General features: G+C 38.0%; 2 protein-coding genes and 1 long non-coding RNA gene across 3 annotated transcripts; all 3 read right to left on the bottom strand.

Annotated features, from left to right (window-relative positions):
* Window positions 1-8,680: 8,680 nt before the first annotated feature.
* Window positions 8,681-55,363, bottom strand: LOC130105477 (legumain-like). Its single transcript, XM_056271485.1, has 9 exons — window positions 55,311-55,363; window positions 54,844-54,934; window positions 54,623-54,720; window positions 12,229-12,310; window positions 12,039-12,109; window positions 11,534-11,624; window positions 10,890-10,952; window positions 9,037-9,103; window positions 8,681-8,685 (listed from the first exon to the last, which is right to left on the bottom strand). The coding sequence occupies exons 2-9, from the start codon at window positions 54,907-54,909 to the stop codon at window positions 8,681-8,683; spliced, it is 543 nt and encodes a 180-aa protein (XP_056127460.1). The 5' UTR covers window positions 54,910-54,934; window positions 55,311-55,363.
* Window positions 49,282-52,569, bottom strand: LOC130105474 (legumain-like). Its single transcript, XM_056271483.1, has 5 exons — window positions 52,375-52,569; window positions 50,274-50,340; window positions 50,041-50,159; window positions 49,825-49,920; window positions 49,282-49,650 (listed from the first exon to the last, which is right to left on the bottom strand). Exons 1-5 carry the CDS (start codon window positions 52,399-52,401, stop codon window positions 49,609-49,611), a joined length of 351 nt encoding a protein of 116 aa, XP_056127458.1. The 5' UTR covers window positions 52,402-52,569; the 3' UTR covers window positions 49,282-49,608.
* LOC130105475 (uncharacterized) lies at window positions 53,075-54,494 on the bottom strand. Its single transcript, XR_008809609.1, has 3 exons — window positions 54,422-54,494; window positions 54,224-54,297; window positions 53,075-53,171 (listed from the first exon to the last, which is right to left on the bottom strand). It is a non-coding gene; the product is annotated as an uncharacterized LOC130105475 (long non-coding RNA).
* Window positions 55,364-72,089: the final 16,726 nt, after the last annotated feature.

The following is a 72,089-nucleotide window of genomic DNA, read 5'->3' on the forward strand; positions in this document are numbered from 1 at the left end:
TGCAAAAAGGATGCAATTGCTTTCAGTGACTTGAAACATTTCAGATTAATTTTAACAAAACAACATTAGGCTGAGAAAAAGATGACAAAATTTGAAATGCTTGAAATGCTTTAGACCTTAGATACATCCAAACATTCTTTACTTACTGTACATAGTCTGCAATGTCTCTACTGTAGCAGTGATTAGGGTTGGGTATCGGTTGGGTTTTATCCAATACCAGTACCTACTCGGTATTTTTTAAACGGTTCCGGTGCTTAAACGGTTCTTGAAACGGTACTTAAGAAAACGAAACCGCACACACTTTATCAAAAAGTAATACCCTTTTATTTACAGGGCCAAACTGGACACAATATTAACTTAAATCTTTAAACAATATAAATACATACAAGTAACATATGGTAATAATAAAACCAATATAAAATATAAATTTTTACATTACATTTTACACATTTACATACTATCAAATAAAACAATATTGTATCAAACAATGTAATAATACTGGAGATTAATAGAGATTAGCTACTAGCAGAGCTGCCAACTCTCACGCACGCAGAGAAAAATCGCGGACAAAGAGGACATCGACAGACAAGACAGAGAAGGTTACTTTTGATATGGAACAAATCCACAGCTGTCAGATTCTGTCAATATTTTTACGAGATTCACACAATAAATAACGTTTTGGCTCTTTGAAATGTGACAGATCGCTGTAGCGCGTCAGTTCAAACGGCACGTGATACAGCAGCCTACAAATACAAATCCACTCCTTTTTAGCTAGGCAGCGTTGAGTGAACCTATGAAAGAGAACATCTCTGGTTACTGGTGTTGTGTAACATATGTTCTCTCAATAGGGAACGAGACGCTGCCAAGCTCCTCGCGCTGCCGACCAGCTTCCTTTTTCGACAGAGAAATCTGAGGAGCAGATCCAACATAATATGTCGACGTAAGTGCGTCGAGGCGGCGCCCGCGCCATCAGCCAATGAATTGGCTTGATTCTATATGGATTCAGACTATCGGCACACCCAGAGGGCGTTCTGACGCGTAATTTTACACGTGAAATGCAGCCAAACCTTGCGAGCAAGAGCGCGCTTGCGAGACAGAAGAGAGTGTGCGTGTGTGTGTGTGTGTGTGTGTGTGTGCCTAATTAAGTCAGGCACCGAAATCAGGCACCGAAATTGTCCTTCTTATTCGGTCTGTTTACTACCGTTTACGTCGGAACCGGTTCCCTATTGGCACCGAGTTTCGGTACCCAACCCTAGCAGTGATGCTTGTGAACAACATTCAGTTTGCTGAGAAAAAGCAGGCGGGCGGCAGTCAGGCTTGCTTTGCCTGGTGCCACAGCAAACACATCTATCAGCCTCTGTGTCATTTTCCGAAGGTTCCCCTCGGATGGCCTCATCCCTGAGATACGCAGCGTCACAAGTGCAGAAACACACAAACGCATACAGACCTAGGAAAAACACATAAAAAGAAATGCCTGTGTTACGTAATTAAATGCGCATTGTGAGATGATGAGGGACAGGAAATGGACACTTGGACATTCTGTGGCTGTTTTCCTGAGTGGTCAGAAGTGAAACCGTTATGGATGGAAGACATCGCTCATCTGATGTCAGAGTTTTCCAGAGACCTGGACAGAAAGAGTTATGGCCTCATAACAAACGGTTTCCAAACGTGCATGATTGTTGGAAGTATATTTTTGGCCATGTGAGAACCATGTGTATAGCTCTTAAAGTGATAGTTCACCCAAAAATTTAAATACAAAAGATAGTTTGAATACAGGTTTGGAATGACATGATGGTGAGTAAATGAAACTATCCTTTTGAAAGGTTATTTGTAAATAGATATTTTTTTATTAAATTGTGCTTGTCCGTGGCAAACTTACACTCACAATTTAAAATACTATGTTTAAAAAATTAAATAATGCATTCTACAGAGCCCCTATAGGGACATGGTGATGGAAAAAACATGAAGGGAGGAACAAATTTAAATTGCATACTCTTGCAGTTATACAGTTGGGTTATTTTATTGTATATAATTTGCGGGTATCAGGGAGCCCCTATCAATACGTTTTTTGAATGCACGCTCGCTTTTCACTTCTCTTTCCAATTCATGTTCACACGTATACTCTGTGTAGGGAGCGGCGGTACTGACCACACACTTTACAAGATAAGATATTTGTCAATGATGTTGTAGTTGAAGAGTAGTTAGGACTAGAAGTGAGGAGATGGGGTGGTGGAGAGATGCTGTTAAACTGTCAACGAACGGAGGTGTCTTCTTAATCTCTTAACTCCTCTCATGTTTAATTAGCAGTGTTGGGGAAGCTACTTTGAAACTGTAGTTTGACAAGCTACAAGCTACTCGTTAGTTAAAGTAGTTAAACTACAGTCAAGCTACCCTTTTGGAAAAGTAGTTAGCTGCACTACAAGTTACGATCAAAAAGTAGCTAGCTACATTGAAACTACTTTTGCTTTTTTTTTAACAACATATTATAAATAACTGAATAAGTGTCTGAGGAATGTTTTAAGTAAAATATTTAGTGTTTAAAACAATGCAATACAATTATGGTTTTTATTGTTTTATTACACACAACACTCAAATATCTCAGACTGTTTGTCAAAAGTGCAAAATTGCAACAAATACAACATTGCAAGAACAAAATAGGCCTATACATCCAACGTAAATTGCATGTAGACTTTTTCTCAAAAATACCGATTGTGATTGTGAGATGGTTGCATTTTGGCAAGAAAATACATTGAACAACAGGTCACATGTGGCACTGACAATGCACGTTAAACTCGCTCACATGCAGTGATGGAGCTCGCAGAATTTACTGTGAAAGAAGAACCTGAATCACAAGCTGCTTGTGAGCACAGTTCGGTTCGCTCCGGATCCAGTCACAACAAATCTATACAGCAATTTAATTAGATCAAAGCCTTTGTCGTGCGATAAACAAACTAAGATTACATTTTTTGTTCAACTGAAACACGATGGCGCAAACTTTAGTTTAGTGGTCTTTTATGTTCATTACCAAACGCGGACAGATCATGGCGGTTCATTGTAATTAAATCAGAAATAGAAATTTGATGTAACATAGAGAGCAATAAAGCAGGATAATTAATACATTTTAAAATGGCCATTAATCACCTGTATGTGCGTCCTTAAATTTGTGCTTGAGGTCTTCTGTACGTCAGTGAACCGTTAGCCGCAAGTTGCGTGAATAAACAACAGGTGGCGGTAATGGCAAAACAAATTAGTTTGTAATCTAACAAGAAGAAGAATATCCTTGCATCGCGCTGATTCCAAGGGGGTAATCCATCGACCGGAAGTTGAAGCCGGCCGGGTGCCGCCATGTGGTGGTGGTTGAGGAGATTCCCCCTTCTATGTCAAGCGCTTTGAGTGCCAAGAAAAGCGCTATATAAATGTAATGAATTATTATTTAATTATTATTATTATTATCATGTTGTAGCAGAACTTCACTTGCGTTAGCATTTCCATTGACTCCCATTCATTTTTGCGTCACTTTGACAGCGAATAACTTTACATCTGAGGCGTTTAAAGACTCCATTTGTCCATTATTTATTTCTAAAGAAACACGACAATGTATAAAGGGCTCCATTACCTTCTATGTTACACTATGGCCCCGTAGAAACAGATTTAGTAAAAATAGGCTAACGATTGCGTCATAACCACTCGACTCTCTGTCGCGCTGTACAGAAGTTACCGTACAGACAGGAGGAGAAGCTCGCAGGCAATCGGGGGGACGTCCCGTCAAGGGAGAAGCCCATAGATAATGAGTCCATAAAAGCAACGGAATACTTACTCCCGCTCACTCACGCCAAAGAACTCTTTGCTCAAGTTCCCCGTCTCTGCAAGATTAACGTTGGCAGTTTTCACGCACAGCTACTAGAAGATTAACGTCTGTCAGACAGGTTGCTCACGTCATCAAGCTTAGTTTGAGTCGGTCTGAGTCTGCGCGTCAGGAACGGAAGTGCTCAAAAATCGCTAAAAGTGGGCTTCAACTGTCTCAACTGAGTTCCAATGAGATCGCTCTGTCCATTTCTTTTACTGTCTATGGCTGATTCGCGCAGGCTCAACAAAACACAATGTAGCTTTTGCTCGCGCTACACCGCTACTTGCTGCTAAAAGTAGTTAGCTACTGGAAAAGCTACACTGTTTAAAAAGCAACTGAGCTACTGCCAAGCTACTGAAAAATGTAGTTAAGTTAGTAGCGTCGCTACTTGTAGTTAACTACTCCCCAACACTGTTAATTAGGTTTAATTATCTGAACGTGATCCTCCCGAACTTTAATAAAACATAATTTAGGGTAGAATCCGTTATTCATTTTCCATACCTTTCCGAATTCAGATGATGTGTTTACTGGCGTGAGGGCGGGACAACCTGTCACTCACATGATATCAACCAATTGCAAACCACAACATTCCAATCGATTCCTGATGGACAAAATCAAGTCCCGTTTTTCTTCTTGGAGAAGCCATTTCTCTTGGATACACGTAACTATAGGGAAGAAAAGACAATCGCAACTTCCGTTTCATGTCTACTTTCATATTTTTGTGGAAACGTAACTCTTTTTTTCATGATTCTTGGATGAATAGAAAGTTCTAAAGAACAGCATTTATTTGAAAGTAGTTAACATTTATATATATAAAAATATTTCTTCAGACAAGTTGGACAACGCAGAGTTACCGTGTGTGTTTGGCCTCAGAAACGCCAGGAGCACAAAGGTTGTTGATCTCATCTCATAAAGCCTATTTTTCTTCCCAGTAGCTTTTTCAGTGGACCTCTATAGTAAATATACGCCCAGGAGCTATAAAATGAGAAAAATGTTTAACTACAAATTTTATACATGCCAAATGCCTCAGTGACAAGCATTAAGAGCAGGAAATAGGGTAAAGGCCAAGCACTTCACGGCAGCCAAATGACTTTACCATGGCTTTTTGACAAACACAAAACAGTAATTACTATAAAAAACCCATCAGACAAAATATTCACGAGTGCAGAAACAATATATCCTACCGTTGTCTTAAAAATCACATGTTGGCAGTGTGTACACCGTATGCTTCAATTATTTGTTTACAAGATACTACACTGTAATGTCTGTTTGTAGTGGGCTGCACTTCCCTGTATTGCATGTGAATGCGTATTGCGTGTGTAGATGGTTGTTTGCTGGAAGTCACACAAGTTATAGAATTAACCCCCATTTTCTGATAATGATATCACATCTGTGATTTAAGCCGCGTTTCCACCGCAATTGCCCGGAACAATTTGTCCCAGGAACTTTTTTCCCAGGAACTTTTTTTGCCCCAGACCGGTAACTTTCTGCGTTTACATCGCGGTCTAAAGTACCGGGTAAACTGCGCGCGACTGCTCATTGCTTGCTTGTGACGGACAGTAGACTGTAAAAGACAGTAATCAGTTTTGAGCGCCACATTTATAATAAATATGGAAGAGATTCACACTGTGCTGCAGTTGTTTGAGATGTATTGGTTTACTAACCAGGTAATTAACAAAACGGCAGAAAAGAGACGAGCACTGATACTAAAGCGTGTTCAGAAAGCTCGTAATGCTAACGTTAGATCTAAAATTAGACAGCGTATGTTATCAGCTATTGCGGACATTGACCGTGAGAAGGCTGGGACGAACGCGCAGAAAATTTCTCTTCCGCAAATACGCTTAATAAAGCCTGAATCTCGTCGTCGGTCCAGCTGCCTTTTTTATTTTTATTAAATTCCATATTTGCAGACAGACAACTCTTACTGCATGGAACTTCATTACTGCATGAAGCCACGAACTGCAATAGATTCTAAAAATTCCGGTTAAAATAAAATGCTGCGCGGAGTTATCCAATCATAATGCGGCGTGAACACAACCAATCAGCATGTTCACCGCACAAGCCCCACCCGCGAAAGTTCCTGAACTTTGAAAAAGTACTACCTCGCGAGCAGGGACTTTCGGAGGGGGAAATATCTACCCGGAACTTCATTTAGACCCTGGTTCCTGCGGTGTAAACACACCGAGTACCAGGCCAAAGTTCCTAGTTCCTGGGTAAAGTTCCTGCGGTGGAAACGCGGCTAATATTATCATCTTTATGCTAGAGATTTTTACTTTAAAGTACATTGACCTCATTAGTTAAAAGGTAATAGACTTTGTACCCAAAGCATCTGAAACATCTTCAAGACATCTCTTACTCAAAGGCAGTTTTTGATTGAAGGAACTGATTTTGATGAGTGTACAGCATCATCTGGTGGATAGATTGAGTACAGCCTCTAAAGCAGGTAAATACAATACTTATTGTCTGTCAAAATGATAGAAATCACTTGAAAATATTATCACTAAATGTTCAATCCAATGTCAGCTTCACTTCCTGTCTCCTGAGATACCTTTAAGTTTTCGGACGCAGCCCTTATTCAGAGCAGCACCATGACAGGTGTGAAAGTGAGGCTGTGAGTCTGAACTTAAGCAGGTGAAGCTGCCAGAATTCTGAGCAGAACCAGAAAAAATGAACATATCACACCAGTCCTCAGGTCATTACATTGGCTTCCAGTTACATTTAAGATTAAGTATTAACACTGGTATATAAATACCCCAATGGCCTAAGACCTCAATACATTGCACATATTTTCACTGAATTATAAACAGATCACTCAGATGATCAGGGTCACGTCAGCTAGAAATACCTAGGATTCACTCAAAGCAAGGTTAGCTATTATGCCAGCCACAGCTGGATCCAGCTTTCAGAAGAGATCAGATGTGTCTTTTTATAGTTCTAATGTTGAACAGGTCATTTCAGCAACACAATCACTGTTAGCAAGACATTATGGGCCCTATCTTGCACCCAGCGCAAATGACTTTGTACACTGACGCATGTATCATTCCTATTTTGCACCCGCGCAAAGCGGACTTTTCCCTCCACAGACACACGTCGGTTAACTTAGAAATACACTTGCGCTCCCCGGGGCGGTTCAGCGCAAAGAGGAGGCGTGTTCCGGCGCAAACTTTCCCTCATGCTATTTTGCTGTTCTATAAAACAATTGCGCCACTGACCAGAAAAAACCTAGTCTAAAGTCAGTGGCGCGTTGCGCGTTGTTCATTATGCTATTTTAAGGGCGCAATGGCGCATGCTTGGCCATAATCAATGTAGCGTGTGCACAACGCTTTGATTCTCTCATCTAAGCAGCAGTTTTCATTTTTGCAAATCATACATTATTACGATAGATAGATAGATAGATAGATAGATAGATAGATAGATAGATAGACAATTTATTATAAAAGCATACATGTAGCTTACAGATTTACCCCAATTATCATACGCCTGTTTAACAGAAGTTAATTTGCGTGGGTTTCTCCATCCCCAATGTCACTTCTCTGTGTTTTACGGCCCTGACGAGAACGTTGCTCTCCTCGGCTGTGAACCGCTCCTGGCGCGCGCCTGGCAAATCCGCCGTTATAATAGGAATCCGCTTTAGAACAAGCGCGCCTGCTCTTAAAGGGAATGTGAGATGACGCTCTGATTGGTTAATTTCACGTTACGCCCAAACCACACCTAAGAATAATGAAGCTGCTTCAGTCTAACCCCTTTTAGATTTGCGCCAGGCGCAAGAGGCATTTATCCCGCCGGGAAAATAGCAACAGCGCCGGGATCCGCCCACAAAGTTACTTGCGCTTTGCGCTTTGACACTTGCGTTTCAGATCGTTAAAATAGGGCCCTATGTGTCAATATACAGCATATTCTTGTGCAAAAGTGAGCTTTTAAACACCACAAATTTCAAATCCATGCATTTAAATAACCATCCCAAATGTGTTCACTGAAGTTCATGTCTGAAATTTGTACAGGCCAGTCCAATAAATCACTTCTATCTCTTCTACATGTGTGCACTTTGTGTGATTTTCATGCATGATTTTCTGCATCTGTGAGTGAAGCTTAAATAAGCAGATTAGAAGGTGAAGTCTTCATCCTTCTTTTAGCCGTTTGCACAGTAAGACAATGTAGAATTAAAGAAGCTGTCAAATCCATGCACATACATAAAATAACACACACAATCACTGGATTTTTAACCTTATTCCCAGTTTTATTTATTTTTTTGGTACAACATTTTACAATATTACTTTTTAAGGCTCAATATTTAATCAAACAAATGCAGCCTTGGTGAACATAAGAATATAAGAAGAAAATAAAAACATAAGATGAAGAATAAAACATCCACCCCAAACCAGAAACTTTTAAATGATAGTGTATGCTATTTTGCAATCAATTTAAGCTGTAAGTCTGAAACAAGAAACTAGTATAAAAGGTCATCAGAATTACTCTGATCATTTGCCCGAGCCTCAGCTGGATGTTTTCTTGAACAAGGTTTGAACAGCTTGTAGGGTGTTCATTCTTGCAGAAATTCACTGAGGTGACAGTGAACAATTTCCTACAGAAAAGAAAGAAAGAAAAATGAACAGAAACCAATTTTGAAAAAGTACAACATTAATGGATCTTGTGAATATATACGTGATCATACCCTGCTATATTAAAATAATAACTTAAGTTCTTATTGTAAAAAGTTTTGGAATTGTTAATACCATGTTCCCAAACTGGCAGGGACAGGGTCCATCAGGATTTGCTTCAAGATGTTTAGATTGTTTAGTACTTATCAACTTGTCGAATGTTGATTTAGTAAAGTCAACCTGTGAATATAAAGACAAATACACACATTTGTCATGTTTACTTTGTGGCTGTAATTAGATCAGAATGTTAACCAAATGCAAAAACACATACCGTGCTAAGGTGCTTCAACCAAGCACTTGAGAATTGATCAGAGAGGTAGACATCCATTTCCTTATTGTAATTAGATGGACAGAGTTGGACACTTGCGTGACATGAAGCCAACGCATAGACTGTGTGACAGATTCAGAACAATTCAGTTCAGATTTTTTTTGAAAAATAGATTATGGACACACAACTTTCAAATAAAAACTAGTGTGAGTCTGGTCAAATAAGGCAGGACCATTAGTTGTGGTTTTCATATAGCATCTTACCGTCTACACCCTTGGGAAAGTCTGTGAACATCGTTGCAGAGTAATCGCTCTCCATGAATATCACCATCTGCAGCACATACACATGATGAGGAAATAGTGAGATATTTAAAAATACAGCCGACTCATTCCCTTTACTTAAGCGCTTTTATATCACTACAGGTTGCTGTTGCCCCTTTCAAAAGCGTTGCAGTAGCAGTTGTGAAAGTAGAAGCCTGTGACTGTAGGGTAAGATGGACCTGCTAGAAATAGAAGAGGAAAAAGAATCGCAAGGTCTGAATTTAAGATTGAGATTTGTTAAGTAAGGAATTTGTCACATTTGGCAGGATTTTCTTTTAAATGATTAAACAGAATCTCTCTCTCTCTCTCTCTCTCTCTCTCTCTCTCTCTCTCTCTCTCTCTCTCTCTCTCTCTCTCTCTCTCTCTCTCTCTCTCTCTCTCTCTCTCTCTCTCTCTCTCTCGCTCATATATATATATATATATATATATATACACAAACACACTGCAGTTTGTTGTGAACTATTTTCTTCTAAAGTGTAGAAAAGTCAGAAGCGCAGACCAGGAGACGTTGAGGTATCTTTTCAAGCCGAAGTTCTTTATTGCGTCGCTGCAGCATCTCAATCTCATCTAACTAAGGGAAACGTTCCCTTGCAATTTATACATTTAGGGGCAGGACTTAACATTGTGATGGAGCAAACTCGTATACAGGTTTAGGAAACATGTATTAAACTGAGAGTGATAACTTATTCAAACACTGAGACTCAAGAACAGGAATGCCAGGACTCTCTCTTGCTGAGACAAAAGCTCACGATAGTCCCCAAGAGTTTCAGTAATATGTTTCATTTAACTTACAATAGAAAGAAACACGTCTGGCGGCTGAATAGAGAGAAACAGAACAGGACAGGAATCTCGTGCTCAACAGGTGAATGCTAAATTCAATCTACAGAACTTTCTTAGTTTATATACTATGGTATTGGAATCTAAATTAAACATTTTAATAAATTTGTAACACCACAAGTTCAAAAGTTTTGGATCGGTAAGATTTTTAATGTTTTCAAAGAAGTCTCTTCTGCTCAACAAGGCTGCATTTATTTGATTAAGAATAAAAAAACAGTAATATTGTTATGTGACAATTTAAAATAACTGTTTTCTATTTTAATATATTTTTAAATGTAATTTATTCATGTGATCAAAGCTGAATTTTCAGCATCATTACTCCAGTGTCACCTGATCCTTAAGAAAACATTCTAATTTGCGGATTTGATGCTCAAAAACATTTATTATTATTATCAATGTTGAAAACCGTTGTGTACATTTTAGGATTCTTTGATTAATAGAAAGTTCAAAATAACAGCATTAACTTATTAACTTTTGATCAATTTAATTCATCCTTGATGAAGTATTGATTTCTTTTATTTATTTTCCCCCAAACAATAAAAAAAATTAAATTCATACTGACCCCAAAATTTTGAACGGTAGTGTTTAATGTTTAAAGCTTTCTATTTCAGAGAAATGCTGTTCTTTTGAATTTTCTATTCATCAACGAATCCTGAAATAAAAATGTAAATAACTGTTTTCAACACTGAAGATGCGAAATGTTTCTTGAGCATTAAATCATCAGTTTTTATCACAGGAATAAATTACACTTTACTATATATTCACATAAAAACAGCTGTTTTAAATTGTAATAATATTTTTAAATGTTTTTTTGTATTTATAATCAAATAAATGCAGCCTTGGTGAGCAGAAGAGACTTCTTTAAAAACATTAAACATCTTATAGATAAAAAACTTTTGAATGGCAGTGTATATATACTATAATACATACAAATTATGTGAACATTACTGAATACATACCTTTGAAAATTTTTTGCCCTCTTGCATGCTCTTGAGCGTGTCCATGAAAGCATCAGGAGAAAGCTGTCATAAAACATACTGAATTAATGGTCTAGAAGTCAGCAAGTTGTCAGATTAAACACAACAGTTCTGTCCTTATCCCTGTAATTACATAGTAAATTCTAAAATAATTTTTTAAGATGATCGTTTATAACCATTAAAAGAAAATAAATAAATAAATAATAAATGTTTATTTGTCAAATGTATTATAAATGAGTGATGCTAGTTTTTGGTTTTTACTATATAGATTAGTATTGTTATTATATTTTCTCATGTTCAGAAAAATGATTACTTAACATTCCGTCCCATTTATTGCTTTGCTGCGAAATTTTGTGGGCAGAATTTCTTTCCCATAGGAATCCGTGCGATTGGGAGTTTTGCATGAGGGTGAAAATGTTCCCCATAGATTTTGCTCATATTCAAGTCAGTAGACAGAAAACTGCTTGGTTTAAAAGTGAGTTATCTGAGAGCTGTGAGCTTTATACATCGCTACACTCTTGAGATAGAGAATTGGCATTTTTATATCATAATATTTTGGCTCATCATTATAAATATACCGTATATCTTATCCATTCTGATAATCTCTTGAATCTTTTTATACTTACTGCTTTCTGAAGAAACTTAAACGCGCCTTCATGTTGCGAACCTTCTTTTCCCAAACCGGACATGTAGACGTATATGTTGTCATCGGGTCCACTGCATTAAATGAAAATAATAATGGTACTTCATTTTAGCTGCAAATTCACATGAGCTGCAAGCAGCAATTACAGAGCCAATCACTGAAGCCGCAGATCCGTTACAGTTATTTCATTGTACATAGCATCCCTGGTGATAACTGTAGGCAAAGTGGTTTCCAAAATCCAAAAGCGTGATACAATTGCTTTTTGACCAGTTGGTGGTGCGGTCACCTAATTCACAGAAAATTGTGTATTTTTTAGTATGTGATTTCAGATTCAAAGTTATAACTCTAAGCTCCTGTGCTGCTTCCTCACATTCAGTGGTTGGCCCTTAATTAACTGCACAAAAGTGATGATATATTAATAATAATAATAAAACATTACATGACATATTGATATCATTGAAAGATATCTTCTTTACTGACAAACAAACCTGTCAATGACTTTTTTGCCCGTGCTCTTATCCCCTCGAAGAGCAGCCAGGAAGTTATCTGGGGTCAGATGCTATAAGATCATATTTGTCATAATTAATCATTATTGTTGAAAGTTATAATTGTGCTCAGATATGGAATAAAAACATCAAAACAAAACTTTTTACCATGTCAAAACAAAACAAATATTACCTTTCCAGTGTAGTCCTTTGGAACGCCTAGGTACACGTTTGAATCATCAACTACACTGATAATTTGTCCATTTTCTGGGTTTCTGCAGTGAAGAAAAGTTCAGTGTTTAAACGCAGTCAGCTCCAACAATCTTATCGACACTTTTCTATGATGACGTGTTTCTAGAATTATTAAATCTTGCAAAGTTTGCTAGCAAATGCTGTTATGAGGGTGTTTGTAATGCATGTCTGAGGAAATGACGGTCGATTTTACATCTTTCTTGTGTCCCCTTTTGCTATTGTGGCGAATGCAGAAAATCATTTACTGTTGTCCTCCAGTCATCCCTCTGTGACAACCCTGTTTTGCTTTTGAAAACCCCGTTACACTGTTGTTCCCGCACTGCTAATTATGTTTAGCACAGAAGATTGAGATCAACTAAACACATGATAATCAAAAGCTTTGGGAAATTACTCACTTTGAATTGTAAGCGATGTCATCATACATCATCACCACAATCTGCTCATCAGGAATTCCATGTTTCTTAATTATCTGATATAAACCGCACACATTGGCCTGAAACGCAAATGATAAAGGTGATTTCAGTTACTCTCATCATTTATAAACTGAGGCACAGAACACCTTGGGGAATTTATTAGCAATATGTCTTAAAAAACGAGAAAAAAAACAAAACAAACAAACACAAACCTGGTGTCTGTAATTTTCCCAGTCCTTTGAGCCGGCGACAAGGAGAATCCATTTTCTTCCAGTCATTTCTTGAGTCTTTTCAAAGCAAAGTCTATTGGAATCCAAAATAATGATAATACTAACAATTTAAAACTAAATTAACATTGTTCTAATGCTTTTAATTGGCTAACATGATTATCGAATCATGTTTTTATCAATTGTTATGTGTGTATTATGTGTTTTATGTGTTTAATGTGGTTGTAGAATGTTGTTGAAGCCAGTATCAAAGATGAATTTCTGTCCAGTAAATCTGAACAGACAATAAAGTTAAAACAAACAAAACAAACAATAACATAATTTTTTTAACGCCTCATACATTTATGATGCGTTTGAAGAAACACAGAAAAGAACACAAGTATTTGATATGTTATAAAGTTTAGGATGATGATATAACAAGAGTTCAGGTTTTAAACTTAAGTGTTGCTTTCTATTCATGAAGTGCTGAAATGTAAATCACTCGTCATGATGTTAAAAATACTGGTCAGAAATGTTTCTATTTTACCCAATTATCTACAGAATTAAATACAGTTGCTAAAAGTGTTTAGTGATTTAGATTATGTAGATGATTGGATCATATGCCATCATACCTGTGTTGAGTATCAGGTGTTCCTGTGTGCCTGTCCTGTAGATTTCTGGTGCTTTTAGTCAGACAGCCTCTGTCTTTATATAGGCAGTTTATCCCTTTCATTTGAGACTCATGGGCGGAGAGTTTGTGCTGGTGGGCGTGTGGATTTCATATTTTGCAATAATTTTCATATTCACTTTAATTGATGGCAGTTGGTGACTTTGTGAACCATCTTATAAACCGAGATTTGAATTAGAATTAAGTTGATTTGGTTTTAAAGGTGGGACACCTGTTACATTACAGTTACATACAAGTAATCAAATTGGAAATATGAAGCTCATCCACAGGTTTTCTCTTTTTTTAAATTATTGAATTATTATTATTTATTGAATGTCATTTGCGCGAGTTGCTTCAGTAAAGTTTTGTCAGAAAAGGAAAATACAAACAGCCACAGATTGATTCCACAGAATCACAAGTTTTACATTTTTTTTACATATTTTTTTATAACTCAGTTACTTTAAAGAAAAAAAACCTGTCCAGATGAAATATTTTTTTAAATATGCAAAACACTTTTGTAATTTTGTAATGATTTTGTAATGACTTAAGGACTTTAAATAATGCCTTAATGATTTTTACTTGCAAAATTGATAATATCAGAGAAAATGATAACCATGCAAACATCTACTACAGTATTGCTTCAGACATTGTGCAATATACCCTGAGGGACATTTCATTCTTTATTCTTTTCATTCTTTTCTATAGGAGAGGAATGATTGTCAAAGTTTGTTAAATTATCAAAATCAACATGTTTGCTAGACCGACTAAGCTACTGAAAGAGATGCTTCCAGAAGTCATAAATTCACTCATTGTCATTAGGATATGTCCCAAAAACTTTCAAGCTACTGTTAAGCCTCTCAATATAAACAACACAACTTTACCCTAGAAAATTAGTCCGATCTCAAATCTCCCTTTTCAGTCCAAAATACTAGAAAATAAATTGTGTTTGTGAGATTTCCAGTCAGAATTTAGACTGTATCATCGACTTCAGTTCAATGACATTAAAGGTATGTTTTGACTTTCTCATGAAACAGAAAAGATTAAGGCATGAATGGTGTCACATGAAAGTGTCAGATGAAAGATAAAATCCTGTCCCACACAAATTCATGACGAATGAATCGCTTTTTTCAATTAGTTTTTTTCGTCAAAATCTTACCTTGTTTCTTTGGTGAATGGAATGCATTCTATGATTGTAAATGTGTGTGTGTGTGTGTGTGTGTGTGTACCTACATTGTGAGGACCAAATGTTCCTAATGCAAGGCATTTTTGACCTTGTGGGGACTTTGTTGGGGGTCCCCATGAGGAAAACAGCTTATAAATCATACTAAGACTTTTTTGAAAATTCAAAAATGCAGAAGGTTTCCTGTGATGGGTAAGTTTAGGGGTTGGGGATAAAAATAGTTTGTACAGTATAACAGTCATTTTGTCTATGGAATAGAGGGTAACACTTTATATAAGTACTTACAAATAATCATACAAACTATTTAGTTTATTGTTAATTCATAATATATATATATATATATAGTTATATATATATAACTGTAATTAACCAATTAATTAGCTCTTATGTAGAATTAGATGTTTTTTTATGCTTTAACTAATTATCCATTAATAGTTATAGGTACTTGATATAATCTAATGTTTACAGCTGAACTTATTTCCCCCATACTTACATTTATGTATCCTACATTTAGCTAATAGAAGTAGCAAATTAATGAAATAATATTTCTTATAAGACATGCCATGGGGAAAGAACAAATAAAGCATTTCCATTTTTCAACAGTTGAAAGCTGGGCATGATGTAATCCTTAATAAAAAAAAAAAATCAGACCAAAACCAAAATAAGTTTCAACATGTAAACCACAAAATATATCAATTTCACAATGAAATCTGTTTAGAAGATAGTATTGCAATATTAATATGTTTAAATGAGTTAAAAGAAATAGTTTTTTTAATTAAATATTTATGAATTAACCATTTATTAATATTTAATTAAATATTTATTTCCACATTTAATTTCAAATCAGACAATCAGTCATTCTAAAATACCATTATAGAATAATCCAATATATTAGTGCTGGAGACGATGGGCCCTATCACACACCCAGCACAATGCGGCGCCAGACATGTGTGTTTTGCTATGGGCTGCTGGTCTGAGAACGAGGTGTGTTCAGGCACATTGTTGGCATGCTGCTATTTTGAGGAACTGAAATAGACTGCGCCATTGACCAACTGTCACCTGGTCTAAAGTCAATGGTGCAGTATTTATTTATTTTTTGTTATTTAAAGGGAACATTAGTAATATCCAGTGAATGTAGAGAAAGCCGAGACATCTAGATATTTTTATGAACCATTTTAACCCAGACGGGGCAGCATTCATAACTACAGCATAATCTTTAGGAGTGACTGGAATATTATATTACGTGAGAAATACAGAGCAGGTCAACATCAAGTTCATCATGCTTAAAAATTTCACTCATCAAAATATATCACTACAAAAGCAATTCTCAAAAAAATTACAGTTTATACAAAATATACCTATTAATCCAGATAAAACACCTGTTTGTTGTAGTTTATAGATTAAATTCCAAAACGAGCAAGAAGTTGGCTGGCCGCACACTGAATTCAGTACAGACTACAGAGGTCTATCAAAACATTTTTTTTTTTTTTTGCATAGTGCAAAAATTGCAAAGTGAATTAAAAACAAATGAACAGCAAACGTTTCAGCACATTGCTATCTTCAGTGCTCACTCTGCAACAAACATTCACCCTTTTGTTGGTAAATTAGCATTTAGAGGTCATCAGCTGAAATTATCACAAGTACAGCTCTCCAAGAGAGTCTGATAATAGGCATGCATGACAAAATATTACTGGTATTCAATTATAGCAACAACAAAAAATGAGTATAAAAACAATGCATATAAGAAAAAAAAACCCCACAGAGGAATAAAAAATAAATTAATATATTAAATTCCAAGAAAGAAGCGTCTGTTTTTCTGGGGGAGGAAAAATACATTTCCTTTGCTTCTATTTTTATTAATTTTAATAAATTTGACCTTTATTCAGCTGCTCTATGCGAAATTATAATATGAAAATGAAACAATTAATTTAAAGGAAGTCCAGATATAATATTTTCAAAATAACCAAATTAACGCTTGATTTTGTGTATATTACTAGGTCAAATTTAAACATTTGAAACTAGTGTTTTTGATATTTTCTGTAGAGTTTTTTTAATGGAACAAAAAAATTACTACCAATGTGAAAAAAACGGCAAAAGAAAAACAAATCTTACAAAATGCATCAACATAAATAAGGATATAACTAAATGACGTTGATTCAGTGACATTATGTACCTACTTCTTTTTTGTTGTTGTTGCTGTACTCATATTTGTTTCATATACTGATTTTCTATAGATTTAAAATATTAGACAAGACAATTCCTGTCTTTTAATAAAAAAATCAGTAATGGCAACATACATGTTTCAAAAGAAAATACCAGTGTCACATGCAGCAGTGACGGATTAATCACTTTCTTCAGAAATCCCATTGTCTTCAGAAACGTAATTTCATTTGGTGATTTCTCAAGATTATGTGGAAATGGAATGCAAATGTTGGAGTCAGAGGTGTGCGAACATGCAGGCAAGACAAAGATCACTTGAGCAACACAGACATGTAACTGTAAATTATATGTATGCGACACATAGAAATAATATGCTTGCCAAAGGCAAAGGCAAGGCACTCACTATTGTAATTGCTCAAACTTATTCCACTTTTTTCGACTCCTCCCGCAGTTTTTGTCACAGACCCATGAATGAAGTGTCAAAACATGCGGAGTATTAAGGAGGGGTGTGGTATGACTTTTATAAGCGATCGGGGGTACGGTGTTCACCTTGCTGGCCAAAATGCATAGACTTAACATTGCGAAAAACTTTGAGGAGTCATAACTCAGAGTGAGGATTTCGCAGAAATGTGTAATTTACCACATTTGAAGAGGCTGACAGGCTCTGTAAGAATATACCTCACAATGGGGTAAAAGTTGCACCCCTGGGGGGCAGGAGCTGCCCAAAGTTTTCCCATTGACTTACTATGGCATAGGTTAGCCCAGGGATGGGCAACTTCGGTTGGAGCTAAACTCTGTAGGACAGTGGCCCTCCAGGACCGAAGTTGCCCATCCCTGGGGTTAGCCCATGAAATCATAGACTGTAAAAAAGATTTACAAATTTGTAAAACTTCAGTTCAATAACATTAAAGGTACGTTTTGACATACTTTCGCATGAAACAGAAAAGATTAAGGCATGAATGGTGTCACATGAAAGTGTCAAATGAAACTAAAATTCTGTCCCACACAAATTCATGACGAATGAATCGCTTTTTTCAATTAGTTTTTTTCATCAAAATCTTACCTTGTCTCTTTGGTGAATGGAATGCATTCTATGATTGTAAATGTGTGTGTGTGTGTGTGTGTGTGTGTGTACCTACATTGTGAGGACCAAATGTTCCTAATGCAAGGCATTTTTGACCTTGTGGGGACTTTGTTGGGGGTCCCCATGAGGAAAACAGCTTATAAATCATACTAAGACTTTTTTGAAAATTCAAAAATGCAGAAGGTTTCCTGTGATGGGTAAGTTTAGGGGTTGGGGATAAAAATAGTTTGTACAGTATAACAGTCATTTTGTCTATGGAATAGAGGGTAACACTTTATATAAGTACAATATCATACAATACAATAATCATACAAACTATTTAGTTTATTGTTAATTCATAATATATATATATATATAACTGTAATTAACCAATTAATTAGCTCTTATGTAGAATTAGATGTTTTTTTATGCTTTAACTAATTATCCATTTATAGTTATAGTTACTTGATATAATCTAATGTTTACAGCTGAACTTATTTCCCCCATACTTACATCTATGTATCCTACATTTAGCTAATAGAAGTAGCAAATTAATATAATAATATTTCTTATAAGACATGCCATGGGGAAAGAACAAATAAAGCATTTCCATTTTTCAAAAGTTGAAAGCTGGGCATGATGTAATCCTTAATAAAAAAAAAAATCAGACCAAAAACAAAATAAGTTTCAACATGTAAACCACAAAATATATCAATTTCACAATGAAATCTGTTTAGAAGATAGTATTGCAATATTAATATTTTTAAATGAGTTAAAATATTTTTTTTTGTTATTAAATATTTATGAATTAACCATTTATTAATATTTAAAGGTCCTGTTCTTCATGTTTTTTTGAAGGTTTGATTGTGTTTACAGTGTACAATAATGTGTTCATGTTTCGCGTGTAAAAAAACGCAGTATTTTTCACACAATTTACTTATCTGTATACCGCTGTTTTCACTGTCCAAAAAACGGCCCGATGACTTCCTTGTTCTGTGAAGTCCCTCCTTCAGAAATACGTAACGAGTTCTGATTGTGCCAGCGGTTCCTGTGTTGTGATTCGACAGCAGCTTAGCGCACGTTGCCCGGAAAGGTCACGCCTCTTACCATAAATTGGAGATGCATGCGCAGCTGAAGTGCTTCTTCTCCGTGGAGCGCAACAAGACCACGCCCCCTTTTTTGTGTATTCCTGTGGGTGGAGATTAGTCAAAAAACTGTTCTAGTTACGTCATTAAAAAACGGAAGTAGAGGGATGTAGTCCAAACCGGCCGTTCGCTGTATGCTTTGAAAGGGGACTTCTGTTAAATAAAATATCTCGCTAGGCATTGAACTTTGAGCTTTATAATTTTACAGGTATTATTTATGCTCTAACAGCAACATTACACACTAACTAAAGTTTGAAAAATGGAATCGCGAAGAACGGGACCTTTGATTAAATATTTATTTCCCAGAGCATTTTAACCCAGACGGGACATCATTCATAACTACAGCATAATCTTTAGTAGTGACTGGAATATTATATTACGTGAGAAATAAAGAGCAGGGTAGGGTTGCACCAGCCGTTCGTAACTTCTTTCTTAAATTGTAACGTAAAGTCCACACTAGAGGCTTAGTAACTACTAGCTAGTTTGTAACTAACTCTGTACTTTATTCCGTTGCACCATTTGTTCGTAAGGTAGAACTTAGCTAGTAGGTCGTAAACTCTCCGTAAAGTAATGCGTAGTCGCATAATATGACGTTTAGCCTCGACGAACCAATAGCAGCCTTCAAATACGTGAGCAGAAGTTGTGTTGAAATGCCGTGAATTTCAGTTTATCCTTCATTCTAACTTCTTTTGCCTCACGTTACTAACGGTAAAAATAAGTTTCCATTTAATACGATACTTGATCATGAATAACATAAGTGTTTTTATATATAAATAATATTCAGAAACTGTATTTGAAATGAAATTAATAAGGATCAATAAATAAATATTCATACAAAAAAACAAGAAATTACGTTTATTGATTATGACTGATATTTGACATGCACAACATGGACCAATGCACACAGCGGCGCTGTTTAGGACCTATTTTTTACAGTCTATGTTTAGGACGGGTTCATGTTAAAGAGCTGCTAACAAAGTAATCTTTTCACATAATGTTCTTTCTCTTAAAATGTAAGCGAGTGTAAATGTCAGCATTATCATATATGTCTAAAGAATTGAAGTCTGTCAGGTAAAAGAAGAGCTTATGCAGTTCAGTCTGTCTGATATTTTATTCCAACCGTTACTCCTGATCGGAGCTGCCGTAAATATTTAGTTGGAATGTAGAGTTACGTTTAAACTAAGTTTAATGGTGCAACGGAAAAATATTTAGTAGTGCGTAAGTTGTAACTTAGTGCCCATTTACGTCAAAACTAGGCTAAGTTGTAACTTACGCACAGCTGGTGCAACCAGCCCCAGGTCAACATCAAGTTCATCATGCGTAAAAATTTCACTCATCAAAATATATCACTACAAAAGCAATTCCAGGGCTTGACATTAACTTTTTGAGGCACTTGTCCTTTGAACAAGTACATTTATGTTTCTCTTGTCCATGCACAAAAGTCACTTGTCCGGGTAAAGATTTATAATTTTATCTAGGGCTGCACGATTTGGGGAAAATGTCATATTGCGATTATTGAGTTCAATATTGCGGTTGTGATATGCGATTGCGATATAATAAACAAATGGTTTCATGAGTCAACTTGTTTGGTTCTAAACCAAATGCACACACAGATTAGTGATAATTCTGAAATTAGCAATAACAACTAAATGATTGATAACACCTATAATGATCAATAAACCATTGATGTCTGGATAAAAATTAACTGTCTAACAGGTAGGACATATGCAGAAATTGAATAAAGTTATCAAACAGTCTGGGCTGCATAAATTATAAATTATATATAGACTACTACTTATTGAAGCTACACAAGTTCTTTAGTCAAGAGCAGTGAGTAATTTTCTCTGTTCCCTTTGTTCTTTCAGTAACTTTACTGACAGAACGCTTTATTGGTAGCTGGCCCTTTAAGAGCAGCCGCTGTGGACAGAGACGCGGATATCACACGCGCCTCATTCTCTCACGAGTCACAACTCTTTATGTCCATCATAAGACTGTTCTTATGTTATGAAGATACTCGACAAATGACATTTTGGCTTAATTGTGTGTGTTGTTGATGTTCGTTCAAGCGCGAAAGAGAACTTCTGGCGCGCGGTCTGTGCATGCGCATTATACTGGCGCACGTCTTTCTGTGAGTCACATTCAGGACATTCACAGGCAGCGCGAAAAAATGTGTTCGTTTCAAATCGGTAAGATTAAATCTGTAAAATAGACGTAACGAGTGGCACATAACGTGAAGTAACATGGCATTTTATTTTGTTTGAAATTGAACTTTTCCGGTCGGACAACTAATTTTCTCTTCTACTTGTCCTACAAAAAATCCACTTGTCCCGGACAAGCGGACAAGCCTTAATGTCGAGCCCTGAATTCTCAAAAAATTACAGTTTATACAAAATATACCTATTAATCCAGATAAAACAGTTTGTTGTAGTTTGTGTTTATAGATTAAATTCCAAAACGAGCAAGAAGTTGGCTGGCCGCACACTGAATTCAGTACAGACTACAGAGGTCTATCAAAACATTTTTTTTTTTTTGCATAGTGCAAAAATTGCAAAGTGAATTAAAAACAAATGAACAGCAAACGTCTCAGCACATTGCTATCTTCAGTGCTCATTCTGCAACAAACATTCACCCTTTTGTTGGTAAATTAGCATTTACAGATCATCAGCTGAAATTAATTATCACAAGTACAGCTCTCCAAGAGAGTCTGATAATAGGCATGCATGACAAAATATTACTGGTATTCAATTATAGCAACAACAAAAAATGAGTATAAAAACAATGCAAATAAGAAAAAAAACCCCACAGAGGAATAATAAAAAAAAAAAATTATATATTAAATTCCAAGAAAGAAGCGTCTGTTTTTCTGGGGGAGGAAAAATACATTTCCTTTGCTTCTATTTTCATTAATTTTAATACATTTGACCTTTATTCAGCTGCTCTATGCGAAATTATAATATGAAAATGAAACAATTAATTTAAAGGAAGTCCAGATATAATATTTTCAAAATAACCAAATTAACACTTGATTTTGTGTATATTACTAGGTAAAATTTAAACATTTGAAACTAGTTTTTGATATTTTCTGTAGAGTTTTTTTAATGTAACAAAACAATTACTACCAAGGTAAAAAAAAAAAAAAACGGCAAAAGAAAAACAAATCTTACAAAATGCATCAACATAAATAAGGATATAACTAAATGCCGTTGATTCAGTGACATTATGTACCTACTTCTTTTTTGTTGTTGTTGCTGTACTCATATTTTCTTTTGAAACATCTTTGTTTCATATACTGATTTTCTATAGATTTAAAATATTAGACAAGACAATTCCTGTCTTTTAATAAAAAAATCAGTAATGGCAACATACATGTTTCAAAAGAAAATACCAGTGTCACATGCAGCAGTGACAGATTAATCACTTTCTTCAGAAATCCCATTGTCTTCAGAAACGTAATTCCATTTGGTGATTTCTCAAGATTATGTGGAAATGGAATGCAAATGTTGGAGTCAGAGGTGTGCGAACATGCAGGCAAGACAAAGATCACTTGAGCAACACAGACATGTAACTGTAAATTATATGTATGCGACACATATAGAAATAATATGCTTGCCAAAGGCAAAGGCACGGCACTCACTATTGTAATTGCTCAAACTTATTCCACTTTTTTCGATTCCTCCCGCAGTTTTTGTCACAGACCCATGAATGAAGTGTCAAAACATGCGGAGTATTAAGGAGGGGTGTGGTATGACTTTTATAAGCGATAGGGGGTACGGTGTTCACCTTGCTGGCCAAAAACGGGCCAAAATGCATTGACTTAACATTGCGAAAAACTTTGAGGAGTCATAACTCAGAGTGAGGATTTCGCAGAAACGTGTAATTTACCACATTTGAAGAGGCTGACAGGCTCTGTAAGAATATACCTCACAATGGGGTAAAAGTTGCTCCCCTGGGGGGCAGGAGCTGGCATAGGTTAGCCCAGGGATGGGCAACTTCGGTCCTGGAGGGCCACTGTCCTACAGAGTTTAGCTTCAACCCTAATCAAACACACCTGAACAAGCTAATCGAGGTCTTCAGGATTACTAGAAAGTTACAGGCAGGTGATTTTTTTTCAGGGTTGGAGCTAAACTCTGTAGGACAGTGGCCCTCCAGGACCGAAGTTGCCCATCCCTGGGGTTAGCCCATGAAATCATAGACTGTAAAAAAAGATGGACAACGCCTCTTCGCTCTCTTCCATTGGTCAGAACTGAAGCCGCCAGAGTCCCGATATGGCGCTGACATCTTGGCACTTGAGTCTGCGCAGTAGCGATCTCGGGACCAGACCTGCGCAGTAGTGAGCAGGAAGTAAAGCCGCGAAATCAACGCTCCCCCCTCACTCGGCAGAATGCACTCTCCCTGCACTTTTTTAATTGGCCTGCCTGCTCCGTTCTCTGCTCCAATTTTGATGTCTGTTGATTGCAGTACGACAAGAGGCTTGTTAAAATAAAGTGAATAAAATCTCCTCAGTCTTCCGAAGATCCCGAAAAAATGTCCGTTGGTGGTTCAGTGACTACTTCGCTCAGAGAACCTGTCAATCACAGCTGTCAATCATGACGTTACACCACCGTTTTTATAGCATCACGTAACTAACTAAAAACAAACTTGTTTTTAATAACAGACACTTGAACTTACATCAGCGTGATAAAAACGACAGCAAATGACAGAAAACACCTTTGGAAAAAAGATATTTGACGTGTAATTTAATTGTTTAGTTGGTCTCACGTCCCGTTGAATAAAACAGGGAGGCGGGGTTTATGACCTATACTAGGACCAGCCACCAGGGGGCGATCGAGACGTTTTGGCTAGTGATGCTCCGATAGATCGGCCGATATTGGCTTAAAATAGCTTGATCGGCGAACCCCAAAAGCGCAGATCAAAAAAGCCGATCACATGACGTAAATTACTCGCGCAACTTTTTTCCACCTGCATGCGCGGCGCACGGGCACACAACAGCAGAGCGGAGCTTGCCAGTGGCAACATGAGTTCTCCTTCTCCTGCCTGGAAGTTTTTCAAAGTGTCTGACCAGTATTCTAATGGTCTAGTGGCAGAACTTTTGCCTAGCGTGTCAGAGGTCCTGGGTTCTAATCCGCACTCGTATAGGGTTTTTTCTTCTCATCATATCCGATTATGCTTATCAGTTGTTGTATATCAGGCAGGGACACGTTTGTGTACATTTTGTTTTGTAATTTCACCGGAATGAATAGAGAGTCTCCACAACGGATTGAAGCGCACGTCCGAGGGAAGACTGTGCGCGAGCCACATGAGAACACAGTATCCGCGCCACTGATCGCAGCGGCAACGAGCACTTTGATCACTTAATTAAAAAAACACAAAAAAAAACAAAAAACACATTTCGGCGTTAGATCGCCTCTTATTTAACAAATGAACAAAATGAATGCTCTGCTAGTTAACTGGAGATGTTTTATTTATTTGTATTGGTACATTCGTGCCGTGAGATGTTTCAAAAGTGGTGGGGACAATATCGACCTTAGCAAAAAGTGGTGGGGATGTGGCCCACCCGTCCCACCCGCAAATTACGCCTATGCTATCACTTATCATTAGTCTTCCCTTGTGTTTCTGTCTTAGGCCAACTACCTCTTAGTTTTAAATAGGTCATTATGATTTTCTTATGCCTTATTTGAAGGACAGCTTATAGTAATCTAAAATATTTTATATTTTTTGTCATAGTTGAAAATACTCTGGGAGTATTACATTTTTTTAGACTATGTAACCTGACACAAATAGATAAAAGATTCCCAATCCCCTGCCATTCTGTGATCGGCAATCGGCAGATCATGATTTTGGTGATCAGTAATCGGCCCCAAAAATGCTGATCGGAGCATCTCTACTTTTCAGGGCTTGTGCGGCACGCTTGTATGAAATGCATACGTTTCTCCTACTATGGTAAATTGCATAGGGATTTTGTATTGAACATAGCTCTGGATCACAGTGTCATAGAGACAAGGGGGCGGGCTCATTTTACTCAGACGACCAATCAGTCTCTCAGGATCATGGTGAAGCTATCAAGCCACGCCCTAGCAACAATTTAGAGCACCATAGAAACAAGTTCCATAGACGTCCATTGAAAGAGATCAAAGGGATATCTTTGGATAAAAGTGTCATAATCCGCGTTTCCATTACCCTTCAAATTGCGCAAATTGAAATTGCGAATTGAAAATACGCACAATGGAAACACGTCCATTTCGCAAAAACTCCTGTTTATCGCAAAAAAGTTTTTACGCCCACCCGAGGAGGTTTTTCGGGCAATTCGAAAAAGGAATATTTCGCAAAACTGCAATGGAAACAGGTTTTGCGCATTTACAGTCACCTGACTTAGAAGACGGGGTGTGTCCGTGTCCGCAAATAATAATAATTATTATCATCATTATTATAACATTTATTAGGCTAACATTTAGGGGCGGCAGTGGCTCAGTGGTGCATGTAGGTTGTCTACAAACCGGAAGGTTGGTGGTTCAATCCTCGGTTCCATCTGACCAAGTGTCGAGGTGTCCATGAGCAAGACACCTAACCCCAGCTGCTCCTGACGAGCTGGATGGCGTGCATGGCAGACACCACCGTCGGTGTGTGAATGAGTGTATGAATGGCTGAATTTGAGGCAAAATGTAAAGCGCTTTGGTAGCCATTGGGTCTGTGAAAGCACTATATAAATGCAATCCATTTAAATATGTAGAAGACGCTTTTATCCAAAAAAGGAACAAAGCAATTCGTCACATCTCATTCATAATATGGGTTGGACAATAATAATACAGGGCTAAGATTATCACAAATAAACACAAGATTTTGACACATATCCAAGTGTTTGTGCGAGTGTGGAGCACGCTGCAATACTCTGTCATTTCTGGTCATACAGAAAATAATAATACATTATTCGCAACTACTTTTATTTGCGTAAACTCACAATAACAAGAAAACATTGTGCTTTTGTAAAACAAAATAAAACAATCAGGAACAATCATGGTCTCCGTGAACTGAAGCGCGAGAACTGAAACAAAATATAGCCTATGTACTGTAGGCTAAAGCTTGAAATGTCCACTTTAAAACAAACAAATTCGAATCGAAAGCTAATACCTTCTGATTATGTAATCCGTATGAAAGGTGCATTTCTCTCTAAAGGTGCATCCGGAGATGAAGATATGTTTTTAGCCGACACTGATTTAGAAAACAATAGTTTATTAATAAACAATTAAAATGCTTCGTTATTTTTTCAGACACATTTATTATAGCCTATAACTTACCTATAAATCACCTTTCTGTAGACTGTGGTTATGGCTCTTCTCATTCAGCACTGCGGAAAAAATATAATTTCCAGGTTCTAATTTGGCCTTAGAAAACCAGTAAAATCTAAATTTTTCCCATATTAATTTGTGAATATTTTAAATGTTTAATAAAGGGGCAAAAAGTCATAAACAAATATCGGAAAATTCGTCAATATTTTTTTTTTTTTTTTGCAGCATTTGGTGTAAAGTTCAAATTAAAATTTTGGTGTTCAACTTTGCGTTTTAAAAATAAAACAACCGTTCATTTTTCATTTTGCAATTACGGGTTAAATAAGAGAAAACGAATGGACACAAAAGTACACTGACAATTTGGACATAATACGAGACAGAGTTCTTTATAAAATTCATAAAAGAAACAATAATTACAGGAATAGCCTACTGGAGTCTAAACCTCAAAGAAATGCCACAATCAAGACCTCGGAGCCGAAATGAAGGAGAAATACCCAGGAACTCCGTGTCTTTCCCTGCCATTCATTCTTGGATAACACAGCACGTCTCCTTCTATTAATAATAAAAATGTCTAGTGCGGTGGCTGTGATATAGGGTATAAACCTAACCTACCAACGTCCATTGCCATGATTTTTGGAATGACTTATCGCGAGAGGAAAAACAGACGTTTTAGTCGCATAACATCGGTTAATGGAAACGCCGTCATTTCGCAATAGCTTTTTTATCGACATTTAGAAAAAATCGCAAAAGTTTTGCGCAAATCTGTAATGGAAACGCGCCTATAGAAACATGAGGGTGGTCTCGTTTGACCCGGGGCAGCAAACAGCCATGACGTCAACACTTCCTAGCCCTAGCAACCAAAATCCAAAGAGGGATATCTTCCATTCTGAATGTCACAGATGAAAGGGAGTTGGTTTATATCATTCACTGACAAGCAGCCTTTGGAGTTTCATCATTGGCAGCTCCCAAGCAACTCCCTAGCAACCAAATAGAGTACCCTAGCAACCATTTTTCAAGACCTATATCTCTGCGTATAGAGATGGGGGTTGGCTCTTTTGACTAAATCATGGTAAATCATGCTAGAACGTGGTAAATTGTAGCAAATCATACTAGAACGTGGTAAATCATGGTAAACTATGGCAAATCATGCTAGAACCATAGTAAATCATTCTAGAAAATGGTAAATCCTGGTAAACTATAAATCACGGTAAATCATGGTTAAACCCTGGTAAATCATTGTAAAATATTGTGGATCATGGTAAACTATGGTAAATCATGATAGCAATGTGGTAAATCGTGTTAGCATCATGCTAGCAACATGCTAATCATGTTATTATTATGCTTGCAACATGTTAATCATGCTATCATCTTGCTAGCTACATGCTAATTATGTTAGCATCATGCTATATCATGCTATAATCATGCTATATATATATATATATATATATATATATATTTTTTTTTTTTATGTGGTTATGTTTAACTTTGGGGATAGGCTTAATGTATTCGTAAACATTTGAATGAATTCTTAATACTAATGCAATTATTGTTCAATAAAGCTTAGGTTTAAATCACTTCATTAATGACATTTCCCCATTTTCCATGACCTAATATTAAGTGAGAACTTTTTACTGTCAATAACTTGTTAACAAAGCATTTCCTAACACTTTACATACCTTATGAGATATTTAAACACTTTTATTACAGTGACAATGAATGGAAAACTCACTATATAGTCTACTAATGTATTTGCTACAGTTTATAAACTATGAATTAACTTTAAACTAATAGTTTGCAAATGATTTGTAAATACTTATTATAAAGTGTTGCCTTTTTTCATGCTTGGCACTGATTGCACAAGCAAGTCTAAAAAGGAATTATTTCAGCATATGTTTATGTTACTGTGTGTGTATGTACCTACTTAACCATATTTTGGAGACAAATTTGTACCCAGAATTGAGCAAAACCTGACAAAATCTCCAAAAACTTCCTTTTGTGGATGTCCTTGTTTGTAAAACCAGTAAAAAATAATAATAATTAAAGTTTTTTTTAGAATTGTAAAAATGCAGAAAGTTTTCTGTGATGGTTTAGGCCAGTGGTTTTCAAGCTTTTTTGGGCCATCCATTATCCAAGTCCCTTACCCTAATAGAACAATGCCATTCTATTCTATACTTTTATGAATTCGATTGAGAAAACATGAGAAAAATGTAAATAAAGACTGCAGAGTCAATGTTCAGATATTATCAATTATTATTATATTTTGAACTATGCTGTATAGCTGTGTTTTCCATTGTGTTTGTTGTCAAACTCAAAAAATAGTTTATTTTTAATTATTAAAAAATGCCATTATTTTATATGAAAAAGTTAATAATTGTATTTTATTGAGAAAATATTTTAGTTTGACTTGTATATTTTTTTGATTAGATCAGATGTGATCAGATATCAGATAGCATTTTAAGCTGTCATATGGTTATGTTACAATGTATCCCAACTATGGGGCATGTTGTCACATTTCACTTCCATTCTTTCGGGGTATATCAAGAAAAAAGTTTACACTGTATTAATAAAACAAAACCACATAATTGTACTAGACATGTGGGAAATGAATGTGGGGAAAAATAAATACTCTGAACCCTAAGTAGATTTACACAAACTGAGAAAGTCAAAAAGCGTTATTTTGTGCCACGCTCTCCCCTACATGTCGTGTTAAACACGTCTCCCCCCCCCCCCCTCTCCCCCTCTCCCCCTCTCCCCCACTCCCCCCCCCCCCCCCCCCCCTGTTATTATAATGCTGTTATTATTAATTTCCGTCCTTTACTATGTGTTAGGTTATGTTTGATTGTTATTATGTTGTAATTTTTTAATACATCTATGGTTTTATATATTTATATTCTGTATATGGGGGCGAAACGTTCCCAGAACAAAAAGTTCCAGATTGTGTAACTGAAACTAATGAGTTTGTGCAATCATAACGGCAGTTTTCAGGATCTCAGTATCTATCAACATTTTAATTTTCTTGGGAGGTGCCTGTGTTGGTTGACTCACTGTACTGCGGCAAATTTAACGGATTTCTAAGCATTTCCAATTAAACTTCACTGTAGCAGCCCACATAAATAGTACCTTTCATTTTGAAGTGAGAAAACTAACATCAAAGAAAAAATCTGGAAAAACAAGAAAACTTGTGGATGAATTTCATGACTTATCCTCTATTTTTAACTTTATATATTATCTATCTTTTAAATTTTTCAGCTTTATTTATTTAGGTTTTACTAATGATAAACTGTCAAAATGCTTAGTCCTCACCACAAAAGAATCATCCAAAATCTCAAAAAAGCTGTTTCTTCCCCCCAAATAAAAACAGTATGTGACAAAAGAAGAATGTCTGAATTCACAGAACTCATAAAAGAGTTGGCAAAAATATTTAATTAAATATTTATTTCCACATTTAATTCCACATCAGACAATCACAGTCATTCTAAAATACCAATAATATCCAATATATTAGAGCTGGAGACGATGGACCCGACTCATGACACTATTAATGTACTAACTACCGTTTATAAACTAATTAACTTTAAACTAATAGTTTGCAAATTATTTGTAAATACTTATTATAAAGTGTTGCCTTTTTTCATGCTTGGCACTGATTGCACAAGCAAGTCTAAAATGGAATTATTTCTGCATATTTTTAATTATGTTACTCTGTGTGGCAGGGCAGCGCGTAGATTAAAGGTCTACATTGCAATACAGAATCTATAATGGCTCGGATCTCGCATTTGCAGAGGCAGCGCGTAGATTACGGGTCTGCAATAAAAAGGACACGCGCGATCTGTGAAATAATACTGTTTGGGTGTGAGCCATTCACAGTCAGCTCCTGAGGGTGCTGGCAGTGTTCATTGAAAAATATCTCGACTCTTACATCCGTGTGCTGTCGGAATTTTTTAGCCTCGCACCTGTTGACTTTCTTCCCGAGGGATGAAAGCCAAATATATTGTAACGGCTCGAATCTCGCGTTTGCCGAGGCAGCGCATAGATTACGAGACTGTATTAATAATAAAACAGTATTGTCTGGTGATTATGGCTGCATTTAATTCTAAGAAATAAAATGATGGAATATTATCTGACTTTAAGAAGTTAGATATTTTAATTCAGCCTAATATTGAGACCGTGTTTTACTTATCCAGTGTTTATGGCTGCATTTAATTCTGAGGAATTAAAATGATGAGCAGCGAACGCACGCTTCTCTGTCTGCCCCACAGGCTTGCGACCATACAGTGTTCCTTCTGCACATCGAAAATCGATTTTTCCCTTCCGGTTCTCCGCTTCAGGGTATGGAAATGAGACGAAAACAGCAGGGCTGACCCCCACGTGGAGGGACGAGCGAGAATCGCTCCTCCTCGGAGCCCTCAGGAAATCGATGTTTGTATCCAGCGTCAAGTGCGCTTCGGGACACACCGGTTTTCGCAGTATTCGCACATCGGAAACTGTTTTCGATTATTCCCTGTCGGTCCACCGCTTCAGGGTGTCAAGAACGAAACCGAAAGAGAAATCAATGTCTGTATCCCGCCATTAAGTGCGCTTCGGGACACATCGGTTTCTAGCAAACACACGCTGCTCTGTCTGCCCCACAGGCTTGCGGCCAGGCAGCGCTCGTGTCTGCACATCGAGAATTGTTTCGACCTCACCAAACCCTGCCGCAGAGCCCCTTCAGGGGATCGAGAACGAATATCGAATAATACCCAAAATCAGTCACGAGAGGCTGGTTCCCTTGGTAGAACATTTTAAAGCATGGCAAGACCTGCCAAATATTTCTCCTTGGGTCCTGTGCACAATAGAGAAGGGTTACTGGCTGCAGTTTGATTCCGCCCACTGAAATTCAACGGGTTGGTGTGGACTGCAGTCGACTCAGTGCAGGGTCGGATATTGGAACAGGAAGTAAACTCCCTGCTGGTAAAAGAGGCCATAGAGCGTGTTTCTCCGCCGGACAGGGGGGGTTCTACGGCCGCTACTTCATAGTTCCCAAGAAGGTTGAGGGGTTGCACCAATTTTAGATCTAATGCATTTGAATCGGTCTCTGAGGAGATTCAGATTCAAGATGCTCACTATTCCCATCATCGTGAGTCAGATCAAATCTGAGGATTGGTTTGTCACGATAGATCTAAGGGACGCATACTTCCACATATCCATCCTTCCATCTCACAGGAAGTTCCTGAGGTTCGCTTTCGGGGGCGAAGCGTTCCAGTATTGGGTTCTTCCGTTCGGGTCTATCCCCTCGCACGTTTACCAAATGCAGCTGGTCGTACATTTCCTCCGTGGTGCTTGGAGGATGAGACCTGCGGCTCGTACCAGAGTTCCCATATGGGACCTGGCATTGGTTCTCGAAGGGCTGGTCGAGGCCCCCTTCGAACCTCTGGACTCGGCTGAGGCCAAGAACCTTTCCCTCAAGGTAGCTTTTTTTATTAGCCAATACTTCTCTGAGGAGAGTAGGAGACCTTCAGACGGTCTCTATATCTCATGGGTGCCTGAAGTTTGCTCCAGGCCACATTTAGACTATCTTGCATCCCAGGCCGGGCTATGTGCCTAAAGTGCCATCTAATGTGGCATGGCCTACGGTTCTGCAGGGTTTCATCCTCCACCTCACGTGATGGCGGATGAAGAAATACTTCATTGCTCTGCCCTGTCAGAGCTCTCAAGATATATGTCCAGAGGTCTTCTTCATGGCGGAAGTCAGACCAGTTGGTGGTGTGCTTCGGGTCGCCCAAGAAGGGGCTTCCCGCATCCAAACAGACCATCAGTAACTGGGTCGTTCAGGCTATCTCTATGGCCTATCAAGTGCGCAGCTTGCCTTCCCCTTTGGCCGTGAGGGCTCATTCAACCAGAGGCATGGCGTGCTCTAGAGCCCTCCTTTCAGGGGCCCCCCGATCCAAGAAGTGTGCGATGCAGCAGGATGGGCCACCCCTCATACTTTTATCAGATTCTATAACCTGGACATTTATTCTACGCCAGGCACTCTAGTGCTCTCGTCCTAAGTGTGCCTGTGCGCAGCTTCACACTGGGACAGGCAGGGCTCGTTGTGGCATAGTGGGTACTCGTTCCCCAAAAGTGTTGTAGTCAACGCAGTTTGAGTTCCCTCGAAAGGGAATGTCTCGGGTTACAACTTGTAACCCTTGTTCCCTGAGAAGGGAACGAGACACTGCGTCCCTCCGCCACGACTTCCCCTGCCTGGGAGCGACTTGCTTCATCGCAGAAGCTGACTCTGTTGTGTGCCGGCTTCCCTTTGTAGCTTCCGTGTATGCCGTCACATGTTACGTCATGACGCAGCACCAATCAGGATTGGATTAGTTTCATTTATACTTCAGATGCGTTACGCTAAGGGCGTTCCCCAAAGTGTCATAGTCGACGCAATGTCTTGTTCCCTTCTCAGGGAACAAGGGTTACAGTCGTAACCCGAGACGTTTTTTTTAGAATTGTAAAAATGCAGAAAGTTTTCTGTGATGGTTTAGGACAGTGGTTCTCGAGCTTTTTTGGGCCAGCGCCCCCTATCCATTATCCAAGTCCCTTACCCTATTAGAACAATGCTATTCTATTCTATACTTTTATGAATTCTATTGGGAAAACATGAGAAAAATGTAATTAAAGACTGAGAGTCAATGTTCAGATATTATTAATTATTATTATATTTTGAACTATGCTGTATAGCTGTGTTTTCACCCTCTCTAAAAGGCTGGCATACACTTTTAAGATTATTCCTTTGGAGCTCCTGATTCACTCCTCAACAGATTTATTTTAAATCACATTTGGACCCCATTTTTTGTTGTTGATATATGTATTTATTTTGTGTTGTCATACTTGATGCTGTTATTATTAATTTCCCCCTTTACTATGTGTTGGGCTACGTTTGATTGTTATTATGTTGTGATGTTTTAATAAATCTATGGTTTTATATATGTTCATACCGTATATGGGGACATAACGTTCCCAGAACAAAAAGATCCAAATTGTGTAACTGAAACTAATGAGTTTGTGCAATCAAAACGGCAGTTTTCAGGATCTCAGTATCTATCAACATTTTAATTTTCTTGGGAGGTGCCTGTGTTAGTTGACTCACTGTACTGCGGCAAATTTAACGGATTTCTAAGCATTTCCAATGAAACTTCACTGAAGCAACCCACATAAATACAGTACCTTTCCTTTTGAAGTGAGAAAACTAACGTCAAAGAAAAAATCTGGAAAAACAAGAAAACCTGTGGATGAACTTCATCAATCAATCAACTTTTATTTATATAGCACAATAAAAGCAACAGTAGTTGGCCATTGTGCTGTACAACAGAATAAATATCTTAAAAACAAGACCGACCGCAAAGTAAATGATAAAGGGAGTTTACATCAGAAACACCAATTCAACATCAAAATCAAGGACAATTGTAAGCCAGTGAAAACAGGTAAGTTTTTAACTTAGATTTAAAAACAGACTCTGTGGATATTAGTCTTAAAGATACAGGAAGACTATTCCACAGTTTTGGACCAACAACAGAAAATGCACGGTCACCTCTCGTCTTCAGTCTTGATCTTGGAACCAGCAACAATCTTTGTTGAGATGACCTCGATGATCTAGCACAGTCGTTTAGTTTCAAAAGATCAGAGAGATAGTTTGGAGTTAATTTGTTTATGGCTTTAAAAACAAAAAGCAGAATTTTAAAATCAACTCTATAACAAACTGGCAGCCAGTGCAACGAACGCAGTATTGGGGTAACATGATCAAACTTCCTCGTGCCAGTCAAAAGTCTGGCTGCTGCATTCTGAACCATCTGAAGACGACTAATATTGGATTGACTCATTCCAATATAAAGAGAATTACAATAGTCGAGTCTAGATGAAATGAACAAATTAATCACTCTCTCGAACTCTGCAAATGTTAAAAAACTCTTAGCCTTAGATAATAGTCTTAATTGGAAGAAACTAGATTTGACTACGGCACTTATCTGTTTGTCAAATTTAAGAGCAGAATCAAAAATAACACCCAAGTTTGTCACTGAGTGTTTTACATAGGGGGCCAAATCTCCCAGGTCACCATCGGGAGTAATAGGAACACCGGAGGTACCAAAAACGATAACATCAGTTTTGCTCTCGTTTAGATGCAGAAAATTTGAGGAAAACCAAGACTTAACATCAGACACGCACGCTGATAATAAGCTTAGGCCCTTTTCATCATTTTTCTTTAGAGGCAGATAAATCTGGGTGTCATCAGCATAAAAATAGAATGACACCCCATGTTTAGAGAAGATAGTCCCCAAAGGAAGCAAATACAACGAGAACAGAGCTGGCGACAGAATAGAGCCCTGAGGGACTCCATAATCCAAAACAGAAACAGAAGAAGAAAACCCATCTAGACAAACAGAAAACGTTCTAGCATTCAGATAGGACTTAAACGAATCTAGAGTGGAGCCTTCAATACCCACACATTGTTCAAGTCGTGAGATAAGAATTTTGTGGTCCACAGTATCAAAGGCAGCACTTAAATCCAAGAGTAGGAGAATCACAGAATCCCCTGAGTCGACAGACAATAAAATATCATTAAAAACTTTTAGTAAAGCTGACTCAGTACTGTGGTTTTTTTCTAAACCCAGATTGGAATTTTTCAAAAACACTATTTAACTCCAAATGACTCTGTAGTTGTTCCAAAACAACTTTCTCTAAAATTTTTGAAATAAAAGGTAAATTTGAAATCGGTCTATAATTGGAAAGTATGGTTGGGTTTTTTAAGTAGGGGTTTTACAGTTGCATGTTTTAGGTATTTAGGAACAACACCTGTGAGAAGGGACTTATTTATTATCGGTCATTGTCAGGTGACGTCACACGCGTGAAACACGAAGTGCATTATGGGCGTAGCCGCCATTTGTAAGGTATCGATGCTGGTGTATTCTGTTGGGAGAATTGTGTTGTTTATAAACGAGATAAAATGGTACGTTCTTGTTGTGTGATAGGCTGCAATAGTAAGTCTCACGACAGAAAGGGTCACAAACTAAACAACGGGGAAAGGTTTTTTAGCTTTCCCAGTTTGAAGAAAGGACATGGACAGCATGTAGCGGACGTAACAAGGAGGCGTCGGATGGCCTGGGTTGGAGCTGTGCGACGCAAAAACATCACCTTTGCAAACATATCTCCGTTTATGTATGTCTGCTCTCAACATTTCCATAAAGGTAAGACATAAAGGTGATGATGTTGACAAATTTGAAGTATTAGTCTTTTATTGTTTATACTGTAAAATGTTACGCAATCGTCTTATACAGGGCTATAAAATAATTATTTTACTTCACTACAGCACTTATTATTTTGGGGGTTTGTACCTTACTTTGTACTTTACTCAACTGCAATTTCAACTATATAGATTTAGAATGGAAAAAAGTATATTTTACAATTTGTAAGGCTTGAAAGTTAACGTTACTCGCTGTGTTTTAGCAGAAAAATGTAATTTCACTTCGGTGTGACTTGCAGTCTGAAAAGTACAGCACTGTTTTGATACTGTTTCTACATTTTAGCTGAATTATTTTGCTCAGTGTCTGTACTAATACTTATAATCTATGATTAATGTTAACACTTTTGGTCCCATGTTATGAAGATAAAAACTTTTTCATGTTATTGCAGGTCAACCTGCATACGAGATGATGGGGTGGTGATGGCGCAATGGATGGATAAGACACATGCCTTTGGTGTGAGAGACCCGGGTTCGAATCCACTGTGAGACACCAATGTGTCCCTGAGCAAGACACTTAACCCCTAGTTGCTCCAGAGGCGTGCGACCTCTGACATATATAGCAATTGTAAGTCGCTTTGGATAAAAGCGTCAGCTAAATGAATAAATATAATGTAAATGTAAATGATGGAGACTGACCCAGACTGGGCACCCTCCCTCCATCTGGGTCACACAGAGGTCTCTCACACCAACACTACACGCTCTGCAAGATGAAGTAAGAGGGAGGAAAGAAAAAACACACTGCAGCCAGCTGAAGGAGGTGGTGAGCGTAACACTGAGGAGACACTCGAGGCTGATGGAGATGTTGTGCCACATGCTGAGGAGACGCAAGCGGCTGGAGATGGTGAGCAACACACTGAGGAGGAGACACATGATGCTGTAGGACATGGTGAGCAACACACTGAGGAAGAGACCCACACAACTCAGGGGATGGCAGTGACACAAACAGAATGTAACTTATGTGTACACAGATCTGCAGAAGTAAACCGCCTGTTGGAAGAAAACATACAGTTGCGACGTGAACTTGATGAGCACAGGATGTCTGATAGTTTTTTTGGAGACAATGAAGATAAAGTAAAGTACTACACAGGGCTGCCAAACCTGGGAACCTTTATGGCCTTACTAAATTTTTTGGTGCCTCTCATGTCAGACCAAAAGAAGAAAGTTCTTAGTCCATTTCAAATGCTTCTCATAACCTTTATTCGCCTCAGACTGGATCTGCCTGCACAACATCTAGCCCATCTCTTTCGTGTTTCCCCAAAGACAGTATACAGAACATTTCATGAAATTGTGTCATGTATGCAAACCTGAGCCGTTCCATCATATGGCCAGAAAGAGACACTTTACAAAAAAGTATGCCTCACCAATTTGTGGAGTCCTTTGGACGCAGAGTAGCAGTGATCACTGACTGTTTTGAGATTTTCACAAAGAAACCATCAAATCTGAAACCACGTGCTCAAATGTTTTCCAGCTACAAGCACAATCACACTATGAAATATTTGATAGGTATTACACCGAAGGGATCTATTTGTTTCACATCAAAAGGGTGGGGTGGCCGTACAAGTGATAAACACATTACAGAAAATAGTGGTTTTCTTGAAAAATTGTTGCCAGGGGACATTGTATTTGGCTGATAGAGGTTTTGATATAAAGGAAAGTGTTGGCATGTTATGTGCAGAGGTCAAACTCCCAGCCTTTACAAAGGGTTACTGTCAGCTAGCTGCAAGAGATGTGGAGGAGACAAGAAAAGTAGCTCACCTAAGAATCCATGTTGAAAGAGTGATTGGAAATATTTGTCAAAAATATAACATTTTAACAGGAACCATACCCATCAACATGATCCTCCCATGTGAAGGTGAGGATATCAGATTTTTAGATAAGATCGTCACTGTCTGTTGTGCACTGACAAACCAATGTCCAACTGTAGTGTAGTACAGTGGATTTCAACCCCTGTCGTGGGGTCCCATCATTTTGCACTTTTTTTTTGTCTGATGTAAAAGTTAAACTTAATTTCAATGTATGCAACTTTGTTTGTACTCCTTCCACTATGTCCATCTATGTGCTGATGCTTTATCCTGCTCAACCAGCCTTGCATTAACAATAAAGCATATTTGACAATAAATATGTATTGTTTTTTTTTTATTCACTTTGACAGCTAAATGAAGTATGAAAACGAACACATTGGTAAGGCTTAATACTTGCATATTTTGACAAATACTATAGTGATAACTCTGCAAATCACATGAACAGAATATTATAGGCTAGTTTATATATTTGTGAATTGAAGTAATCACTAACATTAAAGTGCAGAAACTAACACTTTAGGTCATGCCTTTTTTGTAGCATTGTATGTTTTAAAACAAACATGTTTTTGATATGTCTAACCTGAACAGTGTCAAGAACAATACTTTGACAAAAACCTGAGTGTGTTTGCTTAAAGGAAAACTTTTAACATGTGAGACAGCAGCTTGGGCTTATGTGGAACAACGAGAACAGATCCAAATGTCTTCTTCGGCAGGTGCATGTTGTAGCCCCTTGTGTTAGATGAAACCACACAAACCACACAAACTGCAGTTTTGGTTGTCACAGGCTTTGACACGTTCAAACTAAACAAACCATCCTTAATCAGGCACTGATGATATACAGTTAACATGACATTATCATCATCATCATCATCATTACAGCAAACATACCTTTGCTGTTACTACTGTGTTGTCGCATTCTTTCTGTTGGAATGTAAATAAATCCTGTACACAGCCATTGGTGAAATGTCCGTGGGCTTCCAGAGATTTATAGTTTTTAAATTGTTCACTGGTATAAATATGCGCTTATACCATAAACAAGATAATTGACAATGTCTAAGTATGAGCATGGAGGTAGCAATGTGGGGTCAGCACTCCAACTTACTGCAGTCAGCTCATATGCATCTATGTTCAGAATGAATGACAATTTCTCCAAATAACGGTCCCTGGCATCTTTATCGAGTTTATCTCGGTACGGCCTTTTCTCAATTTTCTTTTGCTTCTCCAGGTTTGCGAGTTATATTTACTTATTATCTAGATAGTTATCTTATTAGTTGTCTTAGTGTTATCTTATGTACTTCTACTCTTGCAATCTCTTTAATTATCAGTCAGTCGCGATACCTCAAAAATGGCGCCGTGGTGACGTCACACACAACAAACCCACGTGTCTGACAAAGACCGATACCTAAAATGCTAAGTCCAACGACATGAGACATAGGGAAAAAGAATAGATGGCTCATAGTTTGAGGATACAATATTTTGTCTTATATCAACAATTTTATCTGTGAAAAACTTTAAAAAGCTATCACATACTGCAGTTGATGCATTAAAGCAAACAGCACTCACAGGATTCACAACCGAATTTAAGATATTAAAAAGTATTTTAGGTTTGAGGGAGTTTTTTGCTATAATGTCAGAAAAATACTGAGATTTGGCATCTTTTACTGACTTTTGGTATGTAATGAATGACTCACGTAATATTTCATAAGACACTTGTAATTTGTCTTTTTTCCACTTTCGTTCCGCTCTACGACAAACCCGTCTAAGTTCAAGTGTGGTGCTAGTTACCCAAGGTTCAGCTTTAGGCTTTTGCCGTTTTTCTCTTAGTGGAGCCACAGAATTCATTATGTCATTACTAATGGAATTGAATAACATAAGATGTTCATCAACATTAAGCAGATTTGAAAGGGAATCAAGACCAAATCAAGGAGTAACCAGTCCTCATTACTCAAATCAAGGATTTCAAGTTCACAGATCGAAATACCGTGCAACAGCACAAGATCTAGTGTGTGGCCCTGTTTATGGGTTGGACCATTTACCACCTGCGTAAAATCGAACGAGTCAGTCAGATTAGTAAAATCCTTGGCCAAGGAATTTGACTCACAACAAATGTGGATATTAAAATCTCCCGCAATCAAAAGGCGATCATACTGAACAACAATATCTTCTAAAAAGTTTGCAAACTCATTTAAAAAATCCTTATTTGGTTTTGGAGGGCGATAAGCCACAGCGATCGCTAACTGATCCATATTTAGCAGAAACAGGAGAACTTCAAAACTAGAAAACATTTCTGTCTTTAAAGATCGGCAGCAAAAATTACTTTTAAAAACAGACGCAAGCCCACCGCCTCTGCCAGAAAGTCTAGGACAGTTGAAAAAAGAACAGTCTGAGGGCACAAGTTCAGAAAAGGGGCTTGTATCCCCCATACTCATCCAAGTCTCAGTCACTAGTAAAAAATCCAGTTTATTTAAGTTGAAGAAATCTCGCAAGATGAATGTCTTATGCCGCGTTCCAGGCAACCTGTAACCCGTGTTTTTCCAACCTTATACCCGTGAAAGTGCACTGGAACGGCAGTCAAACCCATGACTTCCCACCCGTGAACTCGTACTAGATCGATGTACTCCCAGTTACGAGTTCTGACGTCACATAGCCCGCAAAACCATACAAAACAACAATGGCAGCCCCTACGGATGCAGTGTTTCTGCAGGCGGTACACGGCGAGAATACACTTTAGGACAATATAACGTTGCAGTCAAATTAATAATAATATAATAATAATGATAATAATACACACAAGATTATGTATTACAATGTTATGTGTCTGAAACAATAAGTATGTATATACACACACGATTATGTATTACAATGTTATGTGTCTGAAAAAATAAGTATGTATATTGCGTTCAGGTAGTTTGGCGTGACTGGCCTGGAATGCTACAAAGTCGTGAGTCGTGGTTTGAAGTCGTGATTTACGTGCTCAAAAACCTGCCTGGAACGCAGCATTATTTACAAGAGATCTTGCGTTTACCAGAGCCATCTTGACACTTACTGGATCGCAGTCCGGCTGTGCTGCACGGCACAGCGGGCGAAGATTGCAGAGATTTACACCTCTGTGACGAGATCGGGGTGTCCGACAGCAGGAATAGTTTAAAAGTGTATCCTGGGTCACAGGTAAAATCCATGGAGCCACCTCAAACGATCGTCGCATAACAAAGCGACCGGATCCAGGCCCAAGCTGAGAGCAATCCATGACGCGATTTCAGCTGACGCACTAAACTTAACTTCAGTATAGCCGCAATGCCCGCTCGCTTTTCTCTTCTCCTATGGCGTTTCTTTCCATGAAAATCCCACGGCAACCGGCTTTCCCGGGCCAGGGCGGTTTTCAGAAATGGAGGGAAGTAGTTTGATTGAAGAAATTTTAAATCAGCGTTCGATGAAAACTCAATATAAGTCCCTTATATTCAAAAGCATTTGACGGTCATAAAGAAATAAAGTAAAAACATTTTGAATTAAAACGGAAATATAAAACCAAATAAACAGAACAGGGAGCAGACGGCCAGCCAAACACACCGGCGCCATCTTGCATCCAAGCTTTAACCAGCTGTCTTCATGACTTATCATCTATCTTTAAAGCTCCAGTCTGTAACTTTTTTGGGGTTAAAAATTATCCAAAATACATTTTTGAGCAAGTACATTACCAGCCAGTGTTCAAACTGATCTGCTTGCCGTAGCTCAATTCAAAACGGTAAGCTTGTAATAATGTTTTTAATTCCAGTGGTACTGGTGGATTTCCGCAGGAAATTCAAGCATGTCTTTGCGTCATTATGTCACATAAAGAACAGGCTTGTTCAACTTGAACACTTGGCTTGACTTGGCGCTGCACAGACCGATCGGTGAATAACATCAAAGTACCGCGAGAGCGATTAGAGAGCAGAAGGCTCAGTATTTTTTTCAATCGCTCTCGCGGTACTTTGATGTCATAAACCGATCGGTCTGTGAAGGCGCCGGTTCAAGTCGAACAAGCCTAAGGTGTCTCGGCTAGTATAAGCTATATTGCGTGAGGATGATGGAGGTGGAGATTTATTGCCTTTCTCACAGCACTTGATAATAATTAAACTTATTAATTTGATGGTGGATCCAGAAAGGTTCAAACGACAATCACCAGTGACAACTAGAGATTCAACCGCTGTAAAATGCTAAAGATTTTGGACTGAGAATTTGGAAAAAGAGACTGCAACCGGCCCATGCGAAAACAGGGATAAATATCTGAAGGGCATTAAATGTAGTCACGCAATGCTGATGTTGTTAACATTAACAATTTGAGAACAAAGTATAATTTGCAAGGTTTGCCGTGATACGATAAACGATCGTTAGATTTAATCAGTGCGATTTAATCAGTAATGCTTTTTTTTCAGTTAGTTGGTCAGAAGAGCAAAAGTGGATGTTACTTAAGCCTAGTTCACACTACATGATTTTAAAACGTCGGACTGAACTGTGCGGTTCACACTACATGACTTGCTCTCTGTGAAATCAGGAGTGTTTAAGTTGTTGAGCTAGTTCACACCACACGACACAACGTGATTGATCCGCAACAGGAGGTAACGCACTACACGAGTTGACAACAACTCTGTCACCCAACGATTCTATCTTGTCTACAAACCACGTTTTGTCACGAAAAATCACGCGATAAAACGAACCGGAAATGACGCGAAACAGCACGCGCGCCAAGACCCAGCGAAGAATACGAAGAAGAACCTGAGAAGAACACAACACGCGAACATGCCTTGCTCTGATTGGCTGTAGTTCATGACATCACGTGAGCTTGAGTCGTGCGACAGCTCTGGATATCTAGCATGCTAGATATTTTTCTGGGCTCGGTGACGCGTCTGCGAGGACAGATTGGCGAGCGTTCATCCCCCGCTAATCCCCCGCGATTTGCACGCGATAACACCATGACCTGTCGGCGAGCTCAACGATTTGCAAATCGGGCTTAAAATCATGTAGTGTGAACTAGGCTTTACTTGTTCAGGTGACATTTTAGGGTGAAAATTCTTATGTTGGTCATACTTCCAAAAAGTAGAATCTATGATTCTGAATGCCAGTATCGACACCGGCGCGGTGACTGACAGCCACACATTCTCCTCAAAACATTGTGTTCATCCGCGCTGTGCCGTGCCGAGGCACAACCCACGAAGAGTTGATAATTCCGCGAATGACTGCAATTGCAGATTTCGGACAGAGAAAATTTATTTATTTTGGTTTTACTAATGATAAACTGTCAAAATGCTTAGTCCTAACCACAAAAGTATCATCCAAAATCTCAAACCCCCCCCCCCCCCCCCCCCAATAATTAAAAACAAATATTTTATACAAATTATTATTCATAATAGTATTAATAATTAATTTGTACATTACATATTAATTTACAAAAACATATATTTTGTATATATTTTAAGTATTTCATCTGCACATAATTTTGCTTTACAGTAAAAAGCTTCAAGCTTTTTTTAAACTGTTAGTACTAGTTTCTGGTCATCAAAAATGTGCGGTTTACAGACTGTAGCAAATTAGCTCTAAAGAAATATTAATAATTAATCATAACTTGTTATAATTGATTATGAATATTTGGATCAGTTAATAGAATTAACTTAATGTAGTAAAATTTATATTCCAATCAACCTACCTGTCCATCCCGTGAACACACCGTTAATTGTTTATTAATTCTAAGAAATATTTATTTCCGGGTAGGGAAATATCTTTCTTACTGTACAGTACTACTAAGAGCCTGTAGTCAAAATGTAAATCGTAAAATAAACTTTGTTGCAAGCAGATAATCAGAACCAAATACGTATTGTACACAAGCTTGTCAAACTGCATGTGAATGTGTATTGCTTGTGTAGATGGTTGTTGGCTGGAAGTCACACAAGTTACAGAATTAACCATTTTCTGATAATTATATAACATCTTTGATAATATTATCATCAAACCTTTTTATGAGATTACATCAAAGTACATTGACCTCATTAGTGAAAATGTGTATTTATTTCTAACAGTGGTTGGTTATTTAATAGACTTTATACCCAAAGCATCTGAAACATCTTCAAGACATCTTTTACTCAAAGGCAGTTTTTGATTGAAGGAACTGATTTTGATGAGTGTACAGCATCATCTGGTGGATAGATTGAGTACAGCCTCATCTAGAGCTGTGGTTAAAACCATTTCAGAGAACCGGGTGAGTGAGTTGGCAACAACCTTTGTAACCAGCCTCAGTGTTGGCGTTGCCTGGGTATAAGAGACTTCACTTTTTTTTCTTTCTTTCTTTCTTTCTTTCTTTCTTTCTTTCTTTCTTTCTTTCTTTCTTTCTTTCTTTCTTTCTTTCTTTCTTTCTTTCTTTCTTTCTTTCTTTCTTTCTTTCTTTCTTTCTTTCTTTCTTTCTTTCTTTCTTTCTTTTTCTTTCTTTCTTTCTTTCTTTCTTTCTTTCTTTCTTTCTTTTTTTCTTTCTTTCTTTCTTCTCGCTCAATGAAGATGTTTGCAGTGCCATGTAATGTGAACCTTAGTGTCTTTTAACCATATTTATTAGAGTGCTGTGAGTTTGCAGTGTGTAGACATTGAACTCTAGTGTGTATTACTTAAAGGCTCTGTGCCTTTGTTCACGGGTGGTAGTGAGAACTTAGCCTTCCCTTATTGTTTTCTCAACCGCTCTACTGGCTCCCGTGCTGATGGCCTGGTGATTCCCTATAGTTATATGTTCATTTGTTCGACCTATTCTTTTTATTAGGCCAACCAACACCTTCAAGCATTCATTAATAAATATTGTATTTTCATACTTTTCTAAGAACCTGCGTTTGTACATTTTAATGGGGCAGAGTTCCCCTTGCTCTGACACTTATACTAACTAGTTTAGCTCAAGGGGTAGCGTAGTCAGTTGTACAATTACAGGGGTGCCACAATATTATCACTCAATGTTCCAGTTGACGAACATTTTTGATTAAGGCAATATAGACACACATCAGCCTACTACAGTGATATGTAATACATCCCTATTATAGGCTAATAGCTGCTGAAAGAATCGATCTTTTGGGGTTGTTCGTGGTCTGTTGTAGTAATATTTTGCTTTTGCACTTTTAATGGGTGAGTACTAGGGGTGTAACGATCCATCGATATGGATCGATACATCGATTCAGTAATCAACGATCTAATATGGTTGATTTAAAATGAAAACATCGATACATATCGTCATTTATAAGATACGCCATTATTTTGAAATCCCCATGGCACGCCTGTGTGTTTTGGACGGGCCTTGATGCCCTGTGCTGCCTTTGAATAAGGGCTGCGTCCGAAAACGTTAAAAAACACAGCTGCCTTCGGAGGACGCATTCCAGGGTAGGAAGTCCTCAAGACACGTCCGAATCCAATGTCATCTTTACTTCCTGTCTCCTGAGATACCTTAATCTGATCGATTTTAGAAGGCAGCATTTTTAAGTTTTAAGACGCAGCCCTTATTCAGAGCAGCACCATGACAGGTGTGAAAGTGAGGCTGTGAGTCTGAACTTAAGCAGGTGAAGCTGCCAGAATTCTGAGCAGAACCAGAAAAAAATTAACATATCACACCAGTCCTCAGGTCATTACATTGGCTTCCAGTTACATTTAGGATTGATTTTAATGTATTAATACTGGTATATAAATCCCCCAATGGCCTAAGACCTCAATACATTGCAGATATGCTCACTGAATATAAACCTAACAAATCACTCAGATCATTAGGGTCACATCAGCTAGAAATACCAAGGGTTCACTCAAAGCAAGGAGAGTCTGCTTTTAGCTATTATGCCAACCGCAGCTGGAACCAGCTTCCAGAGGAGATCAGATGTGCTCCTACAGTAGTCACATTCAAATCCAGACTCAAAACACTTCTGTTTAGCTGTGCATTTACTGAATGAGTACTGTGCCACTGTGCGTCCGACTGATTACACTGTATTTTATTTTCGCATCCTCCTTTTGATTCTAAACTGAACTCAAACGGCACTGAGAATTGGGTAAGAGAGATGAAACCATGCTGATGACCTGGGTCTGTGTTGGAGTGAGTTTGACGAGTAATTACACTCGAGTTTCTGTGGGGTGCGGACTGGATCGATTCCATTCCTAGAGCCGAGGTTACACCGTGAGTCAGTTCCTCCTGTCCGATTTTAGGGGAAAATCGGGTCCATCAGAGACGTCCAATAGATTTCTTAGGTGCGCCAAGAGAACACCACAGACACAGTGTATAATCACCATGGGGAAATCTCAGAGTAAAACTGGCAGTTGTGAAAAAGATGATACACTGGTGTTTTGCCAGATGAGAAGTTTATCTATGCATCATCTTTTTTACTCTTTTAATTCATTTGTATTATGTTGGTTGTTGTACATATTGTAATGTCAGTATAAATGGAAGACACTAGTTAGTGTTATGTTGTTCGACAGTGTTAATAGACTCATAAGTGGTTCTGTTAGTCCCTGGTTCTTTAAGGGGCGGGGTTTAGCGGGGTCGAGTACCAGAGCGAGTGAGAGCTGGAAGCGGGAAGACAGACAGAGTTTAACAGCAGAGCAGAGACAGCACGTTATATCTCTCCCTTCATGTTGTACGGCGTGGGTTACGGCCATAACAGTAACCCTGCAGTTCTTGAATAAAGCCTTAGAAGGAGGAAGAATCCGTCTGTTTACTTCTTAGTAGCGAAACGCCACGCCACAATATCATAACATTTGGAAATGAAATGTTTGTTGAGTGGCTCTAAAAGGTTATGCTCTGTCACTTTTGCAAATAACGTTGCTCCTTCACTACCCTATACCTTAAATGTAATTGATAAATATGAAATACATTTTTTATTATGACTCGTGTTTCACGTGACTCTTACGTGAGTGCTCTGTGTCACAAATGCAATTATGGTGCGTTCACGCCATGATGTCATAATTACCGTAATTACAAGATTTCAACTTTTTAAAAAGAGTTCATGTCCTCTTAGAGCTCGTAAATACATTAAGTAAGCTGGAAATTTTCCAAGAGCTCCTACTTGTACCACATAACCGCTGTAACACCTGCAGATTAATTTGTCGCTTTTCCACTGCATGGTACGGCTCTGCCTGCTTTACTTTGGTTCGGTTTGCTTTTCCACTGTTTAGTACCGCTTCAAAGTGGGTGGGATAATAGACAGATCATTATAGTTGCGCCATATCCAAATAACGCAAATCCAATGACGCTGGTAGTGACGTTTCTGTCTGCAGTGATCTGCAGTGTTTATACGTCACACTTTAATGTCAGTACGGCTCGCTTGAACCTCAACCGGGGTGGTAGGTACTGCACACAATGTAAACCCCCCCCCCCCCCCCCCCCCCCAAAAGTGAGCCATACCGAGCTGTACCATGGAGTGGAAAAGCGTCATTAGGCATTGATAGTGTTGCCACTGAAATGCATAATTTCCAATTCGAAGACTTGAAGATTTTAGAGTAGAACGTTACATGTCGTCTTCTCGAAATTACGGCAATTTCAACATGGTGTGAATGCAGCACAATTTCTGAGCTACCAAACAAGTTTACGACACCAGAAAAAGCCAGACATATGGACCTGGTTGTGTGATGCAAATATCAAAATCAACAGAGACTCAGTCACTTTGCAGTGTGAAGGTTTAAATAAGACTGGTTGAATAACTGTGGTTTGGGTTGAATTGATTTCAGAAGTTTAATGCCTAATGCACAAACCTAAAGGTTTGAGAAATATCGGGCAATATCACTAATTTTTATATTATTCTTTTTTTTCTTCTACATTTAAGAAAAGTAAAATCAAAGCTTACTTGGCCTATAAACTTCTTCAAATTCACCTGTCTGGATATGATTGCATCTGCCTCTGCTCTTAAAATACATTTGTCTAACTAATTTCAAGGAGTAATTTTAAGCATGAGCCTTTAGGCCAAAAGGTCAAGAAACAAATTCAATCAAACTTTTGACTAGTACTGTATCTCTTCTAAAGGATAATATTTGAGTAATATTAATGTATCTCATACAGTTTATATCTGTTATGATATATTTATGACAAAATCAGTTTTGCTTTGTGGTTTATCACAGGTGTAATCAGTTTTGCTTTGTGGTTTATCACAGGTGTAAAAGACACAAATGATGCCATCAAGTTGTTGTTTAGAGCACGCGTCTTCCGGAAATTCTGCTGTAATCAGGTTTTATAGTTGTTCTAATGTTGAGCAGGTCATTTCAGCAACACAATCACTGTTAGCAAGACATTATGGGCCAGATGTACTAACGCTTTTGCGCCCACTTAAGGCGTATTTGTTTCGCAAAGTGCGCATAAAACCATGGCGAGGTATGTACGAACGGGACGCACCGAGATGAAAGCGCAGACTGCCTGTCGCGGGAACTGAAAATGGCAGAATGCGCTTTTCGTGTCATGCATATGCATTCATGGGATGGTCAAGGGGAAGTGTCACATAAAGAGATGGGAGGGGAAGCGTAAACTGCGCCTAATTATGTATTCCACGTTATGTACAGAAAAAGTCGGTGAAAGCGCGCCTCTTTTTTGCGCTTTTTCTCCGCCTCTTAAAGTCCCCATGAAATCAAAATTGACCATACTTACTTTGTTTGCCTAAATTGATCGTTTTGTGGTGAACAATTCATCCATGCAAGTCAATCCACACAAAAAAAATTTTTGGCTTCGTAATCTTTAATCAAATTTTGAAAATGCCCCTCCCCTCTGCATTGGAGGACCTTGCCCGATGACGTAGGTTTCACGGTTTGGGTGTCTGCTTAACATCCATAACCACGCCCCTCCAACTGACAGTAGACAGGCTGAATGAAAACACCTACTTTTCTAGATCTAATCAGGTGCTAGTTGGAAAAAAAGCCACGCCCACTATTTTGCCTCATTTAGTATTCCGTTTCTCTCGGAAATACGTCACAACACTGGAGAAAAGTCGTTTGCAACTTCCGGTTCACGGGGACTTTAAAAGCAGGTGTAACTTAGGAAGCGGGTTTCCTGGCATATGCCTCCTGGTGAAATGGCAGCAGTAATCCGTGCAAGACGAAGACATAGGCTAAGGAGACGAGCTGAAAAGATTTTTGCCACAAGAATCACACTTTTTCAGTTGAGTGAAAACGAAATCATTAAGCGTTACAGATTAAGCAGCTACGCAATATTACAGTTACTGGAAGAAATCAAAGATGACATCGAATCTCTGACTCAGCGTTCACATTCCCTTCCAGCAGTTGTTAAACTCCTCGCTACATTACAATTATTGGCATCGGGATCATTTCAAACAGTCATAGCATCAGCAGTGAGAGGAGGAGACCCATTCAATTTCGCAATTTACGGTATAGTGTGTGGGGACAGGGCAGGCGCTGATGAACTGCAGGTTTGATACATAACACGCGCACTGCGGTTTCACATCAAGCGCTTTCTGCGTCTTGGCCATGGCGCTATTAATGCTGCGTTCGCAAATGTACGTAAATCTGGCCCTATGTGTCAATATACAGCATATTTAAAGTTACTGCACACTTGTGCAAAAGTGAGCTTTTAAACACCACAAATTTTAAATCCATGCATATAAATAACCATCCCAAATGTGTAAATTTGTACAGGCCAGTCCAATTAATCACTTCTATCGACATGCGTGTACTTTGTGTGATTTTCTGCATCTGTTTGTAGTGAGTGAAATTTATTAAATAAGCAGATTAGAAGGTGAAGTCTTCATCCTTCTTTTAGCCATTTGCACAGTAAGACTGTAGAATTAAAGAAGCTGTCAAATCCATGCACGTACATAAAATAACACACAATCACTGGATTTTTAACCTTATTCCCAGATTTATTTTATTTTTGGTACAATATTTCACAATATTACTTTTTTAGGTTCTATTTTTGATCAAACAAATGCAGCCTTGGTGAACATAAGAATATAAGAAAAAAAGAACAGAAGAAGAAAAAAATCAACCCCAAACCAGGAACCTTTTTTAATGATAGTGTATGCTATTTTGCAATACATTTAATTTTAATCACAAAGCTGTAAGTCTGAAACAAGAAACTAGTACAAAAGGTCATCAGTATTACTCTGGTCATTTGCCTGATCCTCAGCTGGACGTTTTCTTGAACAAGGTTTGGACAGCTTGTTGGGTGTTCATTGTTGCAGAAATTCACTGAGGTGACATTTAGTAATTTCCTAAAGAAAAGAAAAAAAGAAAATGAACAGAAACCAATTTAGAAAAAAGTACAACATTCATGTATCTTGTGATTTTATATATACACACGTGTTCACATCCTGTTATATTCAAATAATTAAAATAATAACATAAGTTTTGTTATTGTATTTATAAAGTTTTTGAATTTTTAATACCGAGTCCCCAAACTGGCAGGGGCAGGATCCATCTTCAGTGTAATTAGGTTGTTTACTCTTTACCAGTTCATGGAATGTGTCTTTAGTAAAGTCAACCTGTGAATATAAAGACAAATACACACATTTGTCATGTTTACTTTGTGGCTGTAATGAGATCAGAATGTTAACCTTCAAATGCAATTTGCAGTTTAAAGTTCACTGACAGAAAACACATACCTCGTTAAGGTGCCTCAGCCAAGTACTTGAGAATAAATCAGAGAGGTAGACTTTCCTCTGTTGATCGTAATCAGTGGGAGTGTTTTCGATATATTTGTGACATGAAGCCAACGCAAAGACTGGGTGACATAAAATTGATTATTGTTATACACACAACTTTCAAATAAAAAACTAGTGTGACTTTGATCAAATAAGGCAGGACCATTATTTGTGGTTTTCATATAGCATCTTACCGTCTATATCCTTGGGAAGGTCTTCGAACATCGCTCCAGAGTAATCGCTGTCCATGTATATCACCATCTGCAGCACATACACATGATGAGGAAATAGTGAGATATTTAAAAATACAGCCGACTCATTCCCTTTACTTAAGCGCTTTTATATCACTACAGGATGTTGTTGCCCCTTTCAAAAGCGTTGCAGTAGCAGTTGTGAAAGTAGAAGCCTGTGACTGTAGGGTAAGATGGACCTGCTAGAAATAGAAGAGTAGGAAAAAGAATCGCAAGGTCTGAATTTAAGATTGGGATTTGAAGTAAGGAAGGTCGAAGAGGGTCAAATTTGTCACATTTGGACATTTGGCAGCAAATAATATTTGTATATACATTTTCTCTGTCTCTCTCTCTCTCTCTTACACTGCCATTCAAAAGTTTTGGATCGGTAAGATTTTTTATGTTTTTTAAAAAAGCCTCTTTTGCTCACCAAGGCCGCTCACCAAAATTGATTTGATTAAAAAAAAAGTAATATTGTAAAATTTTATGAAAATTTCAAATAACTGTTTTCTATTTTAATATATTTTAAGATGAACATTGATAACAATGAGAAATGTTTCTTGAGCATTAAATCATCATATTAGAATGATTTCTGAAGGATCATGTGACACTGAAGACTGCTGGAAATTCAGTTTTTATCACAGGAATAAATTACAGTTAATTCACATAGAAAACAGCGGTTTAAAATTGTAATAATATTTCACAATATTACTGTTTTTTTTTATCAAATAAATGCAGCCTTGGTGAGCAGAAGAGACTTTTTCAAAAAAACATAAAAAATCTTACCGATCAAAACATTTGAACTGCATTGTGTGTGTGTGTGTGTATGTATGTATGTATATATATATATATTTATACTACAGGGCTGTTGAATGCTTGATTCTGATTGGTTGAGAACGTTCTAAGGTGTGCAATTATTTTCAGGGAAACGCACGGCTAAAGTAGTTCCAGGCAGGTTTGACCGCATTACAGTTCCATATCACTGCGCATAGTTAACTGTCATAACGGAAAATAAGATACAATTCATAACAAGAAAAAACATGCAGCCCATGCGCTTGATCTGCCATTTTCGATGTCTAACTTCACAATCAATGGACACATGCAGTTTAATTTGAATTAAAAAAAAAGCATATAGTCGTATCTATAATCAATAGAAAATTAAACTGAATATATAAATAAATTGATAGTCCTGCCGCTGCATGGGTTTTCGTAATTATTCCAGATAATATACAAAGAAATAATTATTGATAGGCCTACTTATTAAAATGGCTTTGTGTTAATTTTATTAGGCTAGTCTACTGTCAATAATAGAAAAAAAAAGAATGAACGAATTAAAACGAATTGAATTAATAAATAAATAATAATATTGACGCACATGCTTTTCTGTCTCATTACTTGCAACATCTCTCTATCTCTAATAACTGCATTAATAACTAGGCCACATAAAGCGGGGACACACTTATTGTAAGGCCGGTTATGAATGTAATTTGATACTTATGACTGATCATGCCCAAACGCGCGTTCAGCGCGTTCAGTCGGTGTTCACAGTCGGTGTTTGAACCTGAACCTGCTGCAGTCGATGGAAACAGTCAGTCTTCGGATGTTTCAGCAAGTCGTAAGTGTGTCCCCATCATTAGTCTGCTGTCTGTGGCTCAGACCTCCGTTACTAACTCTAAAATGACGTTTTGGAATTAGCAACGGAGGCATGGGATTAGATGCGTAAGAAATTAGTCCTTCATACAAGAGCGTTTTAATGACAAAAACTTGACAAACGTCTAGAATTACATCATCTGAACAATGTTTCGAGGTGTGGTAACTGTAGTATAAGCGGAATAATTGACTCCGGGCCGTTGAATTATTAGAAAAATAATGCACACCCGAGGTGTAACGGCCACTCCGCTTCGCGTCGTGACCGCATTACCACCTCGGGTGTGCATTATTTTTCTAATAATTCAACGGCCCGTCGTCAATTATTCCTTACATATATATATATATATATATATATATATATATATAATCATGTTTATAATACGTAAAAATCATGTGAACATTACTGAATACATACCTTTGAAAATTTGCTGCCATCATGCATGCTCTTGAGCGTGGCAGTGAAAGCATTAGGATTAAGCTGTCATAAAACATACTGAATTAATGGTCATGAAGTCTGCAGGTTGTCAGATTAAACACAAAAGTTCCTATTTCCTTATCCTTGTATTTACATGCAAAATCTTGAATTAATCGTTTTATTCCCTGAAATTACCATTTCATACTGGGTAAATAAAGTCATTTTTGAGATGATCACTTATAAACAACCATTAAAAGCAAATAAATAAATAATAATAAATGGAAAAAATTAAATAAAATTGTTGTACGTTTTGTCAATTGTGTATCCATAGATACACTTATAAATGTGATGCTAGTTCTTGCTTTTTACTATAATATTACTTAGTATTATTATATTTGTTCAGATAAAAGATTCCTTAACATTTATTGTTTTTTCTGAGAAATTTTGCGGGCAGAATTTCTTTCCCATAGGAATCCGTGCGATTGGGAGTTTTGTATGAGAGTGAAAATGTTCCCCATAGATTTTGCTCATATTCAAGTTAGTAGACAGAAAACTGCTTGGTTTAAAAGTGAATTATTTGAGATCTGTGAGCTTCATACATTGCTACACTATTGAGAGTAGAGAATTGGCATTTTTATATCATAATATTTTCGGCACATCATTATAATTATACTGTATATCTTGTCCATTCTGATAATCTCTTGAATCTTTTTATACTTACTGCGTTCTCAGGAAACTGAAACGTGCCGACTTGTCCCAAACCGGTCATGTAGATGTATATGTTGTCATCGGGTCCACTGCATTAAATGAAAATAATAAATGGTAGGCCTACTTCATTTTAGCTGAAAATGTATGGGATTAGATTTCGGTCACAATTCTGCGTGCGCAAGATCACATTTTGAGCGCGCAAAAGGGCATTTCGCACGCGCGTGAACTGAGTTTTGCGGAGAAATGTTCGTCTCGCAGATAAGAAAATATTTTGAGCGAACGAAAATCAATTTTGCATTTAAAATAAGTATTTGGATGTGCGCAGACGTTCTCTTTCGCATGTGCAAAGTTTCACTTTCTTGCTCCTCTCATACCAGCCCTGAGCGCTCTCTAAGCGCAGACGGCTCGCGTGCTCAACACAACCCAGCATTACAATAGGTATGCCATAATTCCAGCCAATCAGAGATGAGGCTGCTAAATTCATCTCGCGCTGATCACCGGTGATCGGTTCTGCGCAGATTTTGCTCATCTCAAACAAGCCTAATATCCTGTGAAGCGACTCAGCTGATGCTGGTAGGTCACATGATAATGACAACATGGCGAATGTAGTAGACTACGTACAGATTACATTAATACTACACACACTAATACTATATAGAACATACTTTTTTAGCGGTCATGAAGTAATTACTTATTTAAAAAAAAAAAAAAAACTCAAGAGAGTGTGCGATTTTGGACGCAACCAGAATCTCGCCGGAAGAAGTAGGTCATCTGGGGACTTTTTGCCAACTCTTTTATGAGTTCTGTGAATTCAGACATGCTTCTTTTGTCACATAGGCCTACTGTTTTTTGCCTTATATTTAGTACTGGCTATCTGTCCAGGGTGCTTTCCCCTGACTCTGGCCTAGGAAACTGGGAAAGGCTCAAGCCCTATGACTTAGACATTAGTATATGGAATAGAAAGAGAGAGATATTATGTGATTTCAGAATCAAATTATAACTCTAAGCTCCTGTGCTGCTTCCTCCCATTCAGTGGTTGGCCCTTAATTAACTGCACAAAAGTGAAGGTATTAATAATATTAATAATTAATAACATGACATTGATATCATTGAAAGATTTCTTCTTTACAGACAAACAAACCTGGCTATGACTTTTTTTTTGTCCATTCTCGTATCCCCTCGAAGAGCAGACAGGAAGTTCTCTGGGGTCAGATCCTATAAGATCATAATTGTCATAATTAATCATTATTGTTGAAAGTTATAATTGTGCTCAGATATAGAATAAAAACATCAAAACAAAACTAAACATGTTATCATGTCAAAACAAAAGAAATATTACCGCTCCAGTGTAGTCCTTTGGAACTCCTGAGTACACGTCTAAACCATCAATTAAACTGACAATTTTTCCTTTAGTGTTGTTGCTGCAGGCAGTGAAGAAAAGTTAAGATGCTTAAACGCAGTCAGCTCCAACAATCTTATCCACACTTTTCTGTGATTACTCATTTTCTTTGATACTCAAAAGCTTTGGGAAATTACTCACTTTGGATTGTAAGCGATGTCATCATACATCATCACCACAATCTGCTCATCAGGAATTCCATGTCTCTTGATAAGCTGATAATGAAGGCACACATTGGCCTGAAACGCAAATGATAAAGGTGATTTCAGTTACTGTCATCATTTATAAACTGAGGCACAGCACACCTTGGGGAATTTATGAGCAATATGTCTTAAAAATAATGAAAAAACACAAACACAAACCTGGTGTTTGTAATGTTCCCAGCCCTTTGAGCCGGAGACAAGGAGAATCCATTTTTTCCCAGTCATTTCTTGAGTCTTTTTAAAGTTAAGTCTATTGGAATCAAAAATAAAAATAATGATAATACTAACAATTTAAAACCAAATTAACATTGTTCTAATGCTTTTAATTGGCTAACATCCATTTTTTAATGGCTCATACATTTATGATGCGTTTCAAGAAACACAGAAAAGAACAAGTATTTGATATGTTATAAAGTTTAGGATGATGATATAACAAGAGTTCAGGTTTTAAACTTAAGTGTTGCTTTCTATTCATGAAGTGCTGAAATGTCAATCACTCGTCATGATGTTAAAAATACTGGTCAAAAATGTTTCTATTTCACCAATTATCTACAGAATTAAATACAGTTGCTAAAAGTGTTTAATGATTTCGATTATGTAGATGATTGGATCATATGCCATCATACCTGTGTTGAGTATCAGGTGTTCCTGTGTGCCTGTCCTGTGGATTTCTGGTGCTTTTAGTCAGACAGACTCTGTCTTTATATAGGCAGTTTATCCCTTTCATTTGAGACTCATGGGCGGAGAGTTTGTGCTGGTGGGCGTGTGGATTTCATATTTTGCAATAATTTTCATATTCTCTTTAATTGATGGCAGTTGGTGATTTTGTGAACCATCTTAGACCGAGATTTGAATTAGAATTAAGTTGATTTGGTTTTAAACTTTTGAGGTGGGACACTTGTTACATTAACAGTTACATACAAGTAATCAAATTGGAAATATGAAGCTCATCCACAGGTTTCTCTTTTTTTAAATTATTGAATTATTATTATTATTATTATTATTTATTGAATGTCATTTGCACGAGTTGCTTCAGTGAAGCTTTGTCAGAAAGGGGAAATACAAACAAAACAAAAGTTTTTTAAAATTTGAACACTCAGTTACTTACCTGTCCAGATGAAATATTTTTAAAATATGCAAAACACTTGATTTTGTAATGACTTAAGGACTTTAAAAATGCCTTTAGGATTTTTTTTACTTGCAAAATTGATAATATCAGAGAAAATGATAACCATGCAACCATCTACTACAGTATTGCTTCAGACATTGTGCAATAGACCCTGAGGAACATTTCATTCTTCATTCTTTTCATTCTTTTCTATAGGAGAGGAATAATTGTCAAAGTTTGTTAAATCATCAAAATACACAACATGTTTGTTAGACCCTACCGACTAAGCTCCTGAAAGAGATGCTTCTAGAAGTCATAAATTCACTCCTTAATATTATTAATTAATCATTGTCATTAGGATATGTTCCAAAAACTTTCAAGCTACTTTTAAGCCTCACATTAAAAACAACACAACTTTACCCTAGAAAATTAGTTCATTACAGTCCGATCTCAAATCTCCCTTTTCAGTCAAAAATACTAGAAAATAAATTGTGAACTTTCTCATGAAACAGAAAAGATTAAGACATGAATGGTGTCACATGAAAGTGTCAGATGAAACTAAAATCTAATATTAATTCTAATATTAGCCTATATTATATTATATTATATTATATAATAATAAGGCATTTTTGAACTTGAGACTTTGGGTTTTTGGGACTTTTTTTTGGTCCCCATGAGGAAAATAGCTTATAAATCACATTTGAAAATGCAAAAATGTGTGTATATATATATATATATATATATATACACACACACACACACATACTGTAGTCTCTATATGTTAATAGACTATAGTGAGTTCTTCAATCAACTGTATTAACAAAATAATTATTGTTTAATAAGCTCTTATGTAAAGTTAGATAATAGTTAAAGCATAAAAAACAATTATCCATTAATAGTTAGAGTTACTTGATATAAACTAATGTTTACAGCTGAATTTATTTCCCCCCACTTACATTTATGTATCCTACATTTAGCTAATAGAAGTAGCAGATAAATGAAATAATATTCCTTATAAGACATGCCATGGGGAAAGAACAAATAAAGCATTTCCATTTTTCAACATTGAAAGCTGGGCATGATATAATCCTTAATTAAAAAACAAATCCGACCAAAAACAAAATAAGTTTGAACATGTAAACCACAAAATGTACAAAATATATAAATTTCACGATGAAATCTGTTTAGACGATAGTAATTGCAATAGTAATATTTATAAATGAATTTAAAAGAAATTAGTTTTCTAATTAAATATTTATGAGTTAAATATTTATTTCCACATTTAATTCCACATTAGACAATCACAGTCGTTCTAAAATACCAATAATAGAATAATCCAATATATTAGTGCTGGAGACGATGGGCCCTATCACACACACAGCACAATGTGGCGCCAGACATGTGTGTTTTGCTAGTTTCAGCCTGACGCAGTTATCATTTTCACGTCCTGCGCCACGTTGTTTAAATAGCAAATGCATTTGTGCGGCCATGGGCTGCTGGTCTGAAAACGAGGTGTGTTCAGGAGCATTGTTGGCAGAAGCATTTTAACCCAGACGGGACAGCATTCATAACTACAGCATAATCGGAGTGACTGGAATATTATATTACGTGAGAAATACAGAGCAGGTCAAAGTTCATCATGGTCATGGTCAAAATTTTCACTCATCAAAATATATCACTACAAAAGCAATTCTCAAAAAATTACAGTTTATACAAAATATACCTATTAATCCAGATAAAACAGTTTGTTGTAGTTTGTGTTTATAGATTAAATTCCAAAACGAGCAAGAAGTTGGCTGGCCGCACACTGAATTCAGTACTGAAGTACAACTCTTTCACAAGCTCCAAGAGAGTCTGATAATATGTGCATGACAAAATATTACAGGTATTCATTTATAGCAACAACAAAAAAGGAGTATAAAAACAATGCATATAAGACAAAAAACAGAGGATTTTAAAAAAATAAAAATGTATATTTATTTCCAAGAAAGAAGCATCTGTTTTTCAAGGAGAGGAAAAAATACATTTCATTTGCTTCTATTTTCATTAATTTGATCTTTATTCAGCTGCTCTTTATAATATGAAAATAAAACGATTAATTTAAAGTCCAGATATAATATTTTCAAACTAACCAAATGAACACTTGACTAGGTCAAATTTAAACATTTGAAATTAGTGTTTTTGATATTTTCTGTAGTTTTTTTAATGTAACAATTACTACCAAGGTGAGAAAAAACTGCAAAAGAAAAACAAATCTTAAAATGCATCAACATAAATAAGGAGAGAACTAAATGGCGTTTATTCAGTGACATTAAATGTACTTTTTTTTGTTGCTGTACTCCAGTATTTTCTTTTGAAACATCTTTGTTTCATATACTGATTTTCTATAGATTAAAAGACAAGACAATTCCTGTCTTTTAATCTTTTAAAAAATCAGTAAGGGCAACATATATTTCAAAAGAAAATACCAGTGTCACATGCAGCAGTGACGAATGAATCACTCATTTGAAAACCTCTACATTTTCTTCACCAGTAAATCTGAAGTAAATCCATGTTGGTGGTGTTTTTTTGTTTTGTTCTTTTGCTTCAATTATCTTTCTTTGGTGATTTCTCAACAGATTAAGTGGAAATGGAATGCAAGTGGGAGTCAGAGGTGTGCGAACATGCAGGCAAGACAAAGATCACTTGAGCAACACACACGCAAATGTATATTATATGTATGCCACACATATAGAAATAATGTTTTTTATACTGCACAAACTGTATATTCTCCTAATCCTAACTGATGGATTTTATCAATGCGATCTACTAAGTATTTATTTGTAATTCATATTGACAGCATTATGATGTGTATATATATATAAAAATTTTTTTTTAAAGTGGTTATGTTTAACCTTGGGGATAGGCTTAATGTATTCATAATCATGTTAATGAACTCTTAATACTTATGCAATTATTGTCCAATAAAAGTTAGGTTCATAGCACTTAATAAAAAAAAAGAACGAAAGTAATTAAAGTTCCCTTTCGGGTGAACTCGCGATGCGTCGATGACGCTTTGGGAACGCGTCCAGCGTGAATGCGTCTGAAGCATCTATGTCCACTAGTCCAATGGAAAGAATAAACGTCACGGGCGGGTGATGTCATGACCAGGAAGAGATAAAAGCACATCCGGTGCAAACCGGCATTAGCTTCTGTTGGCTCAGCAAGCTATCTGTGTCTCTCTGTCTGTTATATTTACTGTTGTATGTATTTATATATATATATATATATTGGGAAAGATGGCGAAACAAATTTACAAACTGTGTGCTTCTCCTTGCCCGCGTTATTTAACGGGTGGGGATACACACGAGCTTTGTGTGATTTGTTTGGGAGTGGAGCATGCAGTTTCAGCCTTTGAGGGGGCTGAATGCCAACATTGCGAAATGTTTCCGCTTCGCATGCTCCGCTCTCGCCTGTCACTTTTAGAGGAAAGTGGCCAGGCTTGCGATCCTCAGGGTGCAGGACCCGCTGTTGCCGAGGCAACACGGAGAATGCATTCCTAGGGATCGCAAAAGGATCTTTCAGAGGGGTTGGAGATGGGTCCGAGGGCCCTTTCTCCTTCCTTACCTGGAAGATTCAGCACTCTCCCTCTGGTGTCGGAAGCCCGCTCTGCGCCTTCTTCCGCCCGGGGAGAGAGCCCACCAATGCTTCAGTGCTTTTCCTCCGAGGAGGTTGATGTACTAAGCATTGGAAGTGAAAGCACACACATGGGGGAAGGAGATTCGCCACCTCCTTCCCCCGCATATGAGGAGCTGGTGGAGGTGATCACTCACGCTGTGGAAAAATTACATATTGAATGGCCAGCCGAGAAAAGAGGCGCTCGTCCCAAAAGCAAATTACGAACGCTTCCTTACATCTAGCATTCACCTCCACCACGAGGCCTTCCCTTCTCCCCCGATCTTCACAGTGAGCTGTCTAGATCATGGAATAAGCCATACTCTTCACGACTTTTCAGCCCTCAAGTTCATTTATATTCAGGAATAAGAGGGTTGAATCGATGCCCCGGGCTGAACAGACGCTCGCCCGCGAGTCGCCTTGTCCAGCATCGTCTCTGAAGGCCTCGGCTTTGCCCACCAAGCCATTAAAGACAACATCCAATTTGGTGGGCAAAGCATATACGGCAGCAGGTCAAGCTGGAGCCTGCCTTCACACGATGGCAGTGCTTCAGGCTTATCAGGCTGAACTGCTGGGGGATATTGATAAGAGTGAGGGAGTGGGGCCCGATGAGGTTCGCGAACTTTGTGGGACCACAGATCTGTCTCTCAGGGCTACCAAGGAGACCACCAGAGCAATTTGGCGGTCTATGGCAGCCCTTGTAGCTACTGAGAGACACCTCTGAGTTTCACCTCACTTGAGCTACAATTCTGGACCAGTAGGTCTGAATCACATGACAGTCCCATACACAGTGAATATAATCTCCTCTTTCAGATTTACATTTGGGGCAAAGTGGTGAGTGAGCTGGATTGTATTTGTGTCTTAAAAAAGGCATAATATGTAATCTGTGGAGGATCCTAGGCTGAATGGCTCTTGCTCTATTGCAAACTGAAAGCCTATTGGCTAGAGACCAAACCGTCTCCCATTCATTCTCCGAGATATCCACCCCAAGCTCTCTTTCCCAAATTAATCTGAGGTGAGAGGTATCAACTGTAACATAGGAACTTAGGGCTTTGTAGAAGAAGGAGATCAACTTTTGCGTAGGAGGATTTAAAAGTATCTTCTCAATTACTGAGATTGAATATTTGGAAGTAAGTGTAGTATTTCTAAATATATAATCTCTAATTTGCAAGAATCTAAAAAAATGTTGTCTAGGTAAATTATATTTTGAGGCTATACTATCAAAGGGCAATAGTGATCCCTCCTCAAATAGGTCACCTATCCTATATATGCCATTAGCCTGCCAAAGGTTGAAACCAGAGTCCATAGTACTTGGCAGAAACTCTGTATTGTTCAGGATTGGCAAAAGGGGAGAGGTTGTATCGATCCTATCTTCTAATCTTTGAATTATGCGCCATGCCTTGAGAGTATTACGTACTAAAGGATTGTCACACATAGCTCTCTTCAGTTTGGAATCACGGACAAACAGCAAGTTTTGCAAAGGGCATTTGGATTGTGCAGATTCAAGATCAAGCCAAACTGATTTAGGGTCTTCGTTAAGCCACTCAGCAATGAATCTAAGCTGGCAAGCCAGCTGATACAGTTTAAAATTTGGGAAATCCAAACCGCCCTTTGCGCCAGGGAGCTGAAGCTTGGATAATTTCAACCTAGGTTTTCTTTTGCTCCAGATAAATGAACTTAGCCACCCATTCAACTCTTTTATAACCTTATTGGACATTAAAATAGGAATCATCTGCATTGGGTACATTAATCGAGGTAGGACATTCATCTTTATCATAGCAACCCGTCCCAGCCAAGGCAGGGGGAGAGTCATCCACCTGGTCAAATCATCTCGGATTTTATTGAGTACGTAAAATTGGCATTGTATAATTTCCTAAAAGTAGGGGTTATATTGATACCTAAATAAGTAAAACCTTCCTCTGAATATTTAAAAGGAAAGGAGGAGGGTTGGTTTATGGATTTCTTATTGCCTATAAATAGGGCGACTGATTTAGAGAAATTAATCTTGTAGCCGGAAAATTGCCCAAATTCCTGAAAGAAGTCAACAACCGCTGGCACAGAGCTCTCGGGGTCTGTAAAAAAAGGTAACACATCATCTGCATATAAGGAGATTTTGTGTCGCCTATCTCCCAGAGACACCCCCGACACAGCATCACTCTCTCTTATCCTCTGAGCAAATGGCTCCATTGCTATCGCAAAGAGCAATGGAGAGAGGAGACATCCCTGCCTAGTGCCCCGGAACAAAGAAAAATGATCAGATCTATGACCATTGGTAATAACCGCGGATAGGGGATCTTTATAGAGTGTTCGCACCCACTTAATGAAGTATCCCCCAAGGCCAAATTTTTCCAACGTGTAAAACAGATACGGCCATTCCACAGAATCAAAAGCTTTTTCCGCATCTAGGGACAGAATACAAGAGCTAGTACTGAGGTTGTGGGAAAGCTCGATAATGTTTAAAAGCCTCCTGACATTATGGGTGGAACTTCTACTTTTAATAAACCCTGTCTGATCTTCATGAATAATAAATGGCAGAACCTTTTCCAATCTTAGCGCTAAAATTTTAGATAACAGTTTTAAGTCTGAATTAAGCAAAGCGAGCGGCCTATAGGAACCGCAATTTTCTGGGTCCTTGCCTTTTTTTAAAATAAGAGAAATATTTGCCTCGCGAAGCGAGGGGGGTAATCTGTCAGTCAAGAACGAATGATTGAGCGTGGCTAATAGAGGGTCTAGGAGCACATGCTCAAATTCTTTATAGAATTTGCATGCAAAGCCATCAGGTCCAGGAGATTTTCCAGACTTCAAACTATTGAGTGCGGTTATAGCTTCCTCTCTTGAAATAGGGGCATTGAGAAGTTCTCTCTGATCTTCTGAAACAACTGGGAGAGTTAGGCGATGAAAGAATGATACCATAAAATCATGTTTTTGGGAAGAATGATGAGACTGATAGAGAACAGAGTAGAACTGTTTAAAAGTATTGTTAATAATAATATAATCAAAATGACGCACTCCCATGGGGTCTACTATAGAAGTAATAAATTGTGAGTCAGCATTGGACTTCCTTAAATGAGCCAAATATTTACTAGGTTTATTGCCCCATTCGTATAGTTTTTGCTTTGAGTATAATATTTTTGAATGAGACTGATGAGTTAATAATGAATTTAGAGAGGTCCGCACGGCACTTATTTTTTCTAACAAAACTGGGGAGGGATCATTCAAGTAGCTGCTAGTGACAGTATTTAGTTCTAACTCTAGGTGTTTCTGTTTCTCTAACTGTTTTCTTTTTTTGGTTGTGGAGTATGAAATAACAAGGCCTCTAATGTATGCTTTGGTCGTCTCCCAGAGAAGTGAGGGATTATTTGTAGACTCTGAGTTAATAGATAAGAATATTTTAAGTTCTGAATTAAAGTATGAGAGAAATGTATCATCTTTGAGTAATAAATTATTAAATCTCCAACTTCTAACAGGTCTAAGAAACCCCTTCACACAAACATCTAGTACCACTATAGCGTGGTCAGATATAACAATATCTCCAATGTTGCAACGTGAAATCATATGCATTATAGTTTTAGGAGCAAAGAAGTAGTCAATCCTAGAGTGACAATTATGTGGGTGAGAAAAAAAAGTGAATTTCTTCTGATACGGGTTCAGGGTGCGCCAAACATCAAAATATTCTAAGTCGTCACACAGTGCGGCAAGAGCTTTGGACTGTTTGGTGAAAAAAGTGTCCCTGAGGGGGAAACGGTCTAGCGATGAATTCAATAAACAATTAAAGTCTCCACCAATAATACACAATCCAGATGCGCGTTCTTTAAACTCAAGGAAAGCTTTTGTAAGAAATTCTGGGGAGTAATTTGGGGGGCAATAAATGTTTAAAAGTGAAATTTCTTCTGCGTTCAAAGTACCTTTAATAAAGATGTATCTGCCATGTTTGTCCTTAAAACTGTCTGTGACCGTGAAAGGTATATTTTTACTAACCAAAATGGATACTCCTCTACTGCTTTTCGTAAAGGATGAAAAATGAATCTGACCAACCCATTTGTTATGTGTTAGGTTCAAATGTTCGCTATCGCTTAAATGGGTTACCTGTAATAAGGCTACATCTATATTCTCCTTATAGAATCGTGTGAACACTTTATAAATTTTTGTACGCCCATGTAAACCCCTTACATTCCATGTACAAAGTCTTAAACTACCAGCCATTATTTAAAGAATAGATAAGGTGGTGCACTCCCCCCTTCGAATAATTCCATGATCATTATTACCCTGTCGTTAGGTCCAATGAACAGATACGCGTGTGTCAAGGCATTACAGTAAACAATAACACATATTAAAACACGCCAAACTGGCAACATGAAAAGAAAAGGAAAAAAAAGCACAACATGGAAATTAAAGAATAGAAAAAAGGGGGCCATTTCCCAACATCGAGGAGAAAGCTCTTCTTCCCAGAAACAGTCCGTCTCTCGTTGTCTCTCCCGTAGCAGCGATACATAAAAGAAATACACACCCAAAATGAAAACGAAAGTTATTGAGACAGCCCCCGTCACTCAAAGAGGAGAGAAATAGAAAATAAAGTACGCAAACTGAACTCACGTCGCTGCACATTAACGTTACAATGCTTGAAGCCAGAACAGCCCGATAGAAAACCCGATAAGGATCAGGTGCTGGATTTTGGATCGCTCTTGTCCAGGTACTGCGAGACTGCAGCCGCTGTCTCAAAGACTTTAAAGGTACTTCCAATATTGACTCGTAGCTTGGCTGGATACAGCATCGCATAGCGGGCACCCATGTCTCGAAGTCGCTGTTTGACCGCGTTGAAATCTTTACGCTTTCGTATCACTGAAGCCGAAAAATCCTGGTAGAATGATATTGTGCTGTCCTCGTACCGCAAATCTCCATCCGCCGAACGTTTCCTGCTGGCATCAAGAACCCTCTGCTTATCTCCATAGTTGTGGAACCGTACAATCAGCGGTCGCGGCCTGGCGTTAGCACCCGGTTTTGGGGCTAATGTGCGATGTGCCCTTTCAATTTTAATGCGACCACTCTTAGTACGCAGGCCAAGAAATTCGGGGATCCACGATTCAAGAAAAGTGACTGCATTGGCGCCCTCTATTTCTTCGAGAAGGCCCAGAATGCGGATGTTTTTGCGCCGGCCTCTATTTTCCAAGTCGTCGATATGTTCAGTAAGCGTGGCCACTTGTTTTTCAAGAGTGCAGGCGCGGGAGCTCGCATCCTCCGAGGATGCCTCCACCGCCATGATTCTCCGCTCCGCCTCGTCCAGTCGACCGTTAATACTTTCCAGCTGCTGGGTATGATTATGCACCGTTTCTGCCAGCGGGCTGAGTTTTTCATCTATTGCACTAGAGATCTTTTCAGTCATAATTTGAAGTGCTCTTGCAAGCGCCGGGCTAAGTTCAGCCTCGCTACCCGCATCTGCTTGACTCTGTTCAGGCTCGTCGGCCAATCCCTCAGCGGTCGGATCTTTTTTCGCCATTTTCTTAGGAGGTCTTGGCATTTTCGGCAAAGATTGCGGCCAGAAAGTCTCTAGCGACATACTACACAAGATTTATAGTCGAAAATCAGAGCTTACGCACTTCATTTAACTAATATGAAAAGAAAACGAAAAAGAGTGACAGGAGCGACGTAAAACTGCTGCTACTTCCCAACCGCCATCTTGCGCCCCCCATAACCTCAGTTGTTATCAGTATAATATTAATGTATGTTCAACACTCTTGCAGTGTAATTGAATTGCAATTGTAATGTCACCAAAATACATTTCAAGTTTATACTGAGTATATTTCGACATTTCAAAATGTAAATACAATACAAGAGTATCTATTTAGTAGTGTAAAGTATACTTGGAATAGTTCCACTTTAGCACAAACAAGTATATTAAATACAACTTTAGTTGAACTTCAGCACTGCTTTTGGACAACTAAAATGCATTTAGTACAAAATTAGTTGTTCCAATTTAACAGACTTTAAGTATTTAAGTATAGTTTAGTTTATAGCATGCCACAAATACATTTAGTTATACTAAAGTACATATGAATAAATTTTGCTTAAGTATAAAAAAATTTCACTAGGGTAGCTAAGGAGAAAAATCTGAGCACAGAGTGTGATGTTGTTGAGATCTCTTCTGAAATTTTAAAGGAGACCGTTGTAAGAGTGTTCAAGTTTTTGTAAGAGACAAGTGTGAGAAGCAGGAGACCCAAACAAAAGTCTCCATTTGATATTAAAGTAACCTCATTTTGGTCTAGGAGCAACATTTGAGATGTTTAAGAGATTTGATTTTTATTTCCTCTGGGTGTGTGTAGTCCTGGGTTTTCCTACTTTATGGGGACCAAATGCCCTCATAAAGATGACAATACCTGTAATTTTTGATCTTGTGGGGACATTTGTTTGGTCCCTATGAGGGAAACAGCTTCTAAATCATAAGGATGTTTTATGAAAATGTAAAAAATGCAGAAAGTTTCTGTGGTGGTTAGGGGATAGATTTAGTTTGTACAGTATAAATATGTCTATGGAATGTCCCCACAAAACATGAAAGCCCAACATATGCATGTGCGTGTGCATGCCTACTTAACCATGTTTTGGGGACAAATTTGTACCCAAAAGTAAGCAAAACCTGACAAAATCTTCAAAAAAAAAAAAAAACTTTGGGGACGCCCTGGTATAAAAACAAAGCAATTGAAGTTTTATTAAAATTGTAAAAATGCAGAAAGTTTTCTGTGATGAGTAGGTTTAGGGGTAGGGGATAGAATACACAATTTGTACAGTATAACAATCATTACATCTATGGAATGTCACATAATGATAGGAATACCACTGTGTGTGTGTGTAGTTTACTTATGAGGTCCAATATGTCCTTGCTATTCAATAATGCCCACGCCCTGAAGGCTGACCAGGCGTGGCCTAGTCTCAGCCTCAGACGTCACGCCCACGGAACGTTGGCTAAACGTCTGATGCATATGGTACACTTAACTGGAAACACTTCAGGAATGTCGAAGTCGTCATCTGATTGGTTGAATTTTATCGGATTTCCGGGGGGTGCGAGTGTCGCGTTTATTTTCGGTCCGCCGGGAAACAAAGCGCAGACGTGTGATTGCGGAAGAAAAACTGTTGTGTTTACATGAGTGACAATGAGCATTTATCAAGATCAGCTAAACGTAGGATTCTCAAAAGTATGCGAGGTTCACGGCGTAGACTCTTTAAGAGATGTCCAGGAGTTTTGTTTGAGGCACTTAGTGGAGACAAAAAGAGATATTTTAGCCTGTTTGCCGGCGGGATTTGGGAAGAGTATTATTTTCCAAGCCTGGCCGACCCTTTGTCAGCATTTATAAGGATTCCCAGCAGATCCAACTTTACTAGTTGTGTGTCCCCTCCTATCTATTACATAGCTGTCAACCCTCCCTTTTTTCCGGGTTTCTCACGTATTTTAGCTCTTTTCCCGCTGTCTTCCCGTTTTATTATTTTCCCGTAAAATATCCCGTATTTTTACGCTCTGATTGTGTGAGACGTACATGCTCGGGCAGATTCGGCTTGAAGTCGTTCATCCTCAGATGCGGCGCCGCGCGCGCTGTTACAAAAAAAGCTGTGCACACAGCCAAGCGAAATGGGGTCTTGCCGGTCTTGCGCACCCAACGCGTAATCTTTGCCGCGCTCGTGCGGACGCGTCAAGTATAAACAATTATACTCCGTGTCAGCGCGCGCTTTGATCGGTAAAGGAGCACTGCACAGACCTCTCCCTAATCATCTCCAGCAGCCCCCGAAGCACGTACCGTTGCCCTCGTAAGCTGATATTAGTATTTAAACATTCTCTGATAAAAAATGTTTAAAAAATGACACACTTTCTCTAATACACACACACACTGTCTCTTTCTCTCTCACTCATTTGTAGTTATAAACTCTTTAGACTTTTAATGATTAGTGCTTTATTTTTAAAGTTTGTGGTGGGTAAGAATCGTGTAAAAAAAATCCCTTATTTTGGGGATGGATTCCGGGAAATCTCCCTTATATTCAATGTTCAATGTTGACAGCTATGATCTATTATGGAAGATCAAGTGAAATACCTAACTGTGAAGGGGATATCAGCCGCGTTTGCGGGCAAACATGAAACAACAGACGCTGACATCGCAGCTGGCCGATTCAGTATTGTGTTCGGTTTTCTTCTCCTCCTTTGATTTTCTATGCTGACTGACTTGTTGCACGCCGGTCTGTTGTTGTGGGGACATTTCCACGTGACGCTGAACGAAACGAACTGTAATTGGTTGTTTGACATGTCGGTCAAACGGCCTTCTGGGCGGGCCTTGGCCAAAGAAAGCTGCTATGAGTTCCAGACCTTCAGCCGTCAGTCTGAAGGTCTGGCTACGCGAGACTAGGCGTGGCCTATCCAGGGCAGGAAACGTCCAGGGCGGAGCAGGATGAGCAGGCGGCCATGGTGGAGACGCCTTTTCGGGTGGCCATGGCGGAGAGGATTTTTCTGGTGGCCGTGGCCCCTTCCCAAATAATTCTTGGAGAAAGTGACAGAGTTAGGAACAGCCTCTGGGACAGGGACTGGCTCGGCAGGGCTGACGTGATGCGCTGGCTCTGTGCTGGACGGGACCAGTGGCGAGGGCTCTGTGAAAAGGTCAATTAAGTCCTTCTCGTCCGGACTCTGGATGGGACCAGCGGTGACATGGCGTGCCATGGGAGCGCCTCTCTCCAGTTCAGACCGGAGAGATCTGGGAGCTCCCTCAGATCAATGTTCTTAGCCCCCAGCCGGTAACATGCCTTAATCGATTCATCGTCCAGCGAGCAGGAGGCCCCCAGGTGAATTGGAACAGATCGCGGCTATCCAGAGCCAAGGCCGCAATCTTTCCAACGAGCTCCCAGCTCATGATGTGGTTGGTTCTTCTGTCACGGAGTGGTGTGGGTTTAAGAAGACAAAGTCAAAAGGCTCCAATACAAACTTTTACTAATAACAAAACAACAAACAGTTGCGGGTAGGGCTGTCACTTTACGTTCGAAAATCGATTGCACAATCGATCGGACCAACCAACACAAGTATCGAAAACGAAAATAGGGAATCGATTTTAACGGCCTTCTCTCGGAGCGCGTCCAGCTCGTCACGACACGCCCGCAGTGAACGCGCGTCACAAAGCAACTGCAGGCTCTGACAAACACACATACAAACTATAGCCTACTGTACTTCTGTAATGTTTTTCATTGATGTTATGGCAGTCCACTCTGCTTATTGTTTTTCGAGAATCTTGCACTCCTGTTTGTCATTGTGCACGAAACTTCACGCCAATAAATCATCAGAAATATTGCTGACTTGTGCATCTCAAGCGCACTCTTTACGTGCGTCCTAATGCCTGTTAGTTGTCCGTGGATTTGCCTATATTTGGCGCTGAAAATGGAAACGTCTTTAGACATGGAAAATCGATTTTACAGTCGATTCAATGAACATTTATGTCTCAAAAATCGATCAAGATTTTTTCACAAAAGTGACAGCCCTAGTTGCGGGCAGAGGGTACACACACAAAGATAACATTCACAAGAACCGACCAGGACTGACTGAACAGAGGGAAACTAAATACAGATACAAATGAACACTAACAAGGTGAGGACAGGTGACACAGATGATGATGACGAAGAACAGGTGGGTGATTTAGGGAGTGAGTTGAGGTGTGGAGACAAGGAGGATTCTGGGAAGTGTAGTGAAGACGAAGACAGGATGGTGCAGACGATGACTGTGACAACGCACAGAGACCTTCACCCGTTCTATTGGATGCCGCCATTGGGCCGATCTAGACGGGCTTACAATATTTACCGCCCCATTCATTGACAACCATATAAACATTGACCAGCTTGCTGATGGATTTTCGGTCAAATACAGGCTATTTTCACTGTGTATAAAACACACAATAGGCCTACTTCAAATGATTATTCATATGTAAATAATATGCACTACTGTAACAACAAGACATGGCGATGTAGCTGTTGTGGAGAAAACTAATACAGAATAGCAGTCACAGCAGTGATCAGTTAAAGTTTAACTGATCGCTGGTTGAAGTTTATGACCCATCCATTTCGGGAATCAAAATTATCTCTGTTTCCCAGTGGTCAATACGACTTGAGCGGGCGTTCATGTCCAATTTTTAACTAGGATACTTGTGTTTATGATCATTCTGATAGCACGTGAAGGCAGCATATATTCACAAAAGAATCTTTGATAACCATCCTAACTATCTACAGAACATGCTGCGGCACGTTTACTGTATGCAGCGTACAAATGTTCTATATATGCACCGGTTGACCTACGACACAAGTGTAAAACTAGAACCAATGTGAATATAGTACAGAGGTGGAAAGAGTCCCTGAAAACCATACTTGACTAAATAGTACAGATACCTTACAGCAAAAATGACTCCATTGCAAGTTACAAGTCACCAATTCCAATACCACTTGAGTAAAAGTCTTAGAGTATCTGATTTTAACATTATAGTAATTGATTTGTGAGGACAGCAATCAATCACATGTTTATTTCCTGTTTCCGTTGTGGTACTTTCTGGAGATTGTGTTGTTGTGATACTTTTCTACCATGGCTGCTTATATTCTCCGGCAGTTCATTGAAAGATCAGATGGGTTCACTCCTCCTGAAATTACGTTTAGGAACTTCACTTATATCACAATAAACAATAGTATAATGGTAGCATATTTTACTCTTTGACCAACAGAGGGCAGCCTTTGACCATATTTAAATTTAAAGTGACTTTCAGAAAGAACCACTGACTCTTACAAGTGACTCGACATTTTAACACAATATAATAACAATGATGTCAATATAAATAATGAGAGCTTCCCATATAAGCTAGCAAGGTTCACGTCATTCAGAGATTTAGAGGCGGTTTTTATGCAGGTACTTTGTGATATTGATGGATGTACAGTCTTTAGAATTGTTATTGCACTTTTATCAGGGCCGGTTCTAGATATTTGGAGGCCCTAGGCAATATTCATGTTGGAGGCCCCTTACCCCCAATAAAAAACTCTTGAAACAAATATGATTCCTAACCTTTTAATTTATACAACATTTAATTTTAAATGTTTTTACTTACACAGTACATAAGTTTGGACACATTACTATTTTTAATGTTTTTGAAAGAAGTCTCTTATGCTAATCAAGCCTGGATTTATTTGATCAAAAATACAGATAAATAATAGTGAAATATTATTAAATAGTTTTGCTATTTTACTACTTTAAAATATATTTATGTGATGCAAAGCTGAATTTAGTGTAATGTGATCCTTCAGAAAACTTTATAATATTCTGATTTATTATCAAATGTTAGAAATGGTGCTTAATATTTATTTTATAACCTGTGATACTTTTTTTCAGGATTTTTTTTTATTATTAAAAAGTTGTTTAAAAAAAGTCTTCACTATCACTTTTTATATATTTAACACATCCTTGCTGAATATTCCTGTTTTTCTTTTTCTTTTTTGTATTTTTGATCAAATAAATGCAGGCTTGTAGAGCATAATAAAAAACTTATTTCAAAAACATTAAAAATAGTAATTGGTCCAGACTTTTTACCAGTAGGCTACTGTATGTACATATTAATCAAACTTCATCTAAGGTCATCTCTTTTTTGTTTAATGAAGATGTTATTGTTATTGTTATTTTGCTGTTTTATTTAATTTATTCACAGTTCCAAAATACCACTTCAGTGATATATGCTTTTATCATTTTTTTCATAGCTGGTATGGGCAGGATTTTCCCCTCCCATTTAATAGATATTGACTGCAGAATGCAGATATTGTCATAATTATTAATATAAGTAGGCCTAATATGATATTATGCATTGCATTGCTAGCTTAAATATGCTATACACAAATGAAGTGGAAGAGAAAGACACGATCGCTACTGATTAGAAAAAAATTCTAAACTGATATTATTGCCGTAAGTAGGCTGATGTCAGACAGGGTATAATCTAATCATCAGCAGAATTTAGAAGATAGACCCAAGATCCTTTATTTGAAACATTTAAAAATGTTGTAGTGTGTTGGCTTTTTAACTTTGAATACAAACGTCTTGTCTTTTACTTTTGTAGTGTTTTTAGTCAGCTCCCGACGCAATGTTATTCATTGTACGCGCAAATTCAAAGCGTCGCGTCTGGGCACATTAATGACGCTCACGCAGCCAGTCTACCCAAGGGATAGACTGCTTTTAAGCCCTATTGTTCTCTCAGGGCACATTATCGGATTATCCCGATTCCAAATGAAGGGGAAGAGTGAAGAGTATTGGAGCAGTGCATTATGGGACATCATGTCAATGTGCTGGAACACTTAGAGAGGAAAGAAGCCCAAGTCTATCAAGGCAGATGCCCAAATGCACAACAGCCCCATTCCAAGGTGATGTAGGATTCCAGTGAACGGGATGGAAAAATGCAAGCTCTGTCTGCTCAAGACCCTAACACAAAACAAAACATGACGAGGCCTGTCATTCTCCACTGTTGTAGAATTACCTTGGAAAAGTCTGGCAAAAGAATGTACACAAAGATCAATGACAACAACTTCAATCCTGCCAGCCTAGTCTTCCCAAAACATGTCACAAGTAGACATTTCCAAGCTTCATTTTCTCTCGTGGTGCAAAGAAATT

This window comes from Rhinichthys klamathensis, unplaced genomic scaffold, assembly GCF_029890125.1.
Source record: "Rhinichthys klamathensis goyatoka isolate OS25496 unplaced genomic scaffold, OSU_Roscu_1.1 h1tg000320l_1, whole genome shotgun sequence".
Lineage (NCBI taxonomy): Eukaryota > Metazoa > Chordata > Actinopteri > Cypriniformes > Leuciscidae > Rhinichthys > Rhinichthys klamathensis.

Bases quoted from the DNA above. Each gene is read 5' to 3' on its own strand.
- LOC130105474 (XM_056271483.1), bottom strand. From the start codon at position 52,401: ATGCATGATGGCAGCAAATTTTCAAAG. The intron at 50,160-50,273 runs GTAAGATGCTAT...TATGTCACCCAG, and splicing joins CCTTCCCAAGGATATAGACG to TCTTTGCGTTGGCTTCATGT. The intron at 49,921-50,040 runs GTATGTGTTTTC...TTATATTCACAG, and splicing joins GGCTGAGGCACCTTAACGAG to GTTGACTTTACTAAAGACAC.
- LOC130105477 (XM_056271485.1), bottom strand. From the start codon at position 54,909: ATGACTGGGAAAAAATGGATTCTCCTTGTCTCCGGCTCAAAGGGCTGG. The intron at 54,721-54,843 runs GTTTGTGTTTGT...TTTGCGTTTCAG, and splicing joins GGGAACATTACAAACACCAG to GCCAATGTGTGCCTTCATTA. The intron at 10,953-11,533 runs GTAAGTATAAAA...GTTTTATGACAG, and splicing joins TTAAGTTTCTTCAGAAAGCA to CTTTCTCCTGATGCTTTCAT.